Source organism: Sphaeramia orbicularis, chromosome 6 (assembly GCF_902148855.1).
Source record: "Sphaeramia orbicularis chromosome 6, fSphaOr1.1, whole genome shotgun sequence".
In the NCBI taxonomy this organism is placed as follows: Eukaryota; Metazoa; Chordata; class Actinopteri; order Kurtiformes; family Apogonidae; genus Sphaeramia; species Sphaeramia orbicularis.
The window spans coordinates 14,857,455-14,929,543 of NC_043962.1; the positions used below are offsets into that span (position 1 = coordinate 14,857,455).

Below are 72,089 nucleotides of genomic sequence, written 5' to 3' on the forward strand. Positions count from 1 at the left end.
GAATTCCGACCCAAGCAGAGCATTTACAATTTATGTAGAGCACAGGGAAATGTTAAAAAAATGCATAATTCCATTTTAAAAAAAAAAAAGCAAAATATCACTTCTTTAACGCTTTAGCAGCAAAACTATTGTTTTAGTTCATACCAAATTGAGTTTATATACAGCCAGTGACCCAGAATAGATGTCATTACATTTTGGGAGAGGTAGGTCAAAGTTCAAATTTATGATTTTTTTTTTTAAATCTTCTGTTTTTACTTAATGGGTGAAATACGTGCAAGGGGTGGGGTTTGTTGTGCCTGGCACCACTTGTTGGTCTTATTATTAATGACATGTGCCTTTCCATTTATTCTTCCATTTATTTATTTGTTTATTTATTTATTTATTTATTTATTTTTACACCTAATAGACTATAATTACCAAGCAGCTGAAATGCAGCAGTGTCAAAATGTGTAGTAACTTGATTGTCCATTTGTGGGCTGGCTTAAAAAAGTCATTCCATCCTTTAGATCCCAGGAGTCAAACATACGGCCCATGGGCTAAAAGTGGCTCACAGAAATTACACTGAAAATATACAAACCATCAGGGGTTTTAAAATCTTTTAGTTCATATTCCACATACAGACCTATATGATCTAAAACATCACTCCTTTAATTCACTGATTATGTAGATCACAGGTGTCAAACATGCGGCCCGGGGGCCAAATCTGGCCCGCCAAAGGGTCCAGTCTGGCCCCTGGGATGAATTTGTGAAATCCAAAAATTACACTGAAGGTATTAATCATTTTAGTTCAGGTTCCACAAACAGACCAATTTAATCTCCACTGGGTCGGATCAGTCAAATACTATCATAATAATCTATAAGTACTCACAACTCCAAATTTTTCCCTTTGTAAATGTAAACATTTTCATGTCATTTTACTATATTTATACCAAAACAAACTAACTTTTCACAAAAACACAAAAAACCTCAATAAATATGAACATTTTGAAATGTCTGAAGTGTAATTTTAACAATATTCTGCCTGTTGTTAGATGTTTTGTGTATTTGTAGATCCACTGTGATCTGTACGTTGTAATTTACATGTGTAAATGATAACCTGAGACATAATATTGTTAAAATTGCACTTAGTTTTCTTAAGAAATTTCCGTTTGTTCATGTTATTTACATTGTTTTAAAGGATAGTTGGTAAATGTAAACATTTTCATTGCATAATTTTACTTTTTTTGCTCTAAAACATCGAGGAAAGTTTGGAGTCGACATTATATATATGTTATTATGTTTTGTTTTGTTTTTTTCACTGGTTCGGCCCACTGTAGATCAAATTTGGCTTAATGTGGCCCCTGAACCAAAATGAGTTTGACACCCCTGATGTAGATGTTCAGAAAAACGCATATTAAAGTTGAGGGTTATTATATCAAAACAGAGAAAACTGCAGAAAAAGTGAGTTTTTCAGTTAAATACATCATTAACTGAATATAAACCAAGCATTTCCATCCACTGTTATTGATCCAACTCCAATGTTGTAGAAGATGATGGTATTTCCATGGTAACTACGAAGCCTCTGAACGTCCAAATGGGTCATATCTGATGACCATGAAAAGATGCCAAGTATTGATAGAATCAGTGGATGAACAGTTTATATCAGTCGATGCTTTTGGTCGATGGTGGATGTTTGGGTCTGTATGGGTTAATGCGGTCGATCGCTGTGGTTTGGTGTTAGCGGAGACAACAGTTGGACAGCTCGGAGATTTAGCTACGTCAGTGAAGAACAGTGTGCAGCTTCGTATTGTCCTTTGAAAACAGTACTGTTAGATTGAATGTTTATACTCTCAGTACGCTCCACAGTGGTTTAGAAATATGGGAACTGAACAGATTTGGAAAGTATTCACATTCAGAGTCAATGTTTGTACTTCGAGCCTTTTAATCCGATCAAAAGTTTCACTAAATTAAAATAAAAGTGAACTATTTTACTTGGAAAAGACTCCCCAGGCAGTTTTGACGGCTCTTTGGTTGATTAGTAATCACATGAAAACCGCATTATTACAACAAACCAAATAAGACTGATAACATATTATATATAACTATAATTATTACTATTATATTCATATTAATATATTTATATATTATAATTATATAACTATAATTATGTATTTGCTGTGGTTTGATGTTAAAATTAGGAAAATATTATTGTTTGACTCTTGTATCAAGTTAATGATAAAGGTGTAAAAGCACTGAGGGGTAGGATTAAATAAGTTTATACTTCTTCCTACTCCTTTTCGACCATGCAAAATTCAGACTTCTGTGTGCTTGGAGATAGATTATGTCCATTTGAATGTTTTATTTTGTTTTGGGTTTTTTTTGTTTTGTTTTTTTGCATGTTCGAAATAAATAAAGACAACAAGAAACAACAATAAACAATAACATGGGAATAAGTGATAAAGTCAAACCCTTTATTTTATTATTTTCAGTATACAGATGGAATAAAAGGCTTTATATCGCAGACCATATCAGATAAAAAAAAACAAAAAAAAAAAACTTAAACTCCATAGCCCCCACTATCAGCTGTCTCAGGTCAATATCATCTGTAAAAAATGGATTAGATTCATTTGTCAGGCAATTTCCTGAGAGTAAGTACCAAAATGTGAAATACACCCCTACTCATCGAAAGCTACGCATGCGACCATATTTCCCATCTGTAAAAAAAAAAAAAAAAAAAAAAAAAAAAAGGAAAAGATTGCCTGAATTACTGTATTATTTTTGGATGAGGCATGCATTTCCATGGCAGACAGTTTCTAATCAATTGTAATTATGTCTTGTGCCGCTTTTTTTTTTGGACAGTATTGGCTCCAAGACGTGTCAGACAACGAACTTGTACAATATCGAACTTGGCTGTGAATCCATTATCAACATGTGCTCGGCTGGAAATGTGACAAAACTGCAATCTGATTAGAGACAAATGAAGACTGGTCCACGTCCACGCGTTGTTCCGCTGTGGAAATAGGCAGTGATCAGAATATTTGCCATTTCATTTTAGCTACTGCAGCTGGCATCTACAAAAGATCTTGAATATAGAAGTCTAATTTTACTGCCATCTGATCAAGAATGTTAACCCATAAACACCCAAATATACAGCAGTGACCAAAAGCATCTACTGATCTAATATGTTTAACCCTTCCTAAAGCCTTAATCAAGAATTCTTTTTCCTGAGTGTTTTTATTCTTTAATAAAATAATTTTATTATTTTCTAGGCATTAAAAAAGCAATGCCATTGAATTTTTTATTTATTTATTTTTTTAACTTTTTATTTAGATTTTTGCACAATACAAAGCAGAACAAAACATCTGAGACAAGACATAAATAAAAAAGAATAAATTACACCACATAGTATTATTACTGTTACGAATATTATACTACATCTATAGATACATTGCCAAATATCGAAATATTCATATATTTGTATACATACAGGGTGGGGAAACAAAATTTACAATGAACATTTAGTTGTTTTTTCTCAGCAGGCACTACGTCAGTTGTTTTGAAACCAAACGTATATTGATGTCATAATCATACCTAACACTATTATCCATACCTTTTCAGAAACTTTTGCCCATATGAGTAATCAGGAAAGCAAACGTCAAAGAGTGTGTGATTTGCTGAATGCACTCGTCACACCAAAGGAGATTTCAAAAATAGTTGGAGTGTCCATAAAGACTGTTTATAATGGAAAGAAGAGAATGACTATGAGCAAAACTATTATGAGAAACTCTGGAAGTGGAGGAAGCAACAAAAAACGTACCAAAGCTTTTATTAAAGCTCTCAAATCCAAAATCCTAAAGGATCCAACCAAATCTTGAACTTGAGGTAGACAACAAGACCGTTAGAAATGCAGTAAAATATGATTTGAAGTTAAAATCTTACACAAGAACACCAAAACACTTGTTGACAACAGCAACAAATCCAACTTTAGCAATTTTTGGGAATCATGTTTATGGCCGCCTTCTAGCCCAGATCTAAACCCTCTGGATTCTGCGATTTGGGGCGTTTTAGAACATGCTACCAATAGAACATCACACAGCAATGTCGACTTTCTTAAAGATACTATTAAAGAAGAATGGGAGAAGTTGTCACCCGAATATTTGAGGAACACTTGCGCAAGTTTCAGGAAGCGTGTGAAGGCAGTTATTGAGAAAGAAGGAGGACACATAGAATAAAAACATTTTCTATTATGTAACTTTTCTTGTGGCAAATAAATTCTCATGACTTTCAATAAACTAATTGGTCATACACTGTCTTTCAATCCCTGCCTCAAAATATTGTAAATTTTGCTTCCCCACCCTGTATGCACACATCTATATAAATACAAAACACCTCATGTCAGGGCTTAAAACAGCAATTTTCGTCAACAACCCAGAAAGTTTAATTATACAAATAGTCTTCGACCATGTGCCATCTCCACTTAAAAAGATCCATTTTCATTTGTAATGATGCGGTCATTCTTTCCATAGTGTACACTTGTTTCAGTCTTTGTTTCCGTTCTATTACCGTAGGTGATTTGACACTCTTCCAATTTACTGTTACTATTTTTTTTTAGCAATCAATAGTAAAATATGTAAAATATATCTCTGTTCTGCATTAAAATCATTGACCGGTATGACTCCAAGTAAATAGAACAAAACATTTGAAAGGACTTCTCTTTTTACAATTCTTTCAGTTTCTTCTTTGATATTTTTCCACTATATAAACAAGCTCGGACAGTCCCAAAATACATGTGTATGGTCACCTGTTTTACCACAATTTCTCCAGCATAAAGCTGTAGATGGATCCTTGACAAAATAAGATATAATCAAAGGAGTATGAAAAAATCTGGTCTTCAGTTTCCAATCAGATTCCCTCCACTGCTGACTATTGATGCCTTTATGACTAATATTACATAATTTGTCCCACAATCATCTTCTATAACAGTATTTGATTCCAATTCCCATTGCCATTGAAATTTTTTAATGAACCTATTTTTCATGGAGTCGCAAAAGTGTCCACTCAGCTGGACACCATGCATTTAATTTTTGAAGCAAATAGATGTATTTACTGAGAAAACTATGAAATAAAAACATTTTTCATGCTGCTAATCTGATGTTTTCTCACATTTTAACTTCATGTAATATTAGTCATTACTCATTTCATGGAGATAATTTGCAAAAAAAAAAAACAACAACAACTTGTTGTGTAAAATTATGTCCATTTGAACCAGATTTTCACTTAAAAATGCAAAATACAGAGGATAATATTGCAATAAATGGTGATAAATCATGTAAGAAAAGCTAAATATAAGGAAAAAAATAAAATGAGAATTGCCCCAAAAGTCACACTGGGTTTTCATGGGTTAAAGTACATGATCAGTAAATTAAATATTGGAAATTTACCTGAATTTCACTGAAAAAAAAGTTAAATATATAGGATAAGATTATGATAAATGGGGATAAATCACTTAAGAATGATTAAATAGAAAGAAAAATGTATTGGGGACCTGACACAAAAGTAGCACCTGGTCTTTATGTAATAAATAGTGATAATGCATTTAAGAAAAGCTAAATATAGAGGAAAAAAAAAAAAATTTGAGAACTGCCCCAAAAGTCCCACTGGGTTTTCATGGGTTAAAGTACATGACCAGTAAATGAAATGTTGGAAAACACCAGATTTTCACTTAAAAATGCAAAATACAGCAGATAATATTGTAATAAATGGTGATAAATCATGTAAGAAAAGCTAAATATAAGGGAAAAAATAAAATGAGAACTACCCCAAAAGTCACACTGGGTCTTTATGGGTTAAAGTAAATTAAATATTGGAAAGTACCTGAATTTCACTGAAAAAAAAACAGCTAAATATAGAGGATAAGATTATGATGAATGGGGATAAATCACTTAAGAATGATTAAATACAAAGAAAAATGTATTTGGGACCTGACACAAAAGTAGCACCGGGTCTTTATGTAATAAATAGTGATAATTCATTTAAGAAAAGCTAAATATAGAGGGAAAAAAAAATATTTGAGAACTGCCCCAAAAGTCCCACTGGGTTTTCATGGGTTAAAGTACATGATCAGTAAATGAAATGTTGGAAAATACCAGATTTTCACTTAAAAATGCAAAATACAGCAGATAATATTGTAATAAATGGTGATAAATCATGTAAGAAAAGCTAAATATAAGGGAAAAAATCAAATGAGACCTACCCCAAAAGTCACACTGGGTCTTTATGGGTTAAAGTAAATTAAATATTGGAAAATACCTGAATTTCACTGAGAAAAAAAAAGCTAAATATATAGGATAAGATTATGATAAATGGTGATAAATCACTTAAGAATGTTTAAATACAAAGAAAAATGTATTTGGGACCTGACACAAAAGTAGCACCGGGTCTTTATGTAATAAATAGTGATAATTCATTTAAGAAAAGCTAAATATAGAGGAAAAAAAAAAATATTTGAGAACTGCCCCAAAAGTCCCACTGGGTTTTCATGGGTTAAAGTACATGATCAGTAAATGAAATGTTGGAAAATACCAGATTTTCACTTAAAAATGCAAAATACAGCAGATAATATTGTAATAAATGGTGATAAATCATGTAAGAAAAGCTAAATATAAGGGAAAAAATCAAATGAGACCTACCCCAAAAGTCACACTGGGTCTTTATGGGTTAAAGTAAATTAAATATTGGAAAATACCTGAATTTCACTGAAAAAAAAAAGCTAAATATATAGGATAAGATTATGATAAATGGGGATAAATCACTTAAGAATGTTTAAATACAAAGAAAAATGTATTTGGGACCTGACACAAAAGTAGCACCGGGTCTTTATGTAATAAATAGTGATAATTCATTTAAGAAAAGCTAAATATAGAGGAAAAAAAAAAAATATTTGAGAACTGCCCCAAAAGTCCCACTGGGTTTTCATGGGTTAAAGTACATGACCAGTAAATGAAATGTTGGAAAATACCTGAATTTCACTGAAAAAAAAAGCTAAATATATAGGATAAGATTATGATAAATGGTGATAAATCACTTAAGAATGATTAAATACAAAGAAAAATGTATTTGGGACCTGACACAAAAGTAGCACCTGGTCTTTATGTAATAAATAGTGATAATTCATTTAAGAAAAGCTAAATATAGAGGAAAAAAAAAAAATATTTGAGAACTGCCCCAAAAGTCCCACTGGGTTTTCATGGGTTAAAGTACATGATCAGTAAATGAAATGTTGGAAAATACCAGATTTTCACTTAAAAATGCAAAATACAGCAGATAATATTGTAATAAATGGTGATAAATCATGTAAGAAGAGCTAAATATGAGGAAAAAAATAAAAAGAGACCTACCCCAAAAGTCACACTGGGTCTTTATGGGTTAAAGTAAATTAAATATTGGAAAATACCTGAATTTCACTGAAAAAAAAAAGCTAAATATATAGGATAAGATTATGATAAATGGGGATAAATCACTTAAGAATGATTAAATACAAAGAAAAATGTATTTGGGACCTGACACAAAAGTAGCACCAGGTCTTTATGGGTTAAATACAATCAGCCTCTGTGTATGGTTCAATAATATTTCAGATGTTATATGTGCAGATACAATTCATTTCCAAATTAACGTGTGAAAAGTGGATTTGATTAACCCTTTAGAGTCTGCTCCTTTAAAACAATTAAAAGCCTTTCCATCAGATAAGTATTCAGCTGTGGACTGACTCATCTTCTGAAAAGCCTCCACTGTGGAGGTTTGTGTCATTTCATTTTAGACGATCTAACGTGTCCATAAATCAGATTTCAGCGCTGTAGCCGCTTGTCATTTCTGCAATTTGTCATCTTTGTCATATGGGAAATACCAGTGTACTTTTAAAAAGACACCATTTTCCCTATGTGCTATAATAGATATTAGATATTGGACAAAAAAAAAAAAAGACTTGATAATTAAAAGCCACATGACCTTTAACCCGTACGGTCCTGTGGTCACTCACATTGTACATTTCTGGGCAAAGGTGACCTGAAACAAGCCCTGGCAACCATCAGCATCAAGCGGGGGAATATGTCATGCTGTTTCCATGGTAACCTATACCACCGTGTGCATTCTTCTCCACTTTGAGACGTAAGATAGCGTCACCTTTTTTTTTTTTTTTTTAAAGCGCGTCCCACGCACCGATCTGAGCACGCCGAGGTACGGATTTCTTACCGTCTCCAATAACTCTAGAGACACTCGTTCCGTCTCTCAAGGGCATCCTTTAAACAACTGTCCTTTTTATGCTTCTTTATTCTCCTCCCCCCTTCTTCACAACTGAACACCATCAATCTGGCCATTTACTTTAACTTTATTTCTCACTCCATTAGTTTCTAGGACACAGAGCGGCACAGTGAGAGAAAGAGTAGAGGGGGGAAGCTGGTGGTGGTGGTGGTGGTGATGATGGTGGTGGTAGGGGAGGTGGGGGGTGTGGGGGGGGGGGGGGTAAGTGCATTGAAAAAAATGAAAAGAAAGTTTGGCTCCTTGGAGAGATAAAATGTAATTTCACAGTCAACTTGCTGTGATATATTATTTCACAACAATGGGGTGTGGGCTGATATGAGCCCTGCTTGGCACCTGTACAGAGCAGTTAGAACATCAGTGATGGCTCTCTAGGGAAGTCGGTTTTGTGTGTGTTTAAGTGTGTATGTATAGGTGTGTGTGTGTGTGTTGGCAAAACGATCAACATTTCCTAAAGAGAGGTAGTAGGAGGGTCCAGCCAGTGGGTCTGAGTGAGCACAAACGCCTCTAAAGTGTCATTATTACACAGTTGCGGGAAAAAATTATTAAACCACCCCTTGTTTTTTTTTCCATTTCTTGTTCATTTTAATGCCTGGTACAACTAAAGGTACATCTGTTTGGAAAAATATAATGATAACAACAAAAATAGCTCATACAGGGGTTGGACAAAATAATGGAAACACCTTAAAAAGTCAACAAAATATAATTACCTCCGCCAAAGAGGTTATGTTTTTGCCAGGGTTTGTTTGTCTGTCTGTTTGTCTGTTTGTTAGTGTGCAACATAACTCAAAAAGTTATGGACAGATTTGGATGAAATTTTCAGGGTTTGTTGGAAATGGGATAAGGAAGAAATTATTAAATTTTGGTGGTGATCGGGGGTGGGGGGGCCCACGGGGCCCACGGGGGGGCCCATTTCCAACAAACCCTGAAAATTTCATCAAAATCTGTCCATAACTTTTTGAGTTATGTTGCACACTAACGGACAGACAAACAGACAAACAAACTAGAAGCACTCGGAGAGCGCAGACCTCCGCCAAGGCTGATCAGTGGACCCCCCCGTGGGCCCCCCCCACGCCAAGGAGGTTATGTTTTTGGCAGGGTTTGTTTGTTTGTTTGTCTGTCTGTCTGTCTGTTTGTCTGTCCGTTAGTGTGCAACATAACTCAAAAAGTTATGGACAGATTTGGATGAAATTTTCTGGTCTGCACCCCCCCCGTGGGCCCCCCCACCCCTGATCACCACCAAAATTTAAGAATTTCTTCCTTATCCCATTTCCAACAAACCCTGAAAATTTCATCCAAATCTGTCCATAACTTTTTGCGTTATGTTGCACACTAACGGACAGACAAACAGACAGACAGACAAACAAACAAACAAACAAACAAACAAACCCTGGCAAAAACATAACCTCCTTGGGGTGGGGGGGCCCACGGGGGGGGCCACTGATCAGCCTTGGCGGAGGTCTGCGCTCTCCGAGTGCTTCTAGTTTAATATGGTGTAGGTCCGCCTTTTGCGGCAATTACAGCCTCAATTCTCCGAGGTATTGATTCATACAACTTGTGAATTGTTTCCAAAGGAATTTTAAGCCATTCTTCAGTTAGAATACCCTCCAACTCTTTTAGAGACGATGGCGGTGGAAATCGACGTCTTACTTGAATCTCTAAAACTGACCATAAATGCTCAATAATGTTGAGGTCTGGGGACTGTGCCGGCCATACGAGATGCTCAACTTCATTAGAATGTTCCTCATGCCATTCTTTAACAATTCCAGCTGTATGGATTGGGGCATTATCATCTTGAGGTGAAGGTGTTTCCATTATTTTGTCCAACCCCTGTAAGAGTTTAATTTCAGAGCCGATATCTATCCATTTTCCATGTTTTTTGTTTTTTTTGATAATAACCAAAATCACTTCAATTCTTACATCAATAGCTATGGAATTGTATTGATTTTTGTCAGTGTTATGGACAGTTTATGATTTTAGTCATCTGTTATTAAGATACATGAATTGTACAAAAAAAAACACCATTCAAAATATTTTTTCTTTACTAAAACTATATGCTGTATATGACTGGAGAAACACATCTGGAATGAATATGTTATAAGATGCAAACAGGTTGCATGAATTCTTTTTGAGCAGCAAAGGTCTCCAGAAGAATTATCTTGATTTTTTTTAGACGTTTTTAGAAAGTAAAATTTCTTGATTAATCGATTGTTTCATTATATTGACCAGCTGCTGTTACATAATATACAGTCACGGAAGAATTATTAGACTACCCTTGTTTTCTTCAATTTGTTGTTCATATTAATGCCTGGTACAACTAAAGATACATCTGTTTGGACAAATAAAATGATAATAACAAGAATAGCTCATAAGAGTTTAATTTCAGAGCTGATATCTATCAATTTTCCATGGTTTTCTTGATAATAACCAAAATCACTTCAGTTCTTACATCAATATCTATGGCATTGTACTGACAAAAACAGTGCTTTTAGGCATTCCATGTTTTCTTTTCTGTCTGTTTTAGTCACATGATACACACAGGAGTTAGTACTTGATTGCATAACCATTGTTTTTGATGACTTTTGATGGTCTAATAATATTTTCCGCAACCGCATATGTTTATACAAAATGGCAGAAAAATGCAGAGTATGTTTTTGAGTAATTTAACCCTTTATTGGGCAAGTGACTATTTTTGGTAATTTCTGCAAACATTAAAAATGGGGCCAATCCCGTGCCTCAGTGAGGTCAAGAACCATGTTGGTTTTTATAACACTATACATCAGTGGTTTCCAACCTTTTTTGGCTCGTGACCCCATTTTAACATCACAAATTTCTGGCGATTCCAGACATTCAAAACGGAGACATCGTTTTTGCTAAACTTAATTTGCTTTTGATCATGTAATGGTTTGCTATACTATGTTGCAAATAAATGTTAATTTTAGACAACATTTAGTCTATATAATGTATATTATTCTGGTCGGCGGTAGTAAAGCCAGGTGTAGATTACTGCACAAAGTGAGAATTTTATTTTCCTTGGTCAGGATATGTACAGTCAGTCCAGCTTGGATTTACAAGGCTGACAATTAATACTGAACAAACAAGAACTCAAACTATGAATTATGAAAGAGCTGCAGCATCTGAAACTGACCACAATGAACATTTGACAGATAAACAGAACCACAGTGCTTCAGTTTCAGCTTCACAGTTTGTCATGTCTTTTATGGATTATGATTGTCTCGCTCAACTCACCATATATATTTTTTATTTGTAATGTTTTTTTTTTTTTTTATCAATTACTAGAAATTTTAGGTGACCCCATCGTTGAAAAACACAGCTCTAAAGTGCCATTATTATATATGTTTATACAAAATGGCAGAAAAATGCAGTGTTTATTTTTGAGTAATGTAATCCTTTATTGGGCAAGTGACTATTTTTGGTCATTTCAGCAAACATTAAATGCGAAGCCAATCCTGTGCCTCAGTGAGATCAAGAAGGATGTTGGTTTTCATAACGTTATACAGTGATTCAAAGAGATTTTATAGTAATTTTTTAGCTGTGAATAGCTGTGAATGAGTGATTTTTGTCAGTTTATGACCTTATGAGAGTTGTTATATTGCATGTGTTTAGTTTTTAGCAAGTTGTGCTTGGATGTTTTATGGCAAGGTAGATGATGATGTCTGATAACATACTATGGTTGAAATTTTGAATTTTACAGTATTTCAATGAGAGCCCAATAAGGGGTTAACCCTGTAAAGCCTGAACCATTAAGTCATTGACAGAAAATTCCAGTTCTTTGAAACTGGAACCTTTATATATCAATATCCATGTATGATTTTCAATTTTGTATCATATTTGATACATCAGGTCTCAATGTTCAAATATTATTATTTTTTAACTAACAAAAACATAATATAACACAAACATGTCTAAGAAATTGGTCATTTATTTAAAAAATTTGCAAAGTTCTGCCTCCTTCCTCATTAATGACAGTCTTGTAGTGTCACTGGAAAGGCCTCTGGTGAACGAATTCGTCCCCCCTGGTGGATTATCTAAGTATTGTATGTATCTAATTGTATACATCAGGTTTTTCAAGAAAAAAATATCACATTGATCATGTAGAGGCTTCAGAACTCATATATCAAATATGATGCATCTGGTGTTATAGGGTTAAACATTATAGATTAGTAGGTGTTTGTGGTTGGAGGTTACTGTTTTGAGGGGTTTTAAGGGTCAAAGGTTCTTTTTTAAGTTAATGGCTGTGACAGTATCTTTTTTGCGTCTGATGCACTAGAGTCATAATTCACTCCTGGTTCTGCTTTAAGAGTAAATGCTGCTGTTGTTTTCCTTCAGAAGAAAAGAAGAATGAGACAAGCTGGAAAAAACAGAAAGAATTCCTCCCCCCTGGTGGATTATCTGTGTATTGCATGTATCTAATTGTATACATCAGGTTTTTCAAGACAAAAAAATATCACAGTGATCCTGTAGAGGGCTTCAAAACTCATGTATTCAATATAATTAGTTTGGCGTTATAGGGTTAATATATTCCCACTCTTTGATTTATGCCTTTGTGTATTAGGCTTTAGTGGTAACAGCAGGTGTATATTTATATAAACTCAGAAAAATGCTAAAAATCCAATACCCTCCCTGTCCCAGACAACTCTGCAGTGAGACAATTCAGCCAAATGAAAGAACCTAAACATCATTTATTCCAGTAGCTGCACTCCTTCATTGCTCCTGCTTCACCATTACACACACTGTTATCCTGCAACATGGTAAGGCTTTGATAGATGCCTCGTGCTTCATTAGCTACAGTCTCTCAGTCTGGGAAGCACTTACACAATATCAAACAGCTTCAGCCGGAAACCCAATGAGGCAAAAATACTCTAACCTATGCACTACGTACAGAAAAAAATGACATCAGACGCAACATATGCAGAACGTAACTTCAGTTCAAAATAAAATTAATCAGTGTCCATTCAGTGGTGATTCAGATGCAGTCTTCATTTATGAACGACAAGGTAAACAAGACAGTTAACCCATAAAGACCCAGTGCTACTTTTGTGATTTTTTCTCGACATTTAACATTTCTGAAGTTTTTTATCATAGTTTATTGCAATATAATCTTCTGCATTTTACTTTTTAGAGAAAAAGTGATATTTTCCTGTATTTAATTCACTGATCGTGTAGCTGTTCATTAAAGCTGAGATGAAATTGAAGGGTTATTATATTAAAAAAACAGAGAAAACTGAAGAAAAAGTGGCATTTCCTGCAAAATATGTCATTAACTGAACATAAACCAAGCGTCCCCACCACTGTTATTTATCAAACTCCTTGGGTTTTACTGGTGAATCAATGATGGTGTTTCCAAGGTAACTACGTAGCTTCTAAACGTCCAAATGGGTCATATCTGATGACCATGAGAAGATGACAAACTGTATTTTACCTCAGTTATTTACATGTATCGATAGGATTAGTGGATCAGCAAGTATTAAACAGTTTATATCAGTAGATGGTTTTGTTTGACGGTGGATGTTTGGGTCTTTATGGGTTAAAGTTTAAATATGTAAGATTTGAGTGTACGTGTACGCTTGTGTAAAGTTTGCATTGGAGTCTGTTATTTTCCATTACTAAGCTGTAGAACTGAAGAGCACGAACAAAACTACTTGTATATGAGAAAAGTTTGTCTGTAAAAAAGGTACAGGTACTTCGCTTAAAAGTGGAGTTAGCGAAACAGACTCCAGCACAAGCTTCACATTAGCACACAGATTATAACACTAAGAACCTTTAAATGTAACTCATAGATCAGAGGTGTCCAACATAAGGCCAGTGGACCAAAACCGGCCCACCAAAGGGTCCAATCCGGCCCATGGGATGAAGTTGTGAAAGACAAAAATTAAAAGTCAATGATATTAACAATCAACAATGTCAAAATAATTGTACTTCAGTGGTCACATACAGACCAATATGATCTCAAGTGGGTCAGACTAGTAAGATACTATCATAATAACCTATAAATATTGACAACTCCCAATTTTTTCTGTGAAATTACATGAAATTGCTTACATTTACACACTATCCTTTCACAAAAAATGTGAATAATCTTAACAAATATGAACAACAGGAAATGTCTTAAGAGAGCAAAGTGAGGTTTTAACAATATTCTGCCGGTTACTAAATGTTTTGTGTGTTTGAAGATCGACTGTGATCAGTAAGTCGTAAGTTGTATTGCACTGCAGTGTGTAAATGATAAAACCGAGGCATAATATTGTTAAAATCGCTCAAAATTTTCATAAGAAATTTCAGGTTGTTCATGCTATTCACAATTTTTTTTAGAATACTTTGTAGATAAATGTAAACATTTTCCTTAATGTAATGTAATTTCCTTAAAGTAATGTGTTACGTTGTATAAATGTGAGTTGGGGTGGGATTTAATACGTTTTTGTTTTTCCCACTCGTTTTTGAACAATATGTATTGAATTTACTTAATTACTAGTGTACATGGCAGATGCTATTTTGTCTTGATCACCTTTATTTGTGTATTTGCTCTGATATTAGTTACTTGTACACATAAAAATGTTTAGTCTTTTTCTTCTGCTTAAAACAAATAAATGAAAAAAAAAAGTAATTGAATTTTTTCACGCTAAAACATGAGAAAAGTTTGGCGTTGACATTATTTATAACTTATTGCACTATTATTCTACTAGTCCGGCCCACTTGGGATCATATTAGGTTGTATGTGGCCCCTGAACTAAAATGAGTGTGACACCCATGTTGTAGATCACAGGTGTCAAACATGCGGCCTGGGAGCCAAATCCGGCCCGCCAAAGGGTCCAGTCTGGCCCCTGGGATGAATTTGTGAAATACAAAAATTACACTGAAGGTATTAATCATTTTAGCTCAGGTTCCACAAGAAGACCAATTTAATCTCCAGTGGGTCAGATCAGTCAAATACTATCATAATAATCTATAAATACTCACAACTCCAAATTTTTCCCTTTGTAAATGTAAACATTTTCATGTCATTTTACTGTATTTACACTAAAACTAACTAACTTTTCACAAAAACACAAAAAAACCTCAATAAATATGAACATTTTGAAATGTCTGAAGTGTAATTTTAACAATATTCAGCCTGTTATTAGATGTTTTGTGTATTTGTAGATCCACTGTGATCTGTACGTTAAAATTTACATGTGTAAATGATAAACTGAGACATAATATTGTTAAAATTGCACTTAGTTTTCTTAAGAAATTTCCATTTGTTCATGTTATTCACATTTTTTCAAAGGATAGTTGGTAAATGTAAATATTTTCATTGCATAATTTTACTTTTTTTGCTCTAAAACATCGAGGAAAGTTTGGAGTTGACATTATTTATATGTTATTATGGTTTTTTTCACTGGTTCGGCCCACTGCAGATCAAATTTAGCTTAATGTGGCCCCTGAACTAAAATGAGTTTGACACCCATGTTGTAGATCAAATGAACAAAAGAGTATTCAGTAGTTCCTTCTAGTCTTTTTTATAGTTTACTGTTCTTCTGAAACTGGGACACCAGTCCCAACACCTGCTCCGATGCCGTGATGACCTTATTCTGCAGGTACAGTGCACTGTTTTTAGACGTCTCGTTCAAAAAGTATCGGTAGTTCACCATTATCCCGCATGAGTTCGCCACACCCCTGGGGCTGGTGTCGGCGTGCCAGTTGAGCCGCCACATGACGGCGCCGTTTTGCAGGTGAAAGTTGGCCACGGGATTTAAGGCGTACCCTCGCCGTTTCTCCCCGTAGAGGTACCACGCGCACAGTCGCATCAAGACCGGCTCCAGGACGCGGGTCAGCCTTTCAGAACGCATCCACTCGCTGGTGCCGATCAGCTTACGGAGGACGTCCACGGCCGAGGTGCCAGGGTCCGAGTCAGTGGCCTGTTCCACCTCCTTCCATTCCTGCTCGGAGAGGAGATCCAAGCCACGGCCCTCCTTCCTGTACTGGCTGAGCAGGCCTTGGACCCAGGAGGAGAAACCAGGGATGGGCGACAGACTGGAGAACTGAGCCATGTGAGGGAATTCACTCTGGAAGAAGAAAACCAAGACAAGAATCAGACTACTCCCTCCCTCTACGTACATGTTGACAAGCAAGGAATGAATGAACATGTGAATATGAAGTTGGAGATTGTTACTTAAAACATGAGCTGTAAGTAAAAATAAAGTTGTCCTTCGAAGAGGGGTAGTGGTGGCGGGTTTAGGAAAAAAAAAAACTAGGAGCACTCGGAGAGCGCAGACCTTCACCAAGGCAGATCAGTGATTTTGTCAGTGTATGACCTTATAACAGTTGTTTTATTGCACGTGTTTACTTTTTAGAAAGTGCTGCTCTGATATTTTATGGCAAGAGGAGGAAGACTGTTATCCAGTAACACACTAAAGTTAAAATGTTTTATTTCGGAGTATTTCAATGAGTGCCCTATAAAGCGTAAATGAAAACACAGTGTAAATTCAAAGGTTAAATCAGAAACAGAGGAAACTGAAGAAAAAGGGTCTTTTTCAGCAAATATATCAATAACTGAACATAAATACAAGCGTCTCCATCCACTGACATTGATCCAACTCCATGGGTTTTACCGTTGAATCAATGTTGTAGACGATAACAGTGTTTCCATGGTAACTACGGAGCCTCTGAACGTCCAAATGGGTCATATCTGATGACCATGAAAAGATGACAAACTACATTTTACACCAATTATTTCCATGTATTGATAGGATTAGTGGATCAACAGGTATTAAACAGTTTAGATCAGTAGATGGTGTCGATATACACATTATTTAAAACCACATTGTATACTGAATATTGTATATTTTGCAAAATTTGATAGTCCATTATAACTCCGTCTTACTTGTTTATTTGTTTTATTTAATTTTTTACTGCATGCATCTTACCTACTCCATGGTCTATGTATGCATGAAACCACTGAAGCAAATTCCTAATAATGTGAACATACATTTTGATACAATGCAACAGTTTTTCTGATACATTTTTTTTGGAATGTTCTTTGCAGTGGACAGTATTCTTTTTTGTAAGTAAAGCTGTGAAACTCTTGTCCCCTACAGATGAGTGTTAAGATGTGCAACGGCAAGAAATCTAAATTAATCGGATCACTACATGCTACGGCTTTTCACTCCTCGCAAAATGAGAACTTTTACATTCACACCTATTTTCAAACTAAGTCTGTCTGATTTAACTCCCTCTCTACTGAGATTCACACCCCTACAAAACCATCCGGTGATAGTTTCTGCATTTTTCCTACTGAAATACTTATCACAAAAAAAAATATATATATATTGCATTGTCAGTATTTCCTATCATGCAGCCCTAGTAGGAAATCACTGCAAAAAAAACCAAAAAAAAAAAAACAGTGCAGGATCATTTGAATTCATGGAGACAGTTGCCTCAACCTGACTTAAACGGCTTACAGAAAAAAAAAAAAAAATAGGGATGGGGAAATGAGAGAACAAGGTAAAAGGTAAAAGGAAAACAGATGAGCGGCGGTACAAACCCTGCTAGAATGCAAAGGGCACCGGTTTCACAACAGTGGAAATATAAGTGAGACGAACACTGCACCCCAGAAAATCAAATCAAAAAACGGAATTTTTTGGTTTGTGCTCAGGCCTTTAGCTCCTCAGACAGGGGACTGCATTCTAAATCAACTCCATTGCTCCACGATGTTGCACAGCTGATGGAGACAGATGATACTGCACCACCTCCACCTCCACCCCCCCCCAAGTCACTTGTACTCTCACCTGTAACCCATAAAGACCCAGCGCTACTTTTATCCAATCCAATCCAACTTTATTTGTAAAGCACTTTAAAATAACTGCAGTGGACCAAAGTGCTGTACAGAAGAACAATTAAAACCAAAATAGAAGAATAAAATACAGAATAGATTTAAAGACATAGAAACTGTACAAAAAAGAAAAAAAGTGCTATACAGAAGAATAAATAAAAGCCAAATAAAAGAATAAAATACAAGAATAGATTAAAAAGCCACACAATTAAAAACAGCAAAATAAATAAATAAATAACAGATAAATTAGAACAATTAACCACTACCAAATAAAAACAACAGAATAAGGATAGTACCTTCAAACATCTCACATGGTTTCAAAAGCCAAGGAGAAAAAATGGGTTTTAAGAAGGGATTCAATAGTTTAGGAGCTGCTGCAGCAAAGGCACAGTCACCCCTGAACTTGTGTGTAGTTTTTGTTTTTTATGTCAGTTCCAAAATAAACTTTTCTCTCTTTTTAACCTTTAAGTGACTTATCACCATTTATTGTAATATTACCCTTTTTATTTTCTTTCATTCATTTGTTTGTTTATTTCGAGCATTTATAGTATACAAGCAAATTCCAAATTCCCCCCAAAGGAATCATTCATTTATACTCGAAAAGGAGTGGGAAGAAGAAAAACGTATTTAATCCCACCCCCATTCTCATTCAAATGACTGAACATAATAATGTTTTAAATACTCACTCCTGTCCTCCGACTTCAAGCCAGAACAATGAGCAAAATGGAACAAAATAGGCCTATACCAAATTAGAATAAACTCATTTGACGGTATTTACATTGCATAACCAAAATGTGCGTTAAAAAAAAAAAAAAAAAAAAAAGAAACAAAGTACAGTGAAATTTTTGCATTTCACAAATTCATCATGCGGGCCGGATTGGACCCTTTGGAGGGCCGGATTTGGCCCCCAGGCCCCTGTGTTGTGGAAGATGATGGTGTTTTCACGTTCACTACAGAACCTCTGAACATCCAAATGGGTCATATCTGATGACCGTGAAAAGATGACAAACTGTATTTTACACCAATTATTTACAAGTATTGATAGGATTAATGGATCAACAGGTGTTAAACAATTTAGATCAGTAGATGGTTTTGGTCGCTGATCGATATATGGGTCTTTATTGGGTTAAATAATGTGTCACATTATTTTCCCACATTATCTGATAGTCCATTATAACTCTATCTTACTTATTTATTTTGCAGTTGTCCTTCACTGTAACGTGGTTCACCTTTTGCGGCCTCACTGTTTCGTGGATTTTTTTTAGTGCAGTTTTGCATGCTTTTTTTTTGTGCATTGTGTTCTGCTTCCTGATTGGCTAAGGGACTGTAGACCATTGTCAATCAATCTCCTCCGTGCCGTGTCTCCTGTACAGTACAGAATGCGTTCTTCTTGCCAAATTTACACAAATGTTCGATCACTAGCAGTGTGACTCTGAAGTGCTGTATGTTTGCAAGTTTTCTCCTGACAAAACCCATAATGTCGACGAAACGTTCTGCACCGACAAAGGCACCTGCGGTCGCACCCAAACAGCAGGTTGATCGTTAAAATTAAATTTGTCATTTCTAAAAGCTATCATATTTATTTATAGGAAAACGTTTATATTTTTATTTCTCAAACAAATGTTTGGGCCTGAAAACAGGTTTTGATCTTTGGTTTCATTCTATAATACTGTACTTATTTTTTAAAAATCTACAAAGGTTTGAACTTTGAGAGTGTTTAAATAAGAAAGAAATGTGAGAAAATGTTAATGCCTGTCTGAGAAAAGTGTATAAAGTGTGTGGTGAGGGGTTTTACAGCCTTAAAACATATATAATTGTAAAAAATAAAGCTGACTACTTCACAGATTTCGCCTATTGCGGGTTATTTTTAGAACATAACCCCCGCGATAAACGAGGGAGCGCTGTATTCTAATTTATTTTTTACTGCATGCTTCACGTTCTCTGCGGAGCCTCTGAACATCCAAATGGGTCATATCTGATGACCATGAAAAGATGACAAACTGTATTTTACCTGAATTATTTCCAAATATTGATAAGTTTAGTAGGTCAGAGGTTATTAAACATTTTAGATCAGCAGATGATTTTAGTCGCCAGTGGTTGTTTGGATCTTTATGGGTTAATATCCATCCTTCTTGCTCCCTTGTCTTGACCTTGTAAAAAAAAAAAAAAAAAAAAAAAAAAAAAAAAATGGCGCCCACCCATCTCAGTGGCTCTCTTCCACCCTGCTACCCTCTATTTTACCCGAAAAACACTCTCCCACTCGTTCTCTCCGCCCATCTTCTCGCTCCGGCGTCTCTGTTGATAAGTGACGGAGTGATGTGGCAGGTAGAGGAGTGAAAGGCTGCAGATGAAAAGTGGGAAGTGTCAGACGACCCCTAGAGGGACAAGCTGCTATCTGACGGCTTCTCCCTACATCTCACTTCAAAATCCAACCTTCTCACTTTCTGGGGCTTCCTTCTGCCCCCCCCCCCACTTACCCCTACCTTACCCCTACCTTCCCTCTTCTCACTCTGCTGTGTCATGCTCTCGCCTTTTTCACTTTTAACTATCAGCATACTCTGGTGTTGAGACCGGAGAGGGAAAGATGGATGAGGTTTAACAGAATGAAGGTGATGGTGGAATAAGGATAAGGTGAATAGGTAGCGGAGAGGAAAAAAAGGAGGGTGGGGTGGGGGGGGTCGTGCCAGAACAGCACTCTGGGGTCCAATCTGCAAAGACAAGCAAGACCTCCTCCCTTCACCTTAAATCATGACTGTGACCTTTTCCTTTCCACTCTATCATCTATCCATCATCATAGTGGTCCCTCTGTGGCTGTGCTGCTCCTCTCTTCACCTCTGTTTAAGGTAAAGCCTCGTTGGAAAAAGCCTCGGCGGAATACAAGCCTGTGGTGAGTCTCAAAAGGGGGGCGGGGGGGCAGCGCTTACACCATCAGGGTCAAGGGTTCTACAGCCATTAGGGTCATAAAAGATGTATGCATTAGCTGGGGTGTTTGAGGTAAAAGTGTCCAGAAAAAGTTAATGTTTAGTCCGGTTAAGTTTGTTTATTCCTCCAAGAGAAGCTGATCTAAATAGGGCAATTTAGAATAGAATAGAATAGAATAGAATAGAATAGAATAGAATAGAATAGAATAGAATAGAATAGAATAGAATAGATATTTATTGTCACTGTCACATGGAACAATAAAAATTTGTTTAGCAGCTCTGCTCTGTTTAGCAGCAATAATAATAATAATAATAATAATAATAATAATAATAATAATAATAATAATAATAATAATAATAGTAGTAGTGGTAATAATAATAATAATAATAATAATAATAAAAAAATAATAATAGTAATAATAATAGTAATAATACTAATAGTAATAGTAATAACAACAACAACAACAATAATAATAATAATAATAGTAAGAGTAATAGTCATAATAATAGTAGTAGTAATAATAATAGTAATACTAATAGTAATAACAGTAGTAATAACAGTAATAATAATAATAATAATAATAATAATCACCATCATCATCATAATAATAGCCACATGTAACCGCTTGTGGATAAAAACTGTGCTTGAGTCTGTTGGGTCAAGGGTTCTACAGCCATTAGGGTCATAAAAGATGTATGCATTAGCTGGGGTGTTTGAGGTAAAAGTGTCCAGAAAAAGCTATGAAAGTCAAAAAGAGGAGTTTGCTTTGATTTTGCAGGAAAAATGAAAAAAGAAAGTGTTGACATGCAAAGCTAGTCGACTTGTTGATGAAAGCCATTTGTAAAGCTTTCACCGTCTAACATGTGGCACAAATGCTCCTAATGCCACAGCAAAACAATACATGCGGAGCTGACTGAACCACATGTTGTCATTAATAAAAACACCACTAAGGAAAACGCACAAACTATGACTGACTAAAGAGACTGCAACTCTAAAACATGATTTTTTTTTTTTTTTTTGTGAGGATACATTTATAAAAAAGCCATTTCCCATCTCTTGCGTAGAGTGGATTCTCATGTTCTCTTGAATATTCCAATTATTTAACAAGTGCCGTCTGAAGCAGCGCGACATGAAGTGCTCGCAACTACCGCTCTGTGTGTCTGCTTCAAAAAGGGAGGAAAAGAGGAAGGAAAATATTTTTAAAAAGGCAGCAAAAATCTGCTCTGTCACAGCTGTTTTTCCTAACACCAGCTGGGCCACACCTGAAGCCAACCACGGCCTTGTAATTTAATTCAATGCGTGAGCCATACTAAATGAAACTAAGCTAATACTTATCGCTCCTACACAGCTGGGAAAGAGTTAACAGCTGTATCTGTGTGTACATACTCTATGATAAAGTAGATTTTCTTTTGCGTTTTTTTTCCCCAACTTATTTTATTGAGTTTTTTCAGTCACAGGTTACATGTATACAACATACAGGGGTTATATGGGTAAAAGGGCATTTGTCTCCTCTGCTCCTTGCACATGGAATATGTTGCTAAAAGACTGGAAAATGACTAAATTGATCTCCTTGAATGTTTTTAAATCCAAACTCAAAGTGCTTGAGACTAACTCAGTGACTTGCACCTGTTTTTCATCGTTTGACTTGTTCTGTAAATTCTTGTATGTTGTAACTGTGTGTTGTATTTCATGCTGCCTCTTGGCCAGGACTCCCTTTGCAAAGAGGTTCTTAATCTCAATGGGATCTTGTTTCCTGGTTAAATAAAAACTAAAAAAAAATACTTTTGTATGTAAAAGGATATAAAGTCAATAACCGAAGTGACAGCAATGTATAAAAACAAAATAAAACAAGTGTTAAGAAAGCGCAAACCTCCACCAAGCACCCTGAACGGTGTGCATGTGTGGATCGACTATTTCTTTTTAAATTCAACAGTTTCAAGGTTATTCCATACAGCAGAAAAAGTCGACGCTTGGTACCAGTCATGTGTATGTCAAATTATAATAAATTCCAATCAATATTTGTTGAGTTATAATGAAAAATGTGTGGTAAATAGGATTTTCAATGTTAAATGTAAATGTCCACAGAGTCCACATTCCACAGTGGATGTGGACAATTTTGTGCCAGATACAAGATATTGTTCTAAGCTACAGGTGGATCAAATTGGAGGCTAATCGGAGTCGTTTTGAATTTTTTATGAATTTTGGAAAATTGCTCAATGATGAGAGATAGGAAAATTTGAGATTTTGTGACCTTGCTGTGACCTTGAACTTTGGCCTACTTGGCCCAAAATTTAATGGGTTGGTCCCAGGGCCTAGGCCTATCTGTTGGTAAAATTTGGTAAAGATGGTTGGAATAGTTTTCCTGTAAAGTTGCTAACAAACAAACAAACACGCAAACAAACACGCAAACAAACACACAAAGCAAAGTGATCACAAAACCTCCTGGCGGAGATAGCAACCACAACAAAGAACAAAACAGACACCAAACAAACAGTACCTCGACATTAAAGAATAAAATTATTTTAAAAAATTTTAAAAATTAATTTAAAAAAGCCCTTTGTATGTAAAAGGATATAAAGTCAATAACCTAAGTGACAGCAATCTATAAAAACAAAATAAAACAACCACAACAAAGAACAAAACAGACAGCAAACAAACAGTACCTCAACATTAAAGAATAAAATTATTTAAAAAAAACTTTTGTATGTAAAAGGATATAAAGTCAATAATGTAAGTGACAGCAATCTATAAAAACAAAATAAAACAACCACAACAAAGAACAAAACAGACAGCAAACAAACAGTACCTCAACATTAAAGAATACAATTATACGATCCGATGTAAATCAGTGTAAACATGGTCCATCTCAGTGTTTAAGGTGCCTCATTGCACATATAATCTCAGGCTCCTATACAGGGTGAATAAAAAAAAAAAAACTATACATTTTGAAAAATTACCCCCAGTTCTGCATTTGATAATTTTTGGAATTCTCTTTTATGGACGTCAGTAGGTAGGGGATTGGTGGATATTTGTCCAAATTTACAGACCCAGGTTTTCATGCATGAGTGAGCAGGGGCACATTGCACAATCCAAGTTAAAACTGGTTTGCGCAAAGTAGCGGTGGGATTTAAATCCAATCAAAGGTCACGGGAGGGGACAATGGGCATCCATCTTGTTTCCACAAAATTGCCAGGTTATAGCATGAACACTCTGGCCAACATGTCAGTTTCATTTCTTTACCGATGGCAGCTGTTCCTGCGTTTCAAAGTTAATTCAACTTGTTTAGGCCTGAAAATGTCACTGAGGACAGGCCAAGTTAGGGTTAGGCTTAGGTTTAGGCTTAGGGTTAACCCCTGCTCACTCATGCATGAAAACCTGGGTCTGTAAATTTAGACAAATATCCACCAATCCCCTACCTACTGACGTCCATAAAAGAAAATTCCAAAAATTATCAAATGCAGAACTGGGGGTAATTTTTCAAAATGTTTTTTTTTTTTTTTTTAAACACCCTGTATATTCAGGAGTAAATTGGGTTCAGTTCACTCTGGCCACAAATGTAAATGCAAAAAGTATCTTTTCTAGCTATAATAACAAAGGATTGTTTGAAATGTGCACATAATATATGATCAACAAAGAGGTTAGATTTTCATTTCTTCTAATTCTCCAGTTCCTTTACAATTCTCGTCCTGTTCTAACGTTTCCATTTTGTTTCCACTACTGCTGCTGTTGTAAGTTACTTTTACTCCACATGTCATGATGCTGGTGTTTATGTTATAGCGTGCCTATATATACTAAGGTCAACCTGGAGGCACACGCAGCTTTAGCCTTGAAGCTCTACTGTAAATAACTCGCAGAGAATAATATCCATAGAGAACACGAGGCTTTTTCATGTCAGGTTTTCAAGGCTTTACACGCTACAGGTATTAATCATCGTGTTCTTTTTGTCATTAGTATTTTCAAACAGAATGTAAATAAAAAAAAAACAAAAAAAAACTGCGATTTTCTTTCAGATACTGGATTTTTCTGAGGTTTCGCAACAGGCAACCAAGCAAAGGACATCTAAGACAATGACTATCATCCTCTTCATCACATTCTAACCAAATGGAGAAGCAGAAGCAGTGGACGACTCACCTCACTATCACGTAGGACTCAACTTAACACACGATGTTTTATCCCAACGGTGTCCAGTCCTGGTCCTCGAGGGCCAGTATCCTGCATGTTTTAGATGTTTCCCTCTTCCAGTCCACCTGACGGTCGTTATCAGGCTTCTGCAGAGCTTGATGATAGGCTTATCATTTGAATCAGGTCTGTCGGAAGAGGGATACATCTAAAACATGCAGGATTCCGGCCCTCGAGGACCAGGAGTGGACACCCCTGTTTTATCCCCATCAGACTGTACAACACTGAAGTCAAAAGACTAGAGACTAAACTAGAGATTTTGTAAATAATTTCCTCATCAAACAGCATCAGAAAGCTGAGATCCTGAGCTTTCTGACACTAGAACACTTTATGGCACCAATGTAGGACTCTGTTACAAGTAGAAAGAGGCTTCCACACAGGCTAAAAAATGCTTGAAATAACAAAAAATAGGACCAATGGCCCTGTAGCTTACCAGCCAAATGAAAAGCTTTGGGAAATGTATCCAGATGCCATTTATTATCACCCAGTTCTGTGTATTTATTCTGTTACAGAAATAGCCCATGTTTTGGTCATATTCCAATCAGATCTGTAAAAAATTCAAACTCCAACTTGATATCATTGATACTGATTTATTGGATCAATCCACTTCCTATCTGTTATAATAGGGAAATTTTTCAAAGTCGCACCAAATCCAGAATCAGATCCGGATCCAAATAATTTCACTAACTTTTGTTGACGTCATCATAAAGAAGCTGTGTACCAAGTTTGAAGTCAATTGGAATTGTAGTTTCGGAGAAGAAGACGATTGAAATTCTTGTAACGGACGACGCCAATAAGCTAAAAATCTGAGTCCATAGTATAGATACTGAATTTTTAAGATCAAAAAGCATGTTTAAGCAGATGTAAAATAGTTGAAAGTTTATTACTGCCATCTCAAAAAGACATTTGGGCATTTATAGTTGTTTCTGAAAATGAATGTGCTAAAAACTTCAAGTCTGTTTTTTTTTCTTTTTTACTAAAACACACTGTTTTAAACATTTTTTATTTATAATAATAATAATAATAATAATAATAATAATAATAACAACACTGGGTTACAAAAAAATGTTCTTTGCAAGTTGTCTAGGTTTTTTCAACTGAATTAGGACCATTTTGCACCCCTAAATCCAAAAATGACATCTATTTTTCTCAATCAGGTCAGGTTTTTTTTGCTAATTTGATTTTGAAAAATTTGATCTTCTCACAAAATTGATGACATTTTTGTGACTTTATCAGTTGATTTTTTAATATAGTTCTCACCCAAAATAGGTTTTAAGAGAAAAAAAATCATTTTCTAACAGGATGTATTTATCATTTATTATGTATTCACCGCAGATGTAGCAGAATACGTCAGGCTTATTTTTGCAAGATCTTCTAGTCAAAGCCATTTCATTCACCTGTAATATTAAAAAAACCATTAATCGTAAATTGTCAAAACTAAAATCTTCAGAACTCGTTTATTGCAAGAAATAGGAAAGAATTTTGTATCATATGACGTGAAAATGCCCATAAATGTAAGCAAAAATGTTAAAAAGCCAATATGTAGCATAGTTCAGAAAGTTGACCTGATTGAGCAAAATTCATGTGATTTTTTGATTCAGCACACCAAAATTATCCTAAATCAGCTCAAAAAACTTAAACAATAAATTTCTTGTTGACCAGTGTAATTAATGGACAGATATTGAAAGTTAAGTTATTAAGGTGCAAAAGAATTGGCCAAAAAGACATTTTTTGACACAAGAAAACATGAAGACACCGAAGTGACCTGTTATAATGGCAGTCTGTGGAGGTCAATATACCCTCACTGTAAAAAATAAATAAATAAATAAATAATAATGCATGCAGACGGGGAAAGTAAAACTGACCACTGATGTATCGATTGACCTTTCGTATTATTGACTAAGTGTTTTGTCAAATGCTCAAAAAACCATGGCATTTCTATACTTGGCAGACAGCAGTAAGCAGACTCTTCCACATAAAACACTACATCTGGATTATACAGGGTGTCCCATAAGTCTCCATACATAGGAAAAATAAACGTTTCTATAATATACTCTATATGACTGCCATTTTGTCGGGAACACATTTCAATGCGTGTCCTCCACTGCTGAAGAACTATAAAGAAGAAATATAAAGAAATACATGTTAGAACCATATATGTATTATGTCTCCTATGTATGGAGACTTATGGGACACCCTGTAGATGGGTTCACTACAAAGATCTGGTCTGGGGGATACTGCTTAAATTGTGTCCTTCCTGAAAACAAAGGTCCAAAAGAATTAGCAAAAAAGACATTTCCTGACACTTTTATTGCAAAAAAAAACATGAAGATACTTAGGCTGCCTGTTGTAATGGTAATGGCAGTCTTAAAAGACTCAAACAGTAACAGTGCACAGTCACAGATGCCCGAGCTTTTTCAATTTTTAATGAAGCCTGTGAACTTGAATGTCAGAATCAAATTATTATTCAATTCAGAGTTTAACATGACTGGAGGGGACCTTTAAAGGATAATGTGTTTGTTTTATCCTGCTTTCTGTTTACTGTTTGGTTTTGTGTGTTTAAAGATGTTTTTTTTTTTTTTTTTTTTTTTAATTTCTTCTCCGTGTATTACCAGTGTCATAAAATCGCAGAAAAAATGATTAGACCAGCCTTGTTTTCTTCTATTTCTTGTTCATTTTAATGCCTGGTACAACTAAAGATACATTTCTTTGGACAAATATAATGATAACAACAAAAATAGCTCATAACAGTTTAATTTCAGAGCTGATATCTGTCCACTTTCCATGGTTTTCTTGATAATAACCAAAATCACTTCAGTTCTTACATCAATATCTGTTGCATTGGACTAACAAAAACAGTGCTTTCAGGCATTCTGTGTTTTCTTTTCTGTCCGTCTTAGTCACATGATACACACAGGAGGTAGTACTTGATTGCATAACCCAGTGGTTTTCAACCTTTTTTGGCACATGACCCCATTTTAACATCACAAATTTCTGGCGACCCCAGACATTCAAAACAGAGAATTTTTTTTTGCAAAAATTAATTTGTTTTTGATCATGTAAATGTTAATTTTAGACAACATTTAGGCTATATAATGTATATAATGCACCTTTTTGGTGTCTGCATCTCAGTTTCTCTTGGAGATGTCTTAGCGGGGCCAGACGGGTGAAGAAATCATTCCATTCTCTGTTCAGTCTGGTTTTCTGACTGCGACTGTGTCCGGGTTGAAGCGTAGTAACGCACGTGGTCACATGATCAGGTCAATCAAGATCTGCCCTCTCAGATATTATATCCTGCATTTTATTTGAACTTGATTTTTATTAGGAAAAGTGTGTGGTGTTTTTATTATAATAAAATACAGTATATATTGAATAATTACAAATATTTTTTCTTAGTAATTTGACAAAAAAAATTTTAACAATAGTCACTTTTCCATTGGACATCTGCGCAAAACTTTACCCATATTTACTAAATATAAAAAAACAGAAGTGCGTAATGTTGTTTTTCCATTAAATCACAAATGTGATGATTTGTTTATTTATTATTGCGAGATGACAAGAGAAGTCATTCCATAAACATGGCGACGAACGTAAATACGGTGTTGATTTACAGATATATTCATTATTATTATTATATATTACCCCTCTATCTTGTACTAAATTAAAAAATGATTGGGTTTCCTGGTGTGTCCATACATACCGCGACATGTTTCTTCTTCTTCACTTGTTGTAATGTACGTCAACATCAGTTTTTTTTTAACTCTTTCATGCACGAATTATGAGAACCTTAATCAAAATTTTTTCCTGAGTATTTTTATCCCTCTTTAGGCATGAAAAAAACAATGCAATTGAAAAATTTCCTCTGAAAAATAAATAAATAAAATAAAATAAAATAAAAATAATTTTAAAAATTCAAAAATACATTAAAAAAAAATAATGGAAAAAAAAAATTTATGAACCTATTTTTCATTAAGTTGCAAAAATGTCCACTCAGCTAGACACCACAAGTTTAATTTCTGATGCACAGAAACATGTATTTACTGATAAACTATGTGGAAACTATGGGGAGGGCTTGTGACTCTGGGGGTTTATACTCAGGAGAGATCTACATAATGTTACCAATTCATGTCAGAAAAGATATGTAGTGTCTTAAAACTTTCATAAACATATGTGTAAAAAAAAAAAAAAAAAAAAAAGATCAACAAAATCCATGAATATACAAGAGAACAGAGAGAATAGCTGTCCACTGTAGTGACCAGTATGCATGAAAGGGTTAATTCACCTGACTCTAGTTGCAAAAAAAGGTCTTTCCATTGCAGTTTTGCATGATATATCATTTGCGCTACGCCCGAAAAACCACCTCTAGCCAGCACAAAAACTTTTAATCAAAAAATTAGACTTTTGGCAAAATTTTCGTTTTTCCATTAGGTAAATTTTTATGCGCAAGTTATATTTGCGCAATTTGAGGGTCAATGGAAAAGCAACTAGTCACTAGAAATTTCAGGTGACCCCATTTGAATTCCAGGTGACCCCATGGTTGAAAAACACTGGCATTACCATTGTTTTTGATGACTTCTGATGGTCTTATAATCTTTTCTGTGACTGTATTTGCTTCTATTTGCTGAAAAACATCCTGAATGCTGCCTGCACCCACCTGTAGTTCTCTCACCACCCTCTTGATGAGGTAGTTGCCCAGCTCCACCCCTTGTAGGCCCGCCTGGGTGGAGGAGATGGAGTAGAAGATGGCTGCGTTTATTTTATTCACATCCTCCTCTGACTCGAGTGTGGCAAACTCGCGGACGATACCCTGAGACAGAAAAACACAACCCTGTATTATTGTTTTCATCGTCCAGTTGAGGCATATGTTTCTGTCGGAGAGCCGTCGGTGCAAAACTGTGAAGATGTAATTCTGTTCTGGAATTTCATCGCTGTTAAAAGCTGCCTGTTTTTTTTTTTTTTCTCCCCGCACTACAACAGCAAGGAAAGAAATCAAGCAAGTAGAGGTCAGTCTCAGAGGGATATGCAGTTTAAAGGTCTTTGTGTTGTTTTTTCCCACAGCAATAATCCATTTGTCTGTGGAGAGCAGGAACAAAATAGTAAATCCAGGATGTTTAACTATCCTTGAAGATGTTGTAAAGTGAGACAAACTATTAAAGCAGCCTGTAGCTACAACAACCTCTAACCCAGGGGTGTCAAACTCATTTTGGTTCAGGGGCCATATTTAGCCCAATTTGATCTCAAGCGGGCCAGACCAGTAAAATAATAACTTAATAACCCATAAATAATGACAAATCCAAGTTTTTCTTTTTGTTTTAGTACAAAAAAAACCAATTAAATTATGAAAATATTTACATTTTACAAAAAAGATGTGAATAATCTGAAAAAACAGAAATTTCATTTGAAAAATCAGTGCAATTATAAAAATATTATGCCTTGATTTCTTATTTATACATGTACATTACACACAATGTTACATAAACATTTGGTAACAGGCAGAATATTGTTAAAATTTTGGAGTTTGGAACTAAAATTTGAACAATTTCTACAATATTACATCTCTTATTATTAACACAACTACAGATCATAGTGGATCCATAAATGCACAAAACATTTAATAACAGGCAGAATATTGTTAAAATTGCACATTTCGGGTTGTTCATCTTTGTTTTCATTTATGTATTTATTTGCATTTTATTGTGAAAGAATAGTTGTGTAAATGTAAATATTTTCACAGTGTAATGTTATTTTTTTCACAATGTTTCGGCCAAACGGGGCTGCCTGGTATTCGAAGCCTCAGTCATGCTCCTCTGTGTTTTCATCTGTTACGTACTCAAGATCCAACAAATTGACCATCGCATTTGTTACCAACTCTTTTAAAGGTGGGGTGCGTTTTCCTAGAGCATTTTTTACTATATTGCTTAAAATCCCCTTTACACCCCAATTACAACCAATTAATTAAATGCTCTAACACAAAAATAAAAAGATTTAGTGACCTGTGGAACAGACAGGACTGAAAAAAATCCATCCAATCATTTTAACCGCCCAATCAAAATGATTGAACGGTGATATGTCTATCAAACTCAACTGCCATTTGTCCCTCCCCCTTCTGCCCGTACCCCTCTTCGTGCATGAATCGTGCGATCTCAAAGGCTTGGAGCACTTGTACAGGAAACGAAGCCAGAGCCAGAGCTTGGCTATATTAGTTATATTAGGATGGAAAGTTCACCGACAAACTGTTTTTCAGTCCTGTCCGTTCCACGGGTGACTAAATTTTTTTATTTTTGTGTTAGGGCATTAAATAAGTTTATACTTCTTCCTACTCCTTTTCGACCATGCAAAATTCAGACTTGTATGTGCTTGAAGATAGATTCTGTCCATTTAACTGTTTTATTTTGTTTTGTTTTATTTTGTTTCTTTGCATGTTCAAAATAAATAAATAAATAAAATTAAATCAAATCAAACAGAAATGACTAGGAAATGTCACATTAGCCAGATAGTTATGAATTGGGGCCGCTGTAGCAGCTGGAGCTGGGGCGGCCGGCGTCAGGCGAATTGTTGCTGTGCAGCGCTCGTGAACCCCCGAGAAAAAGCATTGTGCGTGCCAGTACTCTGGAGGCGTGGCTTTGGGGGGGATGTCTGAAGAAAGGGGTTTGGACTTTTGAAGTATTTTCAAAATGTCGCTTGCTTGAACCATTTTTTCTAAGATCTCATACCCCACCTTTAACCCTTTCATGCACGAATTATGAGAATCTTAATCAAAATTTTTTCCAGAGTGTTTTTATTCCTCTTTAGGCATGAAAAAAACAATACGATTGAAAATTTTCTTCTGAAAATAAATAAATTAAAAATAAAAAAAAAATAAAAAATGTTAAAAAAAAATAATAATGAAAAAAAAAAAAAAAAAAATTCTTATGAACCTATTTTTCATGAAGTTCCAAAAATGTCCACACAGCTTGACACCACACATTTAATTTTTGACACACAGAAACATGTATTTTCTGATAAATTGTGTGAAAACTATGGGGAGGGCTTGTGATTCTGGGGGTTTATGCTCAGGAGAGATCTACATAATGTTACTAATTCATGTCAGAAAAGATATGTAGTGTCTTAAAACTTTAATAAAGATGTGTGTAAAAAAAAAAAAAAAAAAAAAAAAAAAAAAAAACACAATGAAAAGAACAACAAACTCCATGAATATACAAGAGAACAGCCGCAGAATAGCTGTCCACTGTAGTGACCAGTATACATGAAAGGGTTAAGAATCAATTTGGATCAATTAAATCAATTCATTATTGCAGCACTACACCCCCATTCTAACCTGTATGTTATCAGAGATGTTTTCGGTGAGGGCGACGTGGAGGACAACCAGCGGTTCCCCCGGCATGGCAGCGTGAGTGAAGGCGTAACAGCGGCGATACGGCCCCACTCTGCGCTTAAGGTCAGTCCAGTTCCTTATAGGGTGCACCGCCTCATACCTGGCAGAAGAATGATGGTTAGTCTTTTATTTTCAAGAATCTAATGCTGCTGTTGCCCGTGGCTTCAATGAAAAGGGTACGCGATGAAAAGAGAAACACACAAAGAGAACGTGACCCTTACTGGCTTATCTTTTGCAGAGTCTCGCAGGGGGACTGCCAGGTGATCCTCTCCAGTCTTAACAGACCTACTGAGAACCATTCAGACAACAAGCTCTTTAGCGTGCCATTGAGATCCTGGGGAAGACGAAAGAAAAGAGTGAGAGGTTAGAATTAACGTCCTCAAGCATCAAAGGGATAATCACAAATTTTCAGTGCAATCTTTCCCTTGGAGAGCATTGCTTAGCTCAGCGGGCTGTAGGCTGGAAATGGAGACCGGTCTGTTTGGACGTACGGTACATTTAATCTCAAACAACATCTGAAACACTGGTACCGACGTCAACAACACATCACAACATCAGATCAGAAAACACTGGGACAATAGCAAAAATGATCATAAAAGGAATGATTAGACTATGGCATGTATTTCAAACACATAGTAACAATATATTTAACTAAATAGAATAGAATAGAATAGAATAGAATAGAATAGAATAGAATAGAATAGAATAGAATAGAATAGAATAGATCTTTATTGTCACTGTCACAGGAACAATGTCAATTTGTTTCGCAGTTAAAACAATTAGTGCAAAAAGGGCTATATAAAAAAATATCATACAAGTCCTGAAAAATATAAACACTGAACGAAAGCTACGACATAAAAATTAAATATGCATATGCTACTAAAGTACAAATCTACAAATTTATACAAAAAGCTAACTCTATGCTACAGATGAGAAATATGTTCAACAAATAAGGATATACACAGGCAATATAGGATACATACAAGGTAAGATTCTGAAAAAAAAAACAAAACACACAAAAAAAAGGTGCATTGGTTGTGAATATTGCACTGAGGTAGGGCAAATATTGCACTGTCTATTAGACTGGGGGTGATGTTTGTTCAGTCAGTTGTGTGTGTGTGTGTGTGTGTGTGTGGGGGGGGGGGGCACATTTAACCATTTGTGGGTAAAAAACTGTGCTTGAGTCAGTTTGTTCTTTGTTCTAATAAAGTAAAAACTTGAAATAATATCGAATGTGATGGGCTGAAGAACCCCAATCACTAATAAATACACCGTAAAAGTGAATATGTAAAATGTGTAAACACTCAAAATGCTCTGCAGAAAAACACCTCTGGCAAATTATTACATTTTTTATCATTTCAGTATCATTTTCGTTAGTTAAAATTTGATGGTCAGCAGTCAACTAACTCCCAGCTTATTTACAAAGCTTGATACCATCTGAAACATAATATATGTTTCAACACACAATATAATGTTCTAAGTAAAATTTTAACTTGGCTGGTTAACCGAAAACCCACAATTTAAATTCCGTAGAATGGCTCGTACAGATCCATTTAGAGGTGCCAAAGAGTTCCTTGTATGAGGAGCTATTTGGCACCTTTGCAAAACAGAGCTTCCATGTAGAACCTTGGACAAGTGGTGCTATTTACAACCATTAGAAGTGCAGTGTGATGCAACAATTAAGGTCAAATATTAATAAACAACTGATGGTAAATGATAAGTGAAAAATTGATAATGATGTATAAAGCTACAGTTCCTCAGGCAGGTTATTCTGCAGCTGAGGAGCCTCAACAAATAACACTTTGTCCACTTTAGTTTTTAAGTGAGTAAGTCCTGCCCGAGGATTTCAACCTGCACAAGGTACAGCAGTTCCAATATACAGTCATGGAAAAAATTATTACACCATCAAAAGTCATCAAAAACAATGGTTATGTAATCAAGTACTAACTCCTGTGTGTATCATGTGACTAAAACAGACAGAAAAGAAAACATGGAATGCCTAAAAGCACTGTTTTTGGCAGTACAATGCCATAGATATTGATGTAAGAAGTGAAGTGATTTTGGTTATTATCAAGAAAACATGGAAAATTAATAGATATCAGCTCTTAACCCTGTAAAGCCTGAACCATTAAATCACTGATAGAAAATTCCATTTCTTTGAAACTGGAGCCTTTATTGGTCCTTCTGAACAACCCAATTTTTTTTTTTTTTTTTTCAAATATCAATTTCCATGTATGAGTTTCAATTTAGTATCATATTTGATACATTGGGTCTCAATGCTCAAATAGTATTATTTTTGAACAAACAAAAACATAATATAACACAAACATGTCCTTTTCAAAATTGGCAAAGTTCTGCCTCCTTGTTGAGCCACATTATGTAATAAATTCCCATTATGTAATAAAAGTTCAAAATGTAATAAGAATGTCACGTCATCTTGTAATAAAGCCGCATTATGTAATAAACTGATGCATTTTGTAATAAACTACGTCAACGCATTATATAGTAAATTTTTTCACATTATGTAGTAAGTTATTACAATTTGAGAATTTATTACAAAATGCACTTGACACATTTTTATTTTAAAAAAAGTAATAACATGGTTCATTATGTAATAACAATCCAAATTAATATAATTTCAGAGCAATTTAGAAGAAATTAGTCACAGGAGCTACAGGTAATGTAATCAGAACTTTAACCACACAGTTTAAAGAATAATTTAGTACATTACATTTTCCTGAAAATAAAAACGTGTCAAGTGCATTTTGTAATAAATTTCTCAAATTGTAATAACTTACTACATAATGCGAAAAAATTTACTTCATAATGCATTGAGGTAGTTTATTACAAAATGCGTCAGTTTATTACATAATGCGGCTTTATTACAAGATGATGTGACATTCTTATTACATTTGGAACTTTTATTACATAATGGGAATTTATTACATAATACGGCTCAACACTCCTTCCTCATTAATGACAGTCTTGTAGTGTCACTGGAAAGGCCTCTGGTGAACGAATCCCTCCCCCTGGTGGATTATCTGTGTATTGCATGTATCTAATTGTATACATTAGGTTTTTAAAGAAAAACATATCACACTGATCATGTAGAGGGCTTCAAAACTCATTTATCAAATATGATACATTTGGCATAATAGGGTTAAATTAAACTCTTATGAGCTATTTTTGTTATTATATTTGTCCAAACAAATGTACCTTTGGTTGTACCAGGCATTAAAATGAACGAGAAATTGAAGAAAACAAGGGTGGTCTACTAATTTTTTCCGCGACTGTATATTTAGAGGCCAGTCTATGAAGGACTTTAATTGGATAAATAAATAAAATTCTCATATTTGTGCTTTTTCCATCTCATCTTTGTCTGATTTGGAGTTGCAAGTGCCTATTGTGAGGAAAGTCTGTAGAGAAAGTCTCCACTATACCCCGTTAAATGAACACTAAATAAACAGTGGCAAAGTAATTCCAAATATCTGACATTTCATCAAACAGCTTAAAGGTATTAGCCACAAATTTCTGCTATTATACGATGATTAAAAGCGCCGTTTTCACAATCTTATGAGCTCTTTTTATTGAGAGAACTCACATTCTTACTGCCCGACAGCCGAATTGCTTACACTGGTCTGCAGGCCGGGAACAATTCCACACCATATCGTACACTGTGTGGGATGTATATGGTCCCCTGGGTGTCTGTATGCTGTTTGAATGTTTTCACATTATGAGGAGTGATTTGTTTGAGCTCTCTATGGCTGTAGAGGAAGGCACTTCAATAAACAACTTGCCATTTCAAAGCAGGCCAGTCCTCCTGCAAAGGTCAACCTTCATTTAAAGCAAATCTCTTGCAAACACACAAACAAACGTACGCTAGGAACACACACAAACATACTGACACGTATAAATGCACCCTATATTGACAGCTCCATAGGATGACTTCACTTTGGGTTTACTTTAATACCATCTTGCCAGTCATAGTAATAATAGCTAACGCAAACAAGCTCAAGCACGGTTTAGCTGTAAAAGCCACAAGCTAAATTTCTGCACAAGAATCTAAATAAGTGATGAAATATGAAAATTTTCACCACATATAGGCATCGATTATAAATATTCACCTTTTTTATGGTTCAGAAGGTTCAAGTCGAATCAAAAGTAACCCTAATAGAATCTTTAAAAGAGAAAGTTCAGGAAAAGTTTCCTCATGATCTGATATTATCTGTGTTCGTGTGTTCGACAACTTTAGCGCCCCCCCACCGGGTGAAATAATCTACGATATAGCCGATAATCCCAGCCTAGCATTTCTGGTGAAAATGCAGCGTATCAAAAGCCTGTGAGTGCAGCCTCTGCCTTGGGTAGACAATTCTCACCCACACAAAAGGAAGGCCAAGCAGATATGTGTACCCCTTTGACCTCGCAGGAGATGAAGTCTTTTGAAATGGAAGGGCCTAGAATTCAAAGCCTCTGGTTACAGAGAGAGAGAGAGACAGGAATAGAGGAAGGAAAAAAAAAGAAAAAGAATCATGCCATACTGCAAAAAAAAAAAAAAAAAAAACCACATACGGTTTTTACACTGGAGCTGGAAGAAAACTGATATACATGAATTTCCACAACCCAGATATAGTATAATCAGTAATAGCAATAGCAGAAAGTGTGCCGGTACCTTTACCCTAGTAGGCTGCATGCCACATGTCATAAAAAAAGATACCCTCACTCATACTTTGTACTGCCCGAAAGGTGTCAGACTTGTCTTTACATCTTTTATCCTCTCCGTTTGTGAATGAAAACGAAAGTCCTGGAGGTTGAAAGAGGGTGGAGGAACATCAAAAATCAATTACTCAACAAAGAGAGACTAATCTAGCTCAGAATTCAAAGAGATCCTGGCAAGAACCGCAGTAATTGCAGCCTTGCGGATTACAAACTTTCACTGCTTTAGCGAGCTTCGAAACTCGTATCATTTTTTTTTCTCCTTGTTTGTTGGAGCTTCTTTGATTATCTGCACAGTTTTTGATTGCGAGTTTTTCTCTCCCATGCCACTGTCAATACGAGTACTAAAAAGCCTCATTTTTACCGTGACCTTTTCTCATTTTTATCCCAATCAATTCCAACAACAAGCAAAGATTGCTGCGTACCAAGACAGAGGTAGAGTATTGGGTACAAGTGAGTACTCTGTAGGTAGCTCAGACCTTTTTAGGGCTACAAAAGCTCTCCGTGGGCCTGGGTTATTGAGATTAAATGCATTTGTATCATGTCTCAGCAGGAATGAAATGGATATTGAGCAGAGGAATAGAGCCTGGAGTTCCTCTGGTAATTGCAGATTCGAAAATCATTCTAGTCCTGTAACACCTAATAATGCGACGTCAAAAGGTACACACTGCAGGGTTTCAGCACCATTGCAAAAACAAAACCGAGTGTATACAAATATGCCATAAAAATGTCGGACAGAGTCTTCCACTCTAGTCTATCCAATCCATGATCCTCATGATCTAAAGCAGAGCCATTTTAAGATAATTGGGCTGTTTTTGTCCCGATTTTCCCCTTTCCCAACCAAGGATGGCAAACACCAGATTATTTTATCTCTTATAAGATTATCCAATAAGATTATCCCGTGGTCTGAGGTGTGTCAAGAGTGAATTTGTCCCAATAATAGACTCTGAAATGGTCTGAGACTGACAATCGTAAATATTAACCCATAAAGACCCAAACATCCATCACTAACCAAAACTATCTACTGATCTATAAACTGTTTAATCCATCTGTTGATTCACTAATCCTATCAATACATGGAAATAATTGGTGTAAAATGTAGTTTGTCATCTTTTCATGGTCAAAATTGCCGATAAATTTGGGACTGTTGTTTTTAATAAGTATGGAAAGGTGCAAAGGGGTAGGATTAGATAAGTTTATACTTCTTCCTACTCCTTTTCGCTCATGTAAATTTTGGAACTTAAGACATTGCAGTTTTAAGTTACGGTTTTGTTTTGTTCTCATTCTCTTGATTATAATTTATTTGCATTTCTGTTCTTAAACTGTCATTTATGTGATCAAAATAAAGATATCAATCAATCAATCAATCAATCGATCAATCAGATATGACCCATTTGGACGTTCGGAGGCTCCGTAGTGAACGTATAAACACCGTCATCTTCTACAACATTGATTCACCAGTAAAACCCATGGAGTTGGATCAATGACAGTGGATGGACATGCTTGTTTTATGTTCAGTTAATGATAGATTTTACTGAAAAAGTCACTTTTTCTGCAGTTTTCTGTTTTTGATATAAATACCCCAACTTTAATCTGAGCTTTTATGAACATCTTCATGATGAGTAAATTAAATATAGGAAAATACCTGATTTTTACTGATAAAATACAAAGTACAGAAGAGAATATTCTAATAAATGGTGATAAATCACTTAAGAAAGGTCAGGTAAAGAGAAAATTTATTTGGGAAGTGATTCAAATGTAGCGCTGGGCCTTTATGGGTTAAACTTGTTCAATAATTACGACCTAAAATCTTCATTTGTGTGGGGAAAGCTGATGACTCCCAAGTCATGACTCTGTGAATTGTGAGGTGGAATGGAATGTAGCCAATCAAGAAGCGAGCTAACTGAGGAACAAGGAAGTAAATAAAAAAAGCATGACTAGCCTTAAATATAAAGTTTGGTGGGCCTCAGAAATTTGGGATTTTTCTGTCAAAAATAGTCCCAAGAACACCATCATTCCCTCCTCTCGTAGGTCCTTTTCCATGTTGTGTCGTGTTTTCTGGTTGTTGCTATGTTTCTACTTCTTGGTTTTTGTTAGATCATGTTTGATCACACGAGACTGGCTGGCTTGTCTGTCTTGGAGGACTAGATTCTAGATCGGTGGTGGGACAGAATTGTTATGTGTGTGGTGCGCTGTGCTGATATTATCGAAGCACACCCCACACAGTACGATCAAAACTGTTCAATGCCTGATTTTTTATCTTCATGTGTGGGGTCTGGAACAGATAAAACGTCTCTTCAGATTTAGAAAATCCTCATGTGTGTACCCCGCTTCAGTTTGACTCTCTGAGCTTGTAGTGTCACATATATTGTACATTCCTCCAAGATAAATTAACAAATCAGCTCCATGCATTTAATCTAGTTTGTTTAAGAAGCAATGCAGCAGTATCATGTCAGTAGAATGAATGCTGTTTTGAGAAAAAGCCAACACAAAGAACGAAAAAAGCTGAAATTGCAAATACATGTTGTGATTTGCATTTTCCTATTAAGGAGTCAAATTGGTTGGAATGCACTGTGATTGCACAGTCAAACAAGTTAAAATGAAATTAGCATATTATTATTATTGTGCTGGACAACCATCTCATGTGATTGTCACTTCTGAAACCTGCTCATATTGTAAACAACGTTCATGTAATGGTACTGCTTGCAGTTTTGCACAAACAAAAGGATTTATATCTGAATACACTTCACATGCCTAAGAGTCTGTTTGCTTGACTGACAATCACAAATGTCAATGTTGCTGAAAACTCATGATCAGGCTTAATAATGCAGCGATTTGAATAATATAATTAAATCAGATGGCAATGTGAAATACCAACATCATACCCTCATACAAACTGGGAACACTGAACCAAATCACCAAGAACTACTCTGTGAAAAAATCTTGCTCTAATTCCAAAGCGTGCACAGAAACTGCTACACTCTACTGAACTGAAAATTGTAATTATATTTGACTCTACGTGAATGACTGAACAATGGGGTAAATGAGACTGAAAAGGGAGAATTAAATATAGCACTCAAAAAGCATCAAAGCTGTAGCTATGGATGAAAATGCTTACTTTTTTCTCCTCATATTTGTATTTTCCCCCTTATTTTTATTACAGTATGGCTTGCATTCCAAAATATTCATTGCATGCCTTATTTATATGCAGTTTTACTGAGTCTATTTTAACATTAGAGCTCTCCAACAATAGTGCAAGGTGCAAACTAACACAGGGAAATAGGGATGTAACGATATGAAAATTTCAAATCACGGTTACTGTGACCAAAATGATCACGGTTATCATTATTATCGCGGTATTATTGAAATTGTGCTCAAAATGTTCAAAAAGTACTAATACACACACTGAAATAATTTAACCACGTTGTATTTTAAAAAAAAACAAAAAAACGAATAAAATAATTGGCACAATGTACCTTCTGTTGGCAGAAACATTCAAATATTAACCCTTAGTGGTCTGAGCCTATTTTGCCTGTTTTTCAGTACGTTTGATTTTGCCTTTATATACTATATAAACAAATGTTTACTATACCCATGTTTGGGATCTTTTTTTTCAGCACAACTGCATTTATATCATTTGCCTCTTATTTTTTTTCACTTTAACCTACTATATCAACATAAAAGGCCAAAAAACACACCAAAAAAAAAAAAAAGAAAAAAGAAAAAAAATGTATATTTATATTTTTGCATAAATAACACAAAGATGTTTAACGAACCTTTTCAAAGACTTTAACAGTGAATATTGGTTCCAAATATTAGGTATATAAAATCAAAACTGTAATAAGTTAAAATTATACTCAAATATTTCACATAAATGCAGATCTTTTCATAGGGTTTTTTTCCCCTAAAAGTGCGGTAATCAAACATGGTTATCATGATAATTAGAATTTAAATGGTAATACTAACCGTCTGCAATTTTACTGTGCTTTATTGTTATACCGGTAATCGTTACATCCCTACAGGGAAGGTAAAATTAAGGACATCTATTCCATATAGACCTGAATTTTTTTTTTTTTTAAAGATACGTGTCTGACCTAATGGAAAACATTCCTGTGTGTCAAGGAAAGGCGATCACCTCTAAAAATAATTTACCCATGTTACTGTGCTGTAAAGTGGGGAAAAGTTCAATGCCACCCAAGCTGTGATGACACGTGACTCAAGTGACGGGGTTACCCAAGGGGTTCAGATTCAGCCCCTCTGTTTGGGTTACTTATTGCACCACCTTCATTCACTTTGTTGTTAAACCTGGTAAAAGATATTACAACTATAATGTGCATATAAATGAGTTAAAGTGGAAAAAAAGTTTAATTCTCAGACAAAAGTGACGGTTGCCCAAACGCGAATGACACATTTTTGACTCATATGAGCACCCGTAGAAAATATAAACAAATGCATTTACCCTGACGTGCGGGTTCTCGCTAGCTTTGGATGAAATTATTTCAAGCACATCGGTTCGGAGATCCACCAGAAACTTCACTCCACCCTCGACTCTGCTTATGTGACTCAGTAACTGTTTGTACCGAGGGGTTAAGCAATACCGAAGTCTGTCTTCAACTTGTAAAATGGTCGCTAAGTCTCGTAACTGAGCGTCCAGAAGCTTCCCTGCTAGCTCTGACACACTCTTATGATCCACGCCGAAGTCCTGGGACAGCTTCGTCAGTAAACTCAGTCTGTCTTCTTTATCCAGACTCCTGTAGAAGTGCATAAACTCCAAACTGTTCGATTCAGGAGGAGGGGGGGCTTTATCTCTCGTTTCGTATGTGGGTAAAGGTGCAACAACCCTCGCCAGGATCTCCTCCATCCCCTTGACACCGCTCCGAACCGGGGCAGAGTACCAGCGCCGGGCCTCCAGTGACGCTGTCAGGACAGCCCGGTGTCTCCAGCACCTTACACTGCTTCGAAAAGCCAAGATACCGAGCTGGGATATCATCGCCGAGGAGGAACACAGCTGTCGTTTCACTAGTGAATACACAGAAGGGAATAACTTCCGGGTGTCTTAAAGAGACAGTGCACTCAACCTGACAAATACAGCGCCATCAGAGAAACTAATATTTTTTACAGGATGTAACTAACCCTAATAACAATGTAATATCTACATTTTAAACTCTGTAGATATAAAGGTTATAATAGTTTTGGATTTTTCATTATAGTTTAGTTTTATTTAGTTTTGACCTTTTTTCCCTCTAATTCTGTTAATTTTAATTCGTTTTTAGAGCAGGTTTGCTAGTTTTTATTTTTATTTTTTTTTTCCTAATGCTTAGTTTTATGTTTATGTTTATGTTTATGTTTATGTTTATGTTTATGCATTTGGCAGATGCTTTTCTCCTAAGCGACTTACAGGGGAAAACCAATCAAATCACTCAATCAATCAAATTTTATTTATATAGCGCCAAATCACAACAAAAAAGTTATCTCATGACACTTTATATATAGAGTTGGTCAAAACCAGACTCTAAGCCAATTTACAGAAACCCAACAGAATCCTCCAGGAGCAAACACTTGTGACTGGTGACAGTGGAAGGAGAAACTTCCCTTTAACAGCAGAAACCTGGAGCAGACCCAGACTCCTGGAGGATGGCCGTCTGCCTAGACCAGTTGGGGTTAAAGAGAGAGGGTAAAGGAAGAGAAAAAGAGAGAGTGATAGAGATAGAGACTGGGGGAGAGGGGGAGTAGGGGGAGACACATGGAGGCAGTTGAGGATAAGTGAGTGATGATGATGAAGGCAGGAGAGAGGCAGGACCACTGCAGCAGGTCCAGAGATAATCCTGGGAAAATCTTTGATAATCCTGGGAAAAACCTTATTAATATATTTAAAATGGAATGCCTGACAGTGCTAGGACAGGAGGTGCTCTCGGAAGAGCTGGGCCTTCAGGAGCTTCTTGAAGATAGGCAGGGACGCCTCTGTTCTCATAGTACTCGGTAGAATGTTCCACCAACGTGGAACGACCCATGAAAAGAGCCTGGATTGTCTTGTACAAGGTCTGGGGACCACCAGACAACGTTCCCCAGACAAGAGGGGTGGTCGTGGGGCAACATAAGCTTTTATCAGTGCACCTAAGTAGGTAGGAGCAGACCCATTGAGAATTTAGTTTAGTTTTAGTTTTTTTAAATATCTTGTCTCTTCTTCGCCGTCGTTTTCAAATAAATCCCAGACAGGACTCTTGCTGCTTTCCTCCCAACTTCAGTCTCCATGTTTCCAGGTAGAGTGGGGACCAGAAGACGACTGGAAACCACAAGTGACAACAAGTGACAGACTGTCAAGTGTCGTATGATGACAACAGATAAAATTGCTTGAGTGAAATAAATTGATTTCATATCAATCTGACCTTGATAAAAACGAAAAGGAAGGGAATTTTATCCATAATTTTTAGACGTTTTAGTTAGTTTTGTTAGCACACATTACAGTTTCAGTTAGTTTGCATTTTGTGGAAAAGGAAAAGTCCCTTAGCACCACTATAGTGGGACTGTCAATCCAAATAATACCTTAGTATGTCTCAATAATAAATAGTATCTAAAAAATTATGGTATGTTTTATAAGTAACACTTTTGGGATAATACCTCTGTCATTATATCCTCCTGAGACCCAGCAATTAATGTTTGTCCTCTGTAGGGAACAAAAGTTTCAGTTTTACTTTCAAAAAATGCTAAAAAACAAACAAACAAAAAACTAGAAAAGCACTCGGAGAGTGCAGACCTCCACCAAGGCCGATCAGTGCCCCCCCGATCACCACCAAAATTTAATCATTTGTTCCTTGTGCCAGTATCAACATTTCTTGAAATTTTCATCCAAATCCGTCCATAACTTTTTGAGTTATCTTGCACACGGACAGACAGAATGACAAACCAACGCCGGCAAAAATATAACCTTGGCGGAGGTAATAAATGCTGTCCATTGCGAAGGGCATTCCATTAAAAAATAACTAGATAAATAAAAATTGTGTAAAAAATTTATCTGGAAAAACTTGCATTATGCAGTTTCCAGTCAAGACAATTGTTTAATGTAAAAAAGCCAAAACTTTCACACTTTCCTGGGTCTCAGGAGGATATGTCATTTGACAGACAGTTTTACTATTTTGAAATATTAAGTCATTTTTATTTAGAGGGTCTTTTTTCATCACATTGGCAAAAATGAAGGAAACATTATGAGATAAGTTAAGGTTAAGTCATCACATGAGCAGTTATATATACATAGTAAAATACAAATCACACACACAGTACACAACATAAAAAATATAGGCTATTAATATACATGTTGCAGTTGTGTTGATATCAATACTGGCATCATATTGTATGAGAACAATAATAAAATGAATGCAAACTATAATGGCCATAATGTGAATGGTTTCAACTTATTTCTGTTGCTGAAAATAAGGAATGTTCACTTTCCATAGTATCTGTCTATGTGATTATAATGTTCTTATTGCTGTAAATTGTTTTCAGTTGAAGCTGAACCATTAACTTGTTGATCTGATCTGTTTAAAAAAAAAAAAAAAAGTTGTCAGATGTTTGTAGGCAGCCTACAGATGCCTGACAGTCTTTTCTTTTAGGAACATTTATTAACAACCTTATCTTTTTCTTTTTTTCTATTATTAAAATATAGGCCAGGTCTATAGTAATCCTGGCTTATATTTTAGTAATTGTCACTATATGAATTGTGTTTTGTGCATGAGGGAGTGGGGGGATCAATCTGTGCAGGGTTTTCCCCCATAGTTATAAGGGGTTAGGTATTTTGGGCACCACCTAACAAAATAAATATAAACTCAATTAAATATAAAAAATTCAAATTGAAATCAAATGGTCACTCTATTCCACATTTTTATACACAGATATGGTAAAGATAATTGTCAAATATGATGATATATTATAACGTACATTTTGTATAACAACACTATCTTTAAGGAAAATCTCCAAACTATGCACCTAAGTCCACCACAAACTGCTGAAACTCAGACAGCCCATAGAAAAACCTGCATTGTTATATTTGGCTTCTCGACCGCTCCCAGACGCCGACAGCTTGTCATTAATGTAGTGTTTTGGTTTTATAATGAGACCACATGTTACTATTAACAATCTCAGCCTCTGAATCATCAATTTTTATAGCAGCTGTCACAATGTAACATAAATTATCACTGTCTAAAAAACTGAGTCATAGCAAACCAATAATTTCAGTGCAATTTGTTATTTCACACCTGCTGAAGTTGGTGAGTAGACTTTGTGGTAGTCTTTTCAGAATAAAAAAATACAGTATCTTATTTGGAAATACAATTCCAGCAAATAAACCTCAAAGTGTTTTTACAGACACATGGGAATGCAAAAGAGCTGATGAAAAAAAAAAAAAACATTATTGTATGACCTGAAGAGATTAAACAGCATCTGACTCATGGCTGACTCATGCTGTGATGGTGATGGAGAAAACTAATACAGACACACCATCTAAATAATAAAAAGAAGGGCCTAAATGTAACGTGTGTTGTGAATTCAAACAGGAGAATTATGATCATTCTTAATTACATATTACATAATTTTTCTTGAGGTGCATCATAAACAAGTTAGTGAGGCCAGAATCTGGTGACAAATTAGTCTTCAGAACACTTCATCTTTATATGATCTCTAACATTTCTCCTGACACATACATGCCCATTTTGAAACTGAAATTTATTTTGAACATGTAAACATTTTTTTTAGTTTAAGTTTTTGTTTGTTGTTAGTTGTTGTTGGTTTTTGTTTGTTTGTTTTGTGTTTCTTTTTTTTTTTTTTTTTTTGGAAAACTGGAAAATTGGACATATGCTTGTACCTGTGCTGAGAGGATGTGTGTACTGAAAATGTGTCCTAATAAAAAGATTATTTAAAAAAAGACCAAAATGAAGACTTACATGGTGCAGTCATTACCTCAGCCAGGAGGTATTGTGATCACTTTGCTTTGTGTGCGTGCGTGTGTGTTTGTTTGTTTATTTGTTTGTTAGCAAGATAACTAAAAAAGTTATGGACAGATTTTGATGGGGGGGGGGCGTCAAATCTGTCTTGGTGGAGGTCTGCGCTCTCTGAGTGCTTTTCTTGTTTTGTTTATGTATTTGAAAAGCAGTGGGAGGAAGTTGAGAACTTGTTTATTCCCACCCCTTTTTTGTAAGTTAATCATTAGTATTTACCCAAGTTCCTTTTTGGTTTAAACCTACATTCTACTTACACTAATTTTACTCAGTTTCCTTCGATATGTTTTTTTAGTTACTTTAGTTACTGCTGCTCCAAATAATATAGTTTTACTGATATTAATTTCTGTAATGTAATTTAAAAAAAAAAAAAAGATTTTTACAGAAAGACAAAAAACTTAACCAGAAATTGAGTATTTAATCATGTAGTCAAAAAGTCATATAAAAAATTACTTTAGGAAGGTGACGATATCTTTTTTTTTAACAACTTTATTAACAACATTTGAGTACACAGTACAAAATTTTAAACAAACATCAAGATGTCAAAAGAGAAAAAGCATTTGAACATATAAGTTTAAGAAAATAATGCATAGATTTAAAAATACAAAGCATAAAATACAAATAATAACAAAAAGAAAGTAAATAAATAATAAATCTGTCAAATATAAATAAATAAATAAATGCAACAGAGTTAAGTCAGTATTGAAAAATTGTTTATAAACAGCCAATGTGTAAGTGCTTTTTTTTTTATTTATTTATTTTTTTTATAAATGAATTCTAAAGATTTAATATCATTTTTAAATTCTAACAGGAAGATTTTAAAATTTGGGTGTGTTTTAGTATAAGGTGACGATATCTTTTTTTTTTTTTTTTTTTTTTTAACTTTATGACGTCTACCGTTTTGACACAACATCCTGTCAACAAATTACAGGGTGACAAAAAACGGCGCTACACCGTCAACTCTCAGCCAATCAGAAGTCAGGATGGATTACACAAACTTCACGCTACGTTAGTGTTGACTGTGTGAGGGATTACTCGCTTCACAAACGGAGTCCAGCCGCTGGAACAGTTTATATTTTTAATGAAAAATAACCCTGCCGACATAAAAAAAAACCGTGGTGAGCAACTTATAATGAAAATCTTTCCAGCAGTTAGCTAGTCGTGTGATTAGTTAATGCACTATTTGTATCGGCTACAGTTTGCTAACTAGCTTAGTTAGCTAGCTAGCTATATCGTGGGACGCCAACGTTTTCTGTTTTAAATACTAGTTTTCGTGTCGTATATCCTGCGTTTCTTCGGTGATCTTGCAAAGTCCGTGACATGGGAAGAGAGAAAGACGCCAAAGTAGAGGAGAAAACGAAGCACAAAGCATCGAAACTGAAAAAGCTGAGCGGTCATGAAAGCGCCGGCGCCGGAGGAGATGCTACAAAGAGCAGGTGAGAGGGTGAACACATGCTAATGGTGTAGAATGATTTACCAACAGACACTAGTGATGTGAGGGTCGGCGTTTTTTTTCAACCCGCGATCCCGCTTTTATGGAATTGTTTGACCCGCCTCAAACCACTGCAGCTATTTTTACAACCCGATCTGCAAACAGTTTAATTTTCTGTGGTCTAACTAGCTCTGATTCTCCTTAGCATGGTCAAGGCAGCCCCTAGTGCAGTGTTTTTCAACCATGGGGTCAGGACCCCACATGGAGTCGCCTGAAATGTCTGGTAATTGATAGAAAAAAACAACTTACTAATAAAAATATATGTTGAGTAGAGAGAGAGACAATCCCAATCCATAATAGACAAAAAGTGAAGCTAAAACTGAAGCACTGTGGTTCTGTTTATCTTTCAAATGTTCATTGTGGTCTGTTTCAGATGCTGCAGCTCTTTCATAATTCATAGTTTGAGTTCTTGTTTGTTCAGTATTAATTGTCAGCCTTGTAAATCCAAGCTGGACTGACTGTACATATCCTGACCAAGGAAAATCAAATTCTCACTTTCTGCAGTAATCTACACCTGGCTTTTCTGCCACCGTCCATAATAATATACATTATATAGATGAAATATCCTCTAAAATTAACCTGAATTTGTAACATCGTACAGCAAACTGTTACATAATCAAAAACAAATGAATTCTAGGCCAAAAAAAAAAAAAAGTCTCTGTTTTGAATGTCTGGGGTTGCCAGAAATTGGTGATGCCAAAATGGGGTCACAAGACAAAAAAGGTTGGAAACCGCTGCCCTAGTGTTTTTAATGTGTGCTATTTATCTGATAATTACAGTAAAAGAAGTTGGCTAAAATGGTTTCAAGGCAATTTTAACATGAAATAAAATCTTTTTCCTCCATAAGTATTTCACGAATCTAATATTTTTGGTATTAGCCTAGTACTTCGTATACTCTTAGCACAAACACAATAAACTACTTTTGCTGTGTACTTTTGGAGTAATCATACTCCAAAATCCCTCCCAGGCTACAAAATGGGAAATAGACTGTCTATATGTGGTATTAGTACTTCACATATTATTAGCACAAACACTATGAACTACTTTTACTGTGTGCTTTTGGAGTAATCATACTCCAAATTCCCTTCTAATCTACAAAACTGTGCTTTTTTAAAAATCTGAAATAGCCTAGAGTTAAAGACAAAATTCAGTGATGAATAAAATTAATTTTTCCAAATAAGTACCTCACGAATCTAGTATATTTGGTATTAGTACTTCATATACTATTAGCACAAACAATATAAACTACTTTTACTGTGTACATTTGGAGTAATCATACTCCAAAATCCCTTCCAGACTACAAGTGTTTTCATCTGAAAAAATTTAAGACTAAATTCAGTAATTAAAATTAATTTACCAATAAGTACCTCAAGAATCCTGTATATTTGGTAGTAGTACTTCACATATTATAAGCACAAACACTATGAACTACTTTTACTGCGTACTTGTGGAGTAATCACCTTATTATTGTAACAGAATGAACAAAATGAACAACGTACACCCCCCAAGGATGCAAGACACTGAGTGCTACGAGACCTATCAACAGAGCTGCCTGTATGAGTTCCTGTGATAAACTAGTGTGTATGAACACAGACCTCAACCTCTAGCATTGCTTTTCATCTGGTATAAAAATGAAGAGAAATTAATTTTGATTAAAAAGCAATACTCTAAATGGTGATTAATCAGATGAGACTGGAAGCCATATGGCGAGCATTATCTTTGTGGCGCTTAAGGACAGGCACTGAAAGTCTTGCTGAGAGAAAGCTTTGCTGGCTGAGCCGCCGGTGGCACCGAGTGCATTCATTTCACCGAGTACAGTTGGTACTCCATCTTCATATGAATAAATTAATTTACCTTGATATCTGATGCGTTTATTACCATGCATATGTGAGCAGACAAATGAATGCGGAGTGATCTGTCAGTGGCTTGTGTAATTGATGAGAGCACAGAGATGAATAGACACCTGTAAGCACTACTGGCAGTGGAGCAGGCAGCTTTCTGTGACAGCTAGCCTCATGTTATTTCATGGCAGACTGACTGAATTACCGATTAAGGATCAACTTATCCTCCTCCGCTACAAGACTCCTGGAACAAAGTTTCCTGTGCAAGAAAGTGCATAAACCTCTAACTGCTGTACTAGACCCAAATTTGAATATTGGAAGAAAAAAAAAAAAAAACTCACCAAGTTGACAAAGTAATTGTCGCTTACTTTGATGCTACATCAAACTCTGAAGGGTGGAAAGGTCAAACTGAAAAGAAACATGTTCAGAACCAGCCTCCTGGTATGTCGGGTGTCTGACTGGTGACATTTTAGGGATTGTCTGAGTAGCATGATATGAACCAAGCAACAATATGGATCTAACATCACTGTAATACTGTTTAACCTCTCACTCGATGAAACTGCTGCTCATCACCCCTCCTGAGGGCCCTCCAAGTCAAATCACACTACAAACCAAGCACCAGTTTCTATTTGTAGTTGCCCTATTTTCCTCATCTGGTTTGTAATTTTTTTAAAATTAATTTGTCTATGTATTATAATGTGGCTCACTGGACTAGGGCTGCATGATATTGGATTTTTTAACCCTGCAATGTATATTGCGATATGAAAAAATACTCAGGAGGGTATAATAGCTGTGTGGCTCTGATGTAAATGGTCAAACAAATTAGTTGTTTCCTCACGGCAACGGGTGTAAGGCACTGTCGGCACAGAACACGTGTTTTAATATAATCCTTCTTGTAGCTGAAATAATTCCAGATAACTGGCGTTGCTTTTCTTTTTGACACCAAGTCTTAATTTTGTGGGATTTTCTCTTGTTTGTTGCTTATTTTTCAATGTTGTTACCAGCTACTCACTCCATGTGCAGGGGTGTGGTCTGCTTTGGCAAACTGGTTAAGAACGATTGTGATTGGTGGATTGCTGTGCATCAGGTACCCAGGTTGAAATTAGATGAGAACACGTTGAGTTCATTTGCCTCCTATATTGCAGGACCTGCGATGTGACTATTGCACACACGTACATTGCGATGATGATGCTCAAACGATATATTGTGCAGCTCTATGCTGGAAATACTCTGCCACAATAAGGGTGAATATTTCCATTACAGTGGCAGTGGTGACAGGATTGTTATTCTCTTTCCTTCTGTGCATTATCATTTTGAAAGTCCCCCTCACAACGCAGAAAAACGGCAACCTCCGAGCTGCAGCTACACCTTAAAAATGGCAAGTTTTGACAAAGAGGTGTTTGTTACAGGGTTAGTCTTTTTAATACTACAAAGCACTCCCTCACGCACACGTTCCGACAAAACAACTTCTCTCCTAACACTGTGCGTGCCTTGCAAACATACAGGGTGTTGCTGGGCCCTCACCACTCACTCGCTCCTTACAATACATGTATGATAAGCCTACACAATGACATATTCCAAAAATACCATGAAACTGATGTGCAAGTATTGTTTTTTCATAATCTATATCCCTATTCATCCAGGAGATGTTTGTATGTAGGAAAAGTCAGTATAGCCTCAGAGGAACCCGCATTTTTAAAAAAGCTAAAGCAAAAACAAATTAAAAAAAAAAAAGTAGATATATTTCTGTTAGAGGGGTTAATCTTTGGAATGGCCTGGAAGATCGATTAAAACAGTCTAAAACAATTAAAAGTTTTAAAAAGATGTGCACATTAACTGTTGTTCAAAAATATAGAGTTCAGGATTGACTAAAGAAAAAGCTTGTTTCAAAGACTAGGATCATTGGTAGTTGAGGTGAGGAGATGATTTACCTGAATTAAGTTAAATATGTATTCTCTTCTGTTGTATATTTAGCAATGATTACATTGAAAATGTTTTTGTTTGTTTTCATTTGGAAACATTGTGTTAACTGTAAACAGGGTTAGGCAAAATAAGTCTGAACTTCAGCCTAAACCCTTTTGGTCACGTTGTATATGGAACAATGAATATGTCGAGGCCCAAAACGGAATCTGGCCCTATTCAGAATCGGGCCGGCCCAGAATGGAATTCTATTCTAGGCCGGCCTAGAATGGAATCCTGCAGCTATAATGTTATTTTTATACCATGTTTAATGCAAATGATCCATAATTCCATAATTTGTCATAATTTTACATTTTCAGTCTTACATACCTTGAGTAACTATTGTCAATTTCAGTCAATTTCACTGTACCATATATTGGTGGGGAGTACCACTAGGTTCTATTTGTAAATAAAGTGTATTATAGTTTACAATTAAAATGTTGTTTGTTTCATTTTTTTTCACATATTTGCAAATTCCATGTATTGATTTTTGTAATAATTTAGATCATTTGCATTAAACATGGTATAAAAATAACATTATAGCAGCAGGATTCCATTCTAGGCTGGCCTAGAATAGAATTCCATTCTGGGCCGGCCTGATTCTGAATCGGGCCAGATTCCGTTTTGGGCCTCGACAGATATATTGTTTTTGTTTGTTGTTTAAAGTAATTAACAACTGAATAAACTACTACTACTACTATAATTTTTAAAGGTGCGTCTTTGTCGACTATTGCATTCAAGGGTTTACAAAAATCATCCAGAGCCAAATCAACATCTGATATTTTGTCTGTTTGATGAATGTTGCCTTTCTTAATATGATTTGAAGGCTTCATCATCTACATGTATAAAGCTGCATCTAAAAATCATATGGCGACCCTTTTTTAAAAATCTTGGTCCTTATACAAGCTATTGGACAGTGATCACGAAAAACAAGGTCAAACGTCTCTGATTTTGTTGTTGTATGTGTTCGATTAGTTCAGATTAAATCAATCAATGAGGATCTTGATGGGTCTTTATAAATTTGTCCTGTTAGGATCAGCATTTATTTGCGAGGGATCAATATTTGCACAGACTTCTTTCAGTTAATCAGAGACGGGACTCAACCAATTTAAGTGAAAATCACCTAACACAATCACCTCCGAGTGTTTATATGGAGCTAGAAGATCAGCAAACCCGATCAATAAATGAGGAGGAAGCACTGGGAGGTGTAAACAATCCCATCACAATTTAAGAATTATTTTGTGAGACCTGCACTTTCAAAGCTGTAAATTCACAACTATTTGCTATTATGACTTCTTTGAGAACAGTGCGAGATAATGATGTCTTTGCGTAGATGGTTACCCCTCCACCCCTTGAGCTCCAAACAATTCCAAGGACGTTCTAATCAACCTTCCTCAGCATCTGTCGCAGTGCTTGTAATTCAGGTCTCAGACTAAACTTAAAAAGTCAGGATCTGTGTAGGCTATAGCACAAATATTGTAAGCCGATCCATTTTTTTCTCTGATATTTAAGTGAATAACACCCGAACCCCTTCCTGTTTTTAGAATCAGACTGGTTAAAAGATTAAATCACAAGAATCCCCCCTATGTCTGCTGCAGCCTTGTTGTGCATTGTATTGGAATTGTTGAAACTAGAGGAGGGAGATAAAACGCACAATCTGCAGTTTTCGTGTTCGCATGAAATGAAGTAGAATGAGGAAAGTGAATGAGGATCTGCAATAACGGGTCATGTCTGCTATGAGGCAGATTTATCCAGCTTTGGTCTGTAGGTCTGGCCGAGCAAGTAAAGGAGTGAGAAAGCAATGTGCAGTAATGCTAATCATTCCATATTCATATTCCAAAGTGTTTTTTTTTTTAACTATTGTGTTTTTACTATTGTTATTTTTAAGTTTTGTAAGTTTGTGGATACTGCTGGAACCTGTAAATTTTCCTCTGGAATAAATAAAGTATCTATCTATCTATCTGTCTGTCTGTCTGTCTGTCTGTCTGTCTGTCTGTCTGTCTGTCTGTCTGTCGCTATCTCTCTATCGCTATCTCTCTCTATCTCTCTGTCTCTATCGCTCTATCTCTCTCTATCGCTCTGTCTGTCTGTCTCTATCTCTCCTTCTCTATCTCTCCTCTATCTCTCTCTCTCTGTCTCTTTCTAGCTCTCTCTATCGCTCTGTCTCTCCCTCTCTATCGCTGTCTCTCTCTATCTCTCTCTCTCTATCTCTCCCTCTCTATCTCTTCTCTCTGTCTCTCTCTATCTCTCTCTATCGCTCTATCTCTCTCTCCCTCTCTATCTCTTCTTCTCTATCTCTCTCTTTCTAACTCTCTCTATCGCTCTCTCCCTCTCTCTCTATCATTCTATCTCTATCTCTGTCTCTCTCTCTATCTCTCTCTGTCTCTCTCTCTCTCTCTCTTTATCTCTCTCTTTCTCTCTCTCTCTTTGTCTCTCTCTCTGTGTCTCTATCGTTCTATCTCTCTCTATCTCTGTCTCTCTCTCTCTCTTATGTGATTCTGTAATCTACATATATATCTATAATCTATATACTTTTGTAAGGTGTTATGATTGAGAGCACCACAATAACTTTGACCTTAAAATCTCCAAGTTCAATGTCAGAGTAGACTCTACAAATCACTCTACAAATCTGTTTTTAAAAATTGATTTGGCAGCAACCATAATAGCTCAGACTGTAGGTCTAAGCAAGTACTTCAACATACCATTAAGGAATAATAACCAAATATTTAATAAAAACATGAATTTATCACCATTGACAAAGTAACGGAGTGAGGAAAAAATATACAGTAGTTATTCAAGGTTTGGAAAAATGCCAAAAAGTGCTGTTCCTCAAGGGAAGTGCAATTATGTAGTATACCACACTTTTCTTAATATATGAGAGTACATTATATCTAAAAATGAAACTGATGTCATTTTTATTTTAGTTATAAAAGACATTAATTCATGGTAACGGAATGAGAATCCAAAAAAAGTAACTGAGTGAGAGGTTTGTTCAGTGTGATGCACCGAAATAATAATAATCAAAGATTTTAGTAAGATACTGATAAAATCATCAGTCTTTGGCCACATATGTTTCATTACTATATTTGATACACATCTTTCTGCTATTTTTTTTTTTTTTTTTAGAATAAATAACATTAAAAATCATTAGAGTATTTGATTATTATGAATTCTAAGATTAGACAGGCATATATTTTGAACATACGTATTTATTTACACATTGCTGTTTACATTCTGAATTTATGCTGTGTACATTCATTTACAACCTTTACTGTATTCTCATATATTTTCTTATATATTCAGTTGCAATTCAGGTACAAATGAAATAAATACAGTTTTAGAAACTACAGATACATGTCTTCCATGCTGAGTAATCAAAAATATTGTTTTAGAGAAAAAAGAAATTGACCCTGACGTTCACTTTTGCTTGGCATGGCCTCTGGTGGTTTCAGGATGCCTATGGATCCTCAACATCTTAAATTTTTTTTTCCTAAATTAACGGCCTGTTTCATTTATTTCTTTCATCTGGGACTTGAAGGTTTTAAAAATTCCTCAGACAGAATAAATGATATTTCTCTCTATATTTTTGTAAAGAATTTGTCAAGCTTAATGGAGATGTGAATGAGCGGTGCCTCTAACAGTCTTTCATGGGTGGAAGGGCTTCAGGTTTATGCTTTAGCAGTTTGAATGTCAGTAACTGAAGCATTAGTCATAGAGAAATGGAAATGTAACATCAGTTGGATTGAACATAGTTACGAATGGTTCAAGGCAATAATGATGACGCCTGTTGTACTGCTATTTATATGAATGTAAAGTCTTAATTTTGATCAAAGACGCCTTGAAAAATGGTCTTTAAAAGTCAGAAATCTGGCTTCATCAAACTTGCAGATACTCTGTGGCTGGTATTCTAAGGAATTTAATACAGTAATTCAGCTACTAGGTGTTGAGATTGAAATACTGGGCTTTTTTTCTTAAATTCAGTGAAGCCCATTGAATCATTAGATGTAAGAAGTGAGGATTTGCATAGCACCATCACCAGCTACAGACTATAATAGACAACATTCAGTTGATCACAAAAGACAAACTGGATGTCGTCTATCTGTATGTTTTTAAGAGGCTTTCAGTACGGATGTCAACCTGTCAGCTCAAGCCAGATATTGAGATGTTTCGAAGAGGTCGCCCTTTAGAACCACTTGTCTAAATTTATTCCTAAAGTTTTGTCTTCTTTTTTAGTTCGATACTTGTCCTAAATGAACAGACACTTGCAGTTTATAACAATACTGAGAATGTTTTCAGTACTGAAACGCTAACCTGGCCTTCTTCTGTCCCATTCTGATGTCATAAAAAATAGTGCAAAATCAACCAAATCTCCTGAGAAGACTGAGAATGGAAAGGCTCACAAAAAGGTAAAGTATTCCTTCTCTTTCCTTGTCTTTATATTACACTGGGATTAATGTGGCTAAAATCTGAGCAGACGTCCCATTGAAGCTGACCTCAATTTAGAACATAGTTGAAATTCTGCGCCATCTTTACCGGGGGGAACGACAGTGATTGTCACACGAATCTGTCCACCCTCTGGCCCTGCCTTTTGTCTTCCCCACTGACCTCAGACCAGGCTGCCGCAGTAACAGTATGTGGAACAGCTTGTCAGTAACCTCTATTATTGGAGCTAGGATTCCTGCAACCCTGGGAGGTTACATTAACATGCATACTGATTAGGGGTGTAAGAAAATATCGGTTCTGCAATATATCGTGATATTTCATTTCTCAATACTGTATCGATATTTTTTAGGTATTTATTCAAGTGCAGATATTATGGAGGTTCATTTTAGTTTTTTAGCTTTTCTTTTTTGTTTATATTTTATTTACTATTATTTAACACTGTTTTATTAAATAATGTTAGTTCTTTTGTTGAGATCGCACAAAAATAATGTTATGATGGTAGTTATGAACTAATAGAATATGAACATTTGAGCAGGATCTTAAACTGTAATGTCTGTAAAAACGTAATTGAAGTTTTAACAGAGGAAATTTTTGTGATATAGCTTTATATCCTGTTCTGATCAGATAAAAATGTGTTTAGTATTTGTGCAGATTGCTGGTGTAATTCAGTTCTTCAAGGAAATAATCTTTTGAAAAAGAAACAAATCCAATAAAAAATTCCCTTTTTAACAGTATCGTGATATGTCGTGATATATCGTATTGTGGTCCTAGTACTGTGATTTTTATCGTATCACCAGATTCTGCCAATACATACCCCTAATACTAATTGGAGTAAGAATCTGGCAATACGATACAAATCACAATACTAGGATCACAATATGATATATTGAGATATATCACGATACTGTTAATGAGACGATATTTTTTTGTTTGTTTTGTTTCATTTTTGAAGAAGATTATTATGGAAAAATTGAATTACACCAGAAATATGCACAAGTCCTATACAAGTTATTATTTGATCAGATCAGGATCTAATATTATGTCACAAAATATTCATATGTAAAAACTTAAAGTGCAGGATTTTGATAAATAAAGTTTTAACATCCGGCTTTACCAGTATAAAAAACACACACAAAAAATGAATAAAATTATATTTTATAGACATTACAGTTTAAGATCGGGCTCAAATGTTCGTATTTTATTAGTTGTGAAAAAAATGCATGGTACAGTCCCTGAACCATCCCATATCATAACATTATTTTTGTTCAATCCCAAAAAAAAGGAACTAACATCTTCCTCTTTCAGACAGTAAAAAGAGCCTTAGGATGCTTGAAATAACCATTATTTAACAAAACAGTGTTAACTCAACTTCAACTTTCAACCGTATTTAGCCTTAGAAGGAACATTTAGTGTGCAGCAGGGGTCATAAACATACAGAGAAACAGCACCACCATATGCCAACACGGTTAATTACACAACACAGAACAACACACAATTGAGCCCCCCCCCCCCAAAAAAAAAACAAAAAAAAACCCAAAAAAAAGACAAAGGTCCAGTGGGGCACAAGTTAATTGCCATAATGGCCATGGGCATTAAAAGATAAATAAATAATCATATAATAAAAATGTGTAGATCAGTTTTAAAAAAACTACATACATGTAGGGCTGCTCAATTATAGAAAAAAAAAAAAAAAATCACGATTATTTTAGCAATAATTGAAATCACGATTATTAAAATGATTATTTGTTAACCTTAGAGTTTATTTTTTTCTTGCAAAACAATGTAAGATATACTCTTTAAATATAAATAAAGCTTTTAACCATTAAAACAAAGTATGTTCACTTTTGTACGAAACAAAAAAAATCTTTGAATGCAAATAAGTATACTGTAAATTCAAGTATGTTTCCTTTTGTAAATAAATAGTGCACTGGAATTAAACTGCTCTAGACTTGCCATAGAACTGGAGCAATAAAAAAAAAAAACTCACGTAAAGTGCAAATTATAAATTCAAGTATGTTCAGTGTAGTATGAAACATAGTAAATTCAGTGGCGTGCCGTGAGGTTTCAGTTAGGTTAATACGGGAGTTGCAGCGTAAAGAGATTCGGAGACTGAAGACTGCATTGCGGACGAAGTTGTAGACGGAGTTTTTTAATGTGTTTTAGTTTTTCATAAGATTATGATAAAGGTCGCGGTGGTTAAACTTTAGATGGTTAAAAAGGTTTGCTGTGTTACCGGTCGGTGCGGACACAACTACGAAACACTTTTTGCACGTAATGGGTTTTTGCTCTTCATCAAACCCAAAGTGATTCCATACAATTGATTTTGACTTGCCTTTTTTGTTTACCACGCACTTCTGCTGTGATTCTCCTGGCTATTTTTCCAGACCACTAGGTATAACTTTCCTCTTGGGGTGGACCTGCCGGCTAGCAGGCAGCTGTAGCTTAGAGGGGGGCGGGGCACAGCAGCTAATGGTAGCTTGTGTGCGCGTGAATTAAACAACTCAAAATTAATAATCGTTTTTTCTCGATTACATAATTTTTGTAATTGTTGCGTGTAATAATCAAAATCGTAATTGAATTTTGATTAATTGCACAGCCCTACATGCATGAACTACAATATCGCAATATTACATTTGTAGTATACAAACAACAAAGCAAAATATCCATGTGAATATATAAATAAAAGAGCTTGAAGGATTCCCAAAAAAGAAAACCAAAAAACAAAATGAACTTCTGCCATGTCTGCATTTGATTAAATTGCTAAAAATATCAATACAGTATCATGAAATGAAATATTGCGATATATTGCCAAGCCGATATTTTCTTACAACCCCCAAATAGAGCATTTTTAGTTAACCTGATTATCAGGAATGTTGCTCATCAAGCTGTAAAACTAAACTATATAACTGCCCTCTCTGATTTGCCATACCAAAATGGAAAAGCAGAAGAAAAACGGCAAAGAAATTAGTTGTATACAAATGGTGAAGGATGGTTTCTCTACCGTGTCAAACAGGCCAAATGTGTCAATGTTCTTGTACAGTAAGTCGTGTTGAAATTTGTATGTATTTTCTCCACAGACTAAAGCACCTAAGAAAGAGACTGTGGACTCAACTATCAGTGTCAGGTACGGCAGAGGTCTTAAAACCAGTAGAGTACATCTTATTAAAGGCTTTGATAATGAGCTGACACACTGACACGTGACATAGAGCAATTGTATGAAAATCTTATTTTTTCCCTCTTCCCTCCTGAGGTGCTGAGAAATTAATTCTTACGTTTTGATGTTCAAGGTCCCTGGACAGAAGCCATTCTCATTTTATACAATGTTAAGCTGTCTCACAGAAAATTAATTTTTACCCCACACTGAAGACAAATATCTGTGGCTTGTCAGGAAAATAATAAATGAGAAAACATGGTTTGAGTAGTTGGATGCTCAGCAGGGTGTTACTAGGATGGCAGGCTTTGGCCGAAGGCCTGCTGTGTCGAATCTGTCTCACAGCAGTATTTCTATAGAGTTGTTAATGGATTGTTTCCCAGACGTGGACTTAGCCCAACCCAATTCAGCGAGTGACATTTCAAAGGAGGTGTCTGTTAGAAAAACTATTTGCTAAATTCTGGCTTTTAATGTTACCCTCGAGGGGTTTTTTTCCCCTAGAAAGGCTCAGGTAGTAGCTGTGCTAGTTGAGAGGGTTTCGTGCAGGGAGGAAAGTTAAGAGTGCACAGCAGAGTTGTGGACGAAACATAAGGCTATTAGAATCACACACCGTAAATGTCAATGGACGCAGTGGACCCACCCTCTTTTTGTATAGCTTTTTATAGATTTTTACCCAGTGGGCAGTGTGTCAAAAACATGACCATTTCCACACATTCTCTGTGAGTCTCTACATCGAGCAGAGAACAGTTTGGCCATTGCACAAACGACTTGCCTTTAGAAAGTAAAAAAAAAAAAAAAAAAAAGGTTTTTCTGATATATTGTGAAAAATAACTTTTTTTACATGCAAATTCTACAAATACTGTGCTGGTAATTTTTGTAGAAATATGATTGTGACATGAATAATAATGATAATGTTTATGGAGCACTTTTCCAAACTCATACTACAAAGTGCTGCACATTGCGATGCCTGCAGGCACACAGTGGGTCGTCCGTATTTACATGTCACTTTAAAAGTCTCTCCATCCCCGACGGAAGCTGAGGTACAAAGAGTTCTGCAAAGGAAACCTGTTAGGAAAATAGCATAATTGAAAAGTACTTTGGAATTACAACGTTTGATGTCGTTTGCATCATGTCCTCATGAAAAATACATGCGAGTGTAAATAAGTATGTGTCAGTAAGTCTCTCCAATGGTTTTGTCATGACTTTTTTAAGGTCAGCCTTTTCAAATCTCATGTGCTTGAAGACCAAAGTGTAGGTCGCAAATCAGTTAGGAGGTTTGTATTTAGAGAGAAACTTGAATGAAAATGGCAGTGTGATGTTTCATCATAAATGTAGCAGTTCAAAAGATTAGTAATAATGGAATCATTCATCCAAGTAATCCCTGGTTGTCTTCACCTAATACATAGTTTTCTCTGTTGTACTTTGGTTTTAACACTAGAATGTTCTGTGCACAGTGCTTAGAGATTCCTCTGCTTTTTGGAGAGGAAACAAACCATAATAACTCCAATAGATACTGTATTTGTGTTACTGGAAATAAGTGTTTTTATACAAGTGGGGTGCACATCATTTACAAAATTGGAGGTTGCATAATGGCTGCCTCAGTGTGATTTTGCATTTCTATGAACTATTCTCTACATATTAGGATAATAGACAGGCGTCCACAACTTAGAGAAGCTTTACATGTCTCTGCAAAGGGATTAAGTTCCTTATAGTTTTGGCTCATAAATAAACAATGATTGCATTACATGACTTGGCTTGTTTGCTCAAGTCTGAATATGTCTGTATTCATCTTTATTTAATGTCGGAACTTTAACACGCGCAGCGTTCTTGGCAGAACAGATGCCGACTGATTAGAGAACATAAAAATAGGACCAAGGGTCCTGTTGTCCAACGACATATTTAAAGACATTAATTGACATTCATTTGACCTTTCAAGGTCAAAGGTCATGGCACCAAATGAAAGCCCATATCTGACTTCCTATCTATTGCCAGTAGTAATTATTATCAATATCTGCAGCTGTTTTCGTTATAGGACTTTGGAATTTTTCCCATAATAACCAGTGGGGATTTTTAAAAATGTGAAAAATTCATTAAAAAATTGAAAAACAGTATTTCCCATGCTTGAATAAACTTGGTAGATATTACCCCCAAAGATGTTCCACAACAAATATCAAGTCATTCTGACAGACGGTTTTAGCGAAGAAAATTCTTGAAAAAATGTTTACGGATGACGGACAATGGACGTTGTTGGACTAACAAAGGCTCATCGTCTTAATCGATACCATCATCGTGACTAATGTGGTGAGAAAAGTAGTGGAGTCGTACACTGTTTGCCAGGCAGTTTGTACTGTGGCTTGTGATGGCCTGATCCAGTTTGACCGTTACATTTCCTATTTTCCCATTTCCCTCATAAATAAATTGAATGTGAAGTGAAGGAGAACAGTGTTATTTATTAGCAGTAGTAAGTCTAATTTGTTGATTTCTTAATTCAGGCCATTTCCCTACCCACCAATTCTTCAGTCTGCAGGGAAATCTGTACTTGCAGTTGTACAATTATATATTTTTTTAATTTCCAATTGCTGTAATTATGCCATTATCATTACTGTTTCTGTAATGTTGCTTAATCAACGTAATTATGTGTGTGGTTTCTTGTGGTCACCGAGTCATCTCTGTGTGCTTAAGGATTATGTTTTCTATTAAGCAGGGGTGGGTAATTCTGTCCTAACTCTGTAGCCAGCGGCACTGAAGAAAAGAGAGAGGCGTTCAGCTTTTGTTTTCCCTTGTTTATAACTTGGTAAAAAAGGAACTGATTTTAGAACAACAGCTCAAGTTTTAAGAAAAGCAGAACACGAACAACATTAAAGAAAATCTAAAACAGTATAGCAAGGCAGCATGACTACATTGCTTTTTTTTTTTTTTTTTTACACTAGACCTTACCGCTATAACTGCCCTTTAGATGATGATTATTGTAATTTGCAGAAACTGTATTTCTTCAAATAGTGGGTCTTTATGTCCTCAACTGGCCAGAGGTACCAGGCCTTTATGTGAAGGAGGCTTGTATATAGATCAGCTATACATTCTGACCAGTGACAGGAGAATGGTAATAATATTGTTTCATTACAATGGCGCCTTTCACTGGGTTGAATATATAAGGCAGCAATAGAACACTTAGTCCTCGAAAATTGATGTGACGTACAGGAGCAATACACTTACCTGAAGTGACGATAAGATAAAATATGACTTTATTTATCTCACTGTGGGGAAATTTCACAGTTAAGAGCAGCACAATACAATAAGCAAGTGCAGAGAAAAAGACAAATAGAGAAAAAACCACAGAGTGAACAATGAAATAGAAGAGAAAAAAATAAGAAATTTTGTGTTTATATAAGGGTCAGGCCAAGGGGACACGCACATCTATAGGAAAATTGCTTATTCTGTATGCACTCATTTGTTAGCTTTTTACTATGATGTATAATAAATGCATGTATTAAATATATTTGACTTGTTTTCTAGACACATTGGTCCTTACATCATAATAGGATCAAGAATCCAATCCATTATTATTATTAACAGTGAAGTGAGCAGATGAGGTATTGGTAATATATTAGCCAATTTAATAGAAAAATTTCCAAAGTCACAGCTAATTATTAAGCCTCAACACCTAAAGATGTGTGAGTGACTGCATACTAACTGTGTCTCTGCTGACTGCCGTTGATAAAATCGCCTTGCGGGAGAATTTCACCCTGTGCTTTGTGTAGCTCACAATCAGCTGTCAATCAGACCAAGTAGTGGCGTCCTAAGGGCGTGTTTGTGATACCCCTGTTTCCGTAGCAACAGGATCTGGACTTAGATGAACTTGTACGCTCACAGTACCTTGTTGTTGTGTTCTGTGTCATGTTTTATCACAGGTGTAGGTCGGCTTATGTTACAGAATTAAGATGCTTAACTTGTTGTTGTCATGTTTTGGTTTTTTTTAGTTTTCAATATACACCCACTGATTACTTTATCAGCTACATCGATTTAACTGCAGGCTGATGCAAATGTTTAATAGACCTATCACATGAGTGCAATTAAATACATTTAGACATGTAGACATGGTCAAGATATCTTTTATTCTTCAGCTATCAGACTTTTAACACAGCAGCCATTTTAGTCATTTTATATGAGATGTTTTCTTCTTTTTTATGTTTGCAAAACCAATAGGGTCTTTTGGTCTGCATTAGTATTTGTTGATTATTTATTGTTGATTATTTAAATGCATTATTACCTCCGCCAAGGAGGTTATGTTTTTGCCAGGGTTGTTTGTTTTGTTTGTTTGTCTGTTTGTTTGTCTGTCCGTTAGTGTGCAACATAACTCAAAAGTTATAGACAGATTGGATGAAATTTTCAGGGTTGTTGGAAATGGGATAAGGAAGAAATGATTCAGTTTTGGTGGTGATCGGGGGGTGGGGGGGCCCACAGGGGGGGGCATCTGATTGTTAGTTGTGCAACATAACTCAAAAAGTTATGGACAGATTTGGATGAAATTTTCAGGGTTTGTTGGAAATGGATAAGGAAAGAAATGATTAAATTTTGGTGGTGATCGGGGGCGGGGGGCCCACGGGGGGCCCCCGGGGGGGGCCCACTGATCAGCCTTGGCGGAGGTCTGCGCTCTCCGAGTGCTTCTAGTTCGTAGTTGCTTTCAATGCTCTTGTATTTGTGCACTGATTTATTTATTTATGTTTATGTCACATTGCACTTTGGATGTGGACTGATGTCTGGGGTAAGCTGCAAATGAATTTCCTGTATGGGATAAATAAAGTTTTCTGAATCTGAAGATTATCTGCTGAAGGTCAAACCGAGCAATGTTAGGGATGGGTACTGAACTCTGTACTTTTACTGGTACCGACCAAATTGCCATCTGTACGACCGAGTATTGATTCACGCAGTCAAATGGTACCACATTTCGGTACTTGAACGCATCCTCGCATTGTGTGTGTTTGAGAGTGAAACAGGGTCTGCCTGACTCAACAACAGCATTGGACGGACAATATTACATTAGTAGCGGCTTGACGATAACATTAAGCGTGGTGGATATAAAGCGTTCGAAGGTGGGTTCCACTTTGCTAAACTTGATGCAGATTGTTCTCGCTGCAATATCTATAATGCTGAATGTAAAGGCAGCCACAACAACACCTCAAACCTGGGGAACACGTAGTCAAACATAATATTCACCTGAAGGCTGAAGGAATGGACAATATTCAAAAATCCCAAAGCAGCGCAGGCTTTGACTCCCACACCAGGCACCGTCATTGCACCTGCAGCAGCCAGCAGCTCCTCACCTACAGCCAGCATCGGGGCTGCAGCAGCGTTGTCAGCTCCTTCAGAACGAGTATTTCTCCACAGCTGGGGACACGTCAGTGTGGAGCGGGCTTTTCTCTGCTTCTGCCAGAAAAAGTAGATATGTTGGTGTTCCTGAAAAAGAACTGCTGAACATGTTGCAGTACAGTTCATGCTAGAGGGAGTGTTTTTGTTTTAGTTGGTAATACTTCAGTTTGATAAATGTTATATATGTTATATTTTATTTTTAAGTTATTTGCCCTCCTCCCACACACACTTTTCTCAAGTTTCTCAGTTGTTATTTCACTTGTGATGCTGAGAATTAATATTCAGAATCTAGAAGTTTTGCTATTTTTTTTATGTGGACAAAATGGCTTTAATTGCCACACATGCCACAAAAAGTACCAAAAACAGTGCTGTTGTATAACAGTACCGTTTCCTAGGACTGAGTATTGGTACTGTATTGCTTTAAATGTGAAAGGTACCCATCCCTGCCGAGCAGTAGAATGAGGAAGAAGAGTGGTTTAAGTGACCTTGAACATTGAGTGGTTGTTGGAACCAGACAGGCAAGTCTCACTATTTGAGAAACCTGTCTACTGGGACCATCTCTAGGAGAATGGTCTGAAAAGAGAAAACATCCTTTCAGTTCTCTGGGCACAAATGTCTTGTTGGTGCCAGGGGTCAAAGGAGAGACACCCGACTGGTTTGAGCAAACAGGAAGGGCAACAGTAACTCAAATAACAACAGGTTACAACCAGTGTATGCAGAAGGGCGTCTAGGAACACACTACATGTTGAATCTTGAAGCAGTGTGCTACAGCAACAGCATTTGTATACATTAAGCACTTTATCAGGTAAAACTGGTACTAGCAAGGTGTACCTAATAAAGTGGACAGTATGTGTAAGCCGTTTTTTTTTTTTTATTTGAAATTAAATGAAAGGAGCGCAAGAAAGGTGCCAATTTTAGTCATGCTCATATTGTATGTGGACATTTTATTTTTTCTGTAGTGGGCAGGTCAAACATGAGTCAGAGGACGAGGACTTTACTGTGAAAGATGGGGTGAAAAGGAAAGAATCAAAGATGAGCCCGCTGACGACGCTTCACTACCTAGTGTCACACCTGCGTAAGTCACTGTCAAGTCTTAAAGCTTGTAATTATCAATAAATGAAAGCGTTCTCGTATGATATTAGAACAAGACTGATGAAAAGCACGGGGGATGGTTTGGCAATTTTGTTCATTTTCTGTAATCTTTTCCCATTGTTTGTGTTCCTGGATGCGTGCAGTTCAAAGAAAACAAAAAAGCAACGCATGCTCGACGGAGGAAGCGATGGAGAAACCGAGAAAAAGAAGGCTCAAAAGAGAAAAGAAAAGGTAAACATCTGTCATCCGGCGGTAATTTGTCCTGCCGCTCTGTCTGCGTTATGCTGTAAATTCAGTTCACAGAGGGTGTGTTTGAATTCACATCCTAAAGTGTTTCTTTCTCGGCACAGACCGTTAAGAAAGAAGAAGGAGAGTACCCTGTCTCGAAAAAACCTAAGAGGACAAAGGAGGAGATTGAGGAGTCGAGACGGCTGAAGATCAAAAAGAAGGAGGAGGAGGAGCAAAACCGCTGGCGATGGTTGGAAAAATGGCTGCTCTTTTCATCTTGCATTGACGTGACCCCACCCCACCACCTCCATCTTATACACGCACTCATATGCAATCAAACACAAGCTGAATGGGATAACTGGTGAGGAGCAATTTCCTTTTCTCAAATGCATCCTGTCTTTCTTTCATCTTCTTGGGCTCTGGCAGGTGGGAAGAAGAGAAGTATGAAGGATGGTGTGAATGGAAATTCTTTGGAACACAATGGACCCTACTTCCCCCCTGAGTACCAGCCTCTACCTGACAATGTCCGCTTCTACTACGATGGTCAGTCGGACATGGGAATTAAGTGTGTAAGAAAGGGTGATTGAAAGGCCTGAAAGGGCTTTACTCAGGCTACTTTTAACAGACTGGACATTTTTCTGCCTTGACGTAATTTAAAATAATCTTGACACCTCACATGCACTGTTGAGGCCCTTCAGAGTTACAACAGAAGTGTTATGTGCTATGGGGTTCTGTCACTTTTGATGGTTTTATGGAGTTCTTAAATTCAGAGACAAGACAATTAGCAAGAAGAATCAGAACCAGCTTTATCGCCAAGTAGGTGAACACATATAAGGAATTTGGCTTCGGTTTTTACATTGCTCACGACATACAGTTTTGACATGAACCCAGACAACATGTGGACCTAGACACAATATAGACAGACAGTCCACTGGAGACAAAGACAGCAATGGGTGGAGATTTACAGTGGATTTACAATGTGATATGTACAGCGTGCAAATTAGAGTTTTATACAGTGAGTGGGTGTGTGGGTCCGGTCTATTTAAAATATATATGTATATGTATATATTATTTACAGTGGGTTTTACATTGTAGTATGTACATAAAGTGCAAATTGAAGTATGTATACAGTGAATGGATATGTACAGGAATACTGTCTGTAAAAAAAAAAAAAAAAAAAAAAAAAAAAAATATATATATATATATAAAAATTGTAGTGCAAATAGAGTGCAAATTGGACAGTTTTATACAGAGTGCAAAAATATAAGTTGGTGAATTGGGGTCAGGGGATATTGACAGTGGATGGTTCATGAAATGTTGATCAGAGTGACGGCCTGACAACTGAATAAGCCAGAAATGTAACAATTGAATGGCACTTAAAAAAAAGGTATATGCACATTAGAGATATGTGATTAAAAAGTACTTTTATATGCACTTTAAACCTTCCGGTATTGGGAGGGGGGTGTTTTAATGCACACTTTTTAGTTCATGTTATAAAAGCTCATATTATTTTTCACATTTTGTATTTGATTAGAATTCAAAAACTTGTTTATTTTTGCATGATTTTTCAAATTTTGACCCGGTCACGAAAATCAGCACATTATAAACTAGAAAAGCCACTTGGAGAGTGCAGATCTCCACCAAGGCAGATCAGCCCCCCCCCCATCACCACCAAAATGTAATCATTTGCTCCTTGTGTCAGTATCAACATTTTCTTCCTCAAATCCTTCCATAACTTTTTGAGTTATCTTGCTAACAGACAGACAAACAAGTCAAAACAGCAACTTTTGATAAGCTGAAAAATTTGCCAAGTTTTGATGTAGTTTTTCTTTTTTACCCTACGTAACCGAGATGTTTTTCGTAAAGATTTTGACGAAAACGGCTGAAATTGACAAATGTCTTTGCATGGCCTCAAAGCACTAGAAATACCCTTTCCATCCATGTATTGCACTTGTATGCCAGGTAAATGTAGGCTGACTCATTATCATCTGAACAGTTTTTTTTTACCCTACGTAACCACTTGACCATGCCCCTATGTAATAGTTTGCAGTACTGGAGTAGAGACCATGCCTGAGATAAAGTCTGTATTTCTGATCAGACAGGAGAAGCACACTGACTCGCACTTATGAATATTTGTGTAATATTCATTTCATTAGCAATGTAAGCCACTAACGAATATTTGGCAAATTAAGGCAAAGCTGCTATCGTGCGTGTGAATATAAGCGCACTGTTACTCAGGGAGCAATGGCACACAGATTGAACCCATATCCTGCTTGAGTTGGAGAGTTTGGGAATGACTGCTGTAACACATCCTGGACAGTTGGAAACTACACAGACTGTTGAGATCTGAGTCAGGGGAACAGGGGACTTAGCTCTGCATAATAAGGTTGCTAGCGGTGGACAGATCCATTGATGTCGGTAGGACATGTCCGACTTTGCCCGCACACAACGACACGTACACAATTACCTATCGGGACACCCAAGGTGTATTGGGTCAAACCTGATTGATGACTGTAATTGGTTTTGCTTTGTTTAGGCAGTCTAGCCAGCAACAGTGTCCTGTAGGGATTTGGTTTGATTTGTTAATTCTTGTGCATGTTTGAAGTTTACTTTCAGTGCTGGTGTTGAATGTAGATCTGTGTCCTTGTCTCTGAACCTGCCGCTGTAAATTCACGGCTTAACCCCACAGGAGCCGAGATGGGACTTGTAGGACGTTGGAGTTTGATCAGACTTTGCAGCTTGTAATCACCCGGGATGAGCATATTACATTCCGTCTGCAAAGCGGTTACAATCCCCAGTCAATAAAACAAAAGGCAGTAATGGCAGTCTCTTGTTTTGTGCAGGTAAAGAGGTAAAGCTGAGTCTGGCAGCTGAGGAGGTGGCGCTCTTCTTTGCCCAGATGTTGGACCATGACTACACCACCAAGAATGTGTTCCGTGAGAATTTCTTTAAAGATTGGAGGAAGGTAAATCACAACCATTGTTTCATTCAGGACCAGGATAAACTTTATTGTCCCATAAAGGATATTTGTTTAGGACAGCAGTTCTACACGTTGCTGCATTCAGATTGGGACACATACAATATCAAAACACATTCAGTCACAAAATTTTGGAGTCAGCATAATCACAATTATGTATTAGACCTAATCTGTATATTGCACCTTTCCTTCTAAGGTAAAAATAAATAGAATAAATTAGGGATGTAATGATTACCAGTATAATGATAAACCGCGGTAAAATTCCCGACGGTTAGTATTACCGTTTGAATTCTAATTATCATGATAACCGTGTTTGATTACCGCACTTTGAAACCTCACGGTACTGCACATTTCCTGGAGAAGCAGCAGCATTCCAGGCGTGCATGCCAGTTTGCAATGTCTATCTATGAATAAGAAACTAAAACAACTTCAAGTTGATACAGAAAATGGTCAAACAATGGCTATAAGGTGCCATCTTTAATGCACATTTGTATGTTTGATGTTTACATGTTAGTATTTGAATGTTTCTGCCAACAGAAAGCATATTGTGCTTATTATTTTGTTTTATGTTTTGTTTTTTGTTTTTTTTTCAAAATAAAACTTGGTTAAATTATTTTTTGAACATTTGGAGCACAATTTCAACAATACCGCGATAATAATGATAACCATGATCATTTTGGTCACAATAACCATGATACGAAATTTTCATATCGTTACATCTGTAGAATAAATATAATTAATTGACTCAACAAATTCATTTCAAAAGATGGGAGTAATTCCATTCCTTAAAGAGTAAAGGGACTAAAAGCATTAAAACACATAAATAGTAAGAACCTGGGTAGTTGAAAAGCCAGACCTTAGGTGAGGTTGAATTAAAGAAAGAGGGCTCAGGGCCCATTATTTGTAGCAGGCTTCTTATTTAACAGTGTTAAGGAGGTTGGAAGAGAAGAGAGCTTATAACTGTTGGTTTTGTACCTGTTTGCTCTATAGCGTCCCCTGAGGGTAATAACAGCTTTCACCTTTGTGCTTCTACAGTGTTGATGATTTGGATCTTTCTCCGTTAACTTTCTGCACAGTTGTTTTAAAATTAAGTTGTAAATGCGGTAGAATAATAAAGTAAAACCTTTAAGCATATATCAGCTTCCAAAACTTTCTCTTGATCTCATGATTCTGCTTTGTGTGTTAATGTCCGTGCATTGTAAACGGTTGAATATATGTGCGGTGAGCGTGTGTGACTCGTACATGCACGCTCATGTCTATCAGGGTGTCCTCTGTATAGAGAAAACACCGTGCCAAGCCCCAAGGCATATCATGCAGAATTAATTTTGCGCTGCTTAGTGCTCAATGCACTTGAAAATACGATTTGTGTGAAGGCATTGATATGCTAATCCATACAAGTAGCTCCCCTGCATATGAACAAATCCAATTAAACTGTTTTATTATAGCCGGAAAAAACTCTCCTCGCTCCACTGCCCTCAGTGCCCGCCCACCGTCTGGTGTCAGTCATGCTTACAGTCACTGACTGACTGTGTCCATATTGTTGGAGTCATGCATGTGTGTGTTGACCCTGCATAGCAAAATGGAAGTACTGCTGAAGATGAGGTTGTCTTTTTATTACCATGTTCATCCATCTCAGTACCTGTATTCTACGATGCCTATTTTAAAAATTTTTTTTGTTCATAAAACCACCAGTGTTACTATTTTTACTAGTAGTATGAGTGAGAATAATGAAGTATTAGGGCCCTGTTGAGTCTTCCCTCTTAGCCATGGATTATGTTATTGTGTTGCAGTCCTGAAAGCTAGTGTGACCTTTAAAAATAGTAACCAAACAGGGAAGGACTTCTGCTTTGTGCCAATAGATCCTCACCAAACGTTTACCTCTGGTTCTTGCAGCTGTAGTTTTTACCCTGCTAGCAGGATGCCACATTAAAAGCCACTCATGTTGTTATGACATTTTAGCAACAGAAACTTCAGAGATAAACTATCAAGTTTTCACCAAGTTGCCCTGTATGCTTCCCTGTTAGTGACCTTTTTGATGGAGTGAGCCCTTTTGCAGTAACTTTAGAAAGTCGACAATTAAAGTTGAAGCTCAGCCGCTCTGCTGCCTTCAGAGGACTGCTTTGTCAGAAAATGGTCTTACTCTGGCCTCTTGTACCCACACAACTTTTTTTCTCTTTTTCTGTCTTCCCTGCCTCCACTGAAGATGAGTAATTAAAGGTCACTGATCTCTTTCAGTCAGGCTTAACTTATTTGCTTTTTATGATGCATCATTGTTATAATGCATTTTTTGAACGGATAAAAGTTCCGCGCATAATGGCTCTCAGTAAATTTAATAAAGCAAGGTTTCATAGGTCTCTTCCTGCTGTTCAACTTTCAGACCCATTAGGAGTGGAGGGATGTGCATATTCTCTGTTGACAGTGCTGGGACTGCCAGTTAAAGACGAATCATCTATTTCAAACTGGCAGTTGAAAACGATGATTAGCCTTTAATTCATTTTTAATTTCGTTGTCTGTAATCTGTCTGTCAGAATTTCCCAGAGGTATCTGTTACTTTTGCTTATTAATGAAATAAGCAAAGCAAAAATTGAATTGATTATCAAATGTCTTGCCGGGTAATTTTTCATTTATGTAATCCTTTCATAAAAGAGATATCTCACTATACCTCCTCACCTGTGAGAACAGTCCCTGACACCTTTTGTACCTGTTAAGGAAATGACCCATGAGGAGCGGTCGCTGATCAAGGATCTTGACAAGTGTGACTTCGGGGAGATCCATGCCATGCATAAAGCCAAGGTGGAGGCCAGGAAAAACATGAGCAAAGAGGAGAAACTGGTAAAGTTCAAATAATGAAAAAAAACCAAACAAAACCTGTTTGTTATACATTGCCTGGCCAAAAAAAAAAAAAAGTTGCACATGCAGTATTTCACTGCACCCCCTTTGGTTTGGATTACAGGAGACTTTCACTGTGACATCTTTTTTGCCACATAATGCTGATGTAAAGTCACAATAAGGTTCATGATAGGGCCGGACAATAAAATGATAACGTATATATCGCAAAACAACTTTTTCTCGATAGAAATGAGACATGCTTGATACAATTTTGATTGCAATCAATCAAAACCAAAGGTGCTTCAGTGAAACATTGAATGTGTGACTTTTTGTTTTTTTGGGCCAGGCAGTGTGTCTTGCCCAGAGTCAGGACTAAACACGGTGAAGCTGCGTTTCAGTTCAATGCAGCT

The 72,089-nt window shown here is 36.1% G+C and overlaps 1 protein-coding gene across 2 annotated transcripts; it reads right to left on the reverse strand.

The window, feature by feature from the left end:
- Window positions 1–14,984: 14,984 nt before the first annotated feature.
- On the reverse strand, window positions 14,985–42,493 carry LOC115421623 (malonyl-CoA decarboxylase, mitochondrial-like). Of its 2 annotated transcripts, XR_003935705.1 has the most exons (6): window positions 41,773–42,493; window positions 32,822–32,934; window positions 32,544–32,700; window positions 29,880–30,032; window positions 15,728–16,358; window positions 14,985–15,028 (listed from the first exon to the last, which is right to left on the reverse strand). XR_003935705.1 is itself a non-coding variant. In XM_030137598.1 (5 exons), the coding sequence occupies exons 1-5, from the start codon at window positions 42,301–42,303 to the stop codon at window positions 15,813–15,815; spliced, it is 1,500 nt and encodes a 499-aa protein (XP_029993458.1). In that variant the 5' UTR covers window positions 42,304–42,493; the 3' UTR covers window positions 15,659–15,812. The 2 variants fall into 2 exon arrangements, 1 of the variants encoding a protein (XP_029993458.1); XM_030137598.1 differs by lacking the exon at window positions 14,985–15,028 and having other exon boundaries at window positions 15,659–16,358.
- Between the last annotated feature and the right edge of the window lie 29,596 nt (window positions 42,494–72,089).

What these genes read in the sequence shown, in the direction of transcription:
- LOC115421623 (XM_030137598.1), bottom strand. Translation starts at nt 42,303, where the DNA reads ATGATATCCCAGCTCGGTATCTTGGCTTTTCGAAGCAGTGTAAGGTGC. An exon ending in ACATCTCTGATAACATACAG is followed by an intron (nt 30,033 to 32,543) that starts GTTAGAATGGGG and finishes TTTCTGTCTCAG; the next exon opens with GGTATCGTCCGCGAGTTTGC. An exon ending in GGGTGGTGAGAGAACTACAG is followed by an intron (nt 16,359 to 29,879) that starts GTGGGTGCAGGC and finishes TTCTTCTTCCAG; the next exon opens with AGTGAATTCCCTCACATGGC.